Source organism: Diplotaxodon limnothrissa, linkage group LG7 (genome assembly GCF_057381915.1).
Source record: "Diplotaxodon limnothrissa isolate DT_005_m linkage group LG7, D_limnothrissa_male_GT1.1, whole genome shotgun sequence".
Classification (NCBI taxonomy): domain Eukaryota; kingdom Metazoa; phylum Chordata; class Actinopteri; order Cichliformes; family Cichlidae; genus Diplotaxodon; species Diplotaxodon limnothrissa.
In genome coordinates this window covers 25,867,121-25,938,514 of record NC_140602.1, presented here as the reverse complement: position 1 = coordinate 25,938,514, position 71,394 = coordinate 25,867,121, and the positions used below count along the sequence as shown (strand labels likewise).

The window sequence follows — 71,394 nt, the reverse complement described above, 5'->3', positions numbered from 1 at the left end:
GAAAAACTAACAAAACACAGAACTGAACAAGCGAGGCAGGGAAATGACGCAAGGAAAAATACAGATGAACCAGCACACAAGAAAACACAGGGCTTAAATACACACAGGGCAATCAGGGAATGGGAAACAGGAGGGAGACATGGCTGGGATTAATCGGACATAACGGGACTAGAAACACTAACGTAGAACTGGGACTATCAAAATAAAACAGAAAACAAGAGACAATTCACAAAAACGCAGACTTGACACTGAACTAAAAGGGACACATGGAAAACCTAAGAACTAGAAATCCCATAACAAAGAACTAGAGCACTAGAAATATAAAGAAAGAAGCTTAAATGACTAATAGTGATAACAATGATGAAAACCAAACATCAAATCAGAACGCAAGTCACATTTGACAGGGTTTAGGCAAGAGTTTTAACAGAATCTCCCCAGGCTGTCTTTTGTAGTTATTGCTATTAAGTCGGTGTTATATAAAATCTTAATTCATTTTTTTTTTCTGCTTTTGTGTTTCAGTGTTTTTTAAAAAGTTCAAGTAAACTTTGAACACGATAGAGTTTGAGTGAGATCAGTGGGTAGATGAAAATTTATTCTAAAATCTGATCCTATGATGGTCTGTAAGTGAGTCTGTTAACTGCAATGAGATCATTTCCCCAGCAGTGATGCACACACTCCCTGTTTGTCTAACCCGACAACACACACGGTGAGTTTCAGATCAGCGTGCTGTTCAATAGAAAAGCATCTGAAGCTACTCTCTTGGCTCTCTACAGTACACCACGCCTTACTGAGAAAATAAAAAAATCAACCAGTGATCTGAATTATAATCACTTCACTGATGACTGAGTTTACGCACAAACTATTTCTGATTCAGAGTTTATTAAAGTTTGAACTGTATAAACATCACTGTCAAATACAGCGCACACCTCCTGTCTTCTTAATTTGTTCATCTCAGCAATTGGTATTTGCAGGTTTTGTGTAAGTGTGCATGTTTGAAGTCTCTGAACACACGATGCATATCAACGATCACACAGGAGCACCATGACAAATGTCGGTTTAAATAATGAACTCTGACAGATGGTTAGAGATACTGCAGCCTGTAAAATGCAGCAACATCTCCAGGATCCTCATCTAACTGTTCAAACAAATGCCGGTTTATACAGTGGGGCTTTACGCGAGTGGACTATGACACAAATTCCCAGCATGTTTTCGATACCGGGCTTCAGTAGATCTAACCACTGGAGTCATGTTAAGTGGCTGAACAGCAAGGGATCACCTTGGGAAATCAACTCAGTCGTTCACAATCTGGCTTTGTGCACATTTGTTTAAAAAGGTTGGGGGTGGCACCAATTGATTCATTTCAAATCTGGGTATAGTTGGGAACTATCAAGCAGTCAAAAAGTATTTGCGGAAAAGTCCAGGCTAAAACCAATATAGTCGTCGCCGCCTTTCTAGGAACAAAATTAATTTGACTTTTTAGCACTGCAGGGCACAACCACATCTTACAATGATGAAATCCTGTCATGTCATGAGGAAATTGAAAGCAGCAACATGCTTTCTATGAGTTTACTCCCAACAACCCACTCCAGCTGTCACACTTCGAGTGTGAAGAAAAATTTTTAAATGGACAAAAAAGCCTCTCTGATCCAATAAACCCCTGTGTGGATGAACCTGAAGTGTTTCTTGAGACTGCTTTTTCAGTGAGCAACACTGCAGTGCAATCACAGCCGAGGCCTTGAAGAAATGTTTGGAGGATGTTTTATTGCAGGTGGAGGGTGCAGCCACCCCAAACATCACCTTGAGCAGATTTCTGATGGAAACGTCAACATTTGTCTTCTCTCTACCTTCAGTCGGTGTCCTGACACCATGCCGCTGTTCGCAACCTCGCCTCAGCTGTCCATCACGCTTGGCAGGGATATTATTGTTCTGACCCAAGTAAAGCCAAGTCGTTCTGATGACTGATGAGCCTTCCCGATCAGACAGGACCAGTGGAAACAGAAGAAAGCAGTGCTCTGGAGAAATGAAAGTGTGGACATCAGAGATAAAATGCTGTCTGCCTGCTGTCAGGCACTTTTCAACGCCCAAAAGTAATGTCTGATGAGAAACTACAGAAAATTTTAAAGGATTTTGAAAAAATTATAAGCTGTTTTATAACAGTATTATTTTATTAACGTCTTCACTGATGATACAGATTCTCTATCTTATTTAATGTCTGTAGTGAAAAGGGGGGAAAACAAAAATTATAAGATAAAAAGGTAAGATTATACAAATTCTGTACAGCATGTCTTAATTTGCTCTTTTTTTAAAAAAAAAAAAAAAAGCAAAATAAAGCATTAGACAGTGTCTTGAAAACCTGACTCCTATTATATTTCACAAAAGTTTGTGTGGCTCCAGATTAATACCCAGTGAGTCCTATTTGCTTTAATTAGGAAACTGGAGCAATGGTTAACTTGTCAATATAACAATGACCTGGTGTACACAGACTTCACAAAGAAAAATTAGAGATGTCTGCTGCCAAATGGGTTTCTACAAAGTTCTGCATTAAAGAGATTTAAGTGTTAGAGTAGTATCAAACTTTAGTACTGTATGAACATGTTTTCATTTAATTATATATATTTTAATTGAATCTAGACTGAAGATAAAAGCAATTTAAATATAACCGATACCACAGTAGCTTCCATTGTCCACAACCAGTGAAGATAAATTACCAATGGTCAGAATTTCTAACACACAGGTGTCCCCATCAGATTTTAAGCAGCAGTTTTGTAAATGAGGAGCCACAGCATACGTGGCCCCAAGCTCTTTAATAAAATGAAGCTGGCTAATAAATTAAGCCTAATAGCTCACTATTTATATCAGACTAATGTGGCATAATGAGCTAACCCCTCAATTACAGCATGTTTCATTATATAACTGAATGTTCATTTTCATTTCATTGGATTCAGAGACTCAGGGAGGAGAGTTCAGCCTGTGGGATAAATCACTGGAAGTTTAAGAATTACTAGCATAAGTCAAAGTTTCACGGCAATACAAACACAGAAATTCAAACTCTAGTTACTCTAGGTCATTCATATACAGTTCTGTATGTGAATAACTAACAATTTTATCTTTGGACCACTTCAGCAAAATGCCAGCTTAAAACAGAACTAAATGTTTGCAGTCAAGTAGCACACTCTGTACAGTAATAGAGGTTATAGCAGTCTGATTTAGGAAGAAGGAGCAAGATTTATTCAGATACAAACGTTTGTACAGACAGAGCTAACTATAAATGCAGGAAGAGATACAGGCTCCAGTGAACATATAGCTCTTCACTGACGAGCTGGCCTACTCCACCCACAGCAGCATTTCCACCTGGGCTAAACTTAGCAGAACAGGATCAGCTCTTCCACATTGTCATAGCTGATAGTGAAGACGCCAAGAAGATCAGAGATGCAGGTCTGAGTTCAGGTCCAGAAGATTCACAGAAAACAAAACTGAAATTTATTAAGAGCCTCAAATGAAGACTTTGGTTCAGAAAAAGCTTCTTTTTTTTTTTTTTTTTTTTTTTGCTTTTTGTCACTTTAGAGGAGCAGACACCAGCCATGTACACATAATTTCACATACTTTCAAGTTGCCATGGTGAACTTTTTAGAAAAAACATTGGGTATTTAGATGCAGGGGAAACAAAACTACCCATCTTGAGTGGTGTTTGTGAAAGAAAGACCTTGTTAGAGGTGGTGAGGCCGAGCAGAGGGTCAAGCTCTCTGTGTTAGGAATGTTTGTGCCTGTTGGAGGTATTTCCCCTCTTTGTTGTGATCAGTGTTGGGTCATTACTCAAAAAATAATGTATTGCACATATTACACAGAATACTTTTCTTAAAATAATGCAGTATGTTAATGAATTACTCCCAGGAGAAACTAATTCACTATAATACTTGTTGCATTACCTGTCTTATAATTATCAGTTAATAATATAAACCTATAGGCTACAGTCCCACACAAGTAACTGTTTTATTTTTCCACACTGACTTTAAGTTGTTAGAAGTTAGGGCTGCTTTCTCTGACACACTTCTCACACTCCATCACATCGGTTTTCTCATGTCAGCCTAATCGCAAAACAAATGTATTACTTGTAACAAAGTTATTCTACAAGGGAGAGCGTGAGTATAACCACAAACCCACAAATGTTGATTCATAAAATCATGTATGCTGCTCAGAGTAATGTCAAGCCTGACAGTGAATAACCATGGTTACAGAGGGATACTCCATGTTTCACTCAGAAGTTCTGATGACTCACAATAAAAGATCTAATGTTGATATGACCATGCAAAAATCATGAGTGTATCACTGAAACCTAGTAAAATATGTGGTGTATGTACAGTCAATTACTTTTTTTAAAAAAAATAGGAAAAACCGTGCGCACTGTGTCACTAATGATACAGTATATTAAAATTTTCAAAAGTGAACGAATGCTTCATTTGAGTGTATTTTGTGTAATTTCCCCTATTTACACTTTGCCGTGCTATTTAAAGATACGCATCATGATTAAAATGGTATAAATGGAGAGTGATTGTTAACCCCCCCCCCCCCCCCCCCCAAAAAAAAAAAAACAGCAAAATTAAATGAAAAACATGAATTAACTAAATATATAGCGATGTGCCTGCAGACCGACAGGTGGAACGGGCGCAGAACACATACTGCAGTGTTCTGCTGCATGTTAGTCAGCAGAACGCTGCCTAACATCTGTGGCTGCATTAAATATTGCAGCTGGGATTCAGTAGTGGCTCTAATGACTATTTTGCTCCAATAAAAAGCAGAGACAGAGGACGTGAGTTGCGCTCGACTGCAGGCTCTCCCTCGCCTGTTTACTACACAGAAGTTTACATCTTTGGTTTCTGTTCATTTACACATGCGTTCATCTTTTCTCCACACATTCCTCTTCTAACAAAAGGATCACATTCAGTAAGGTTCACATTTTAAATCCCCTTGGTTTCCTTGTGTTTTTTATGTATAAGTCGATGTCATCCAGGGAAGGACGGACGTTGTTTTGCTGTGCTGTATTTTAATGTGAAGTGTACATATTTATTTTTTATATTGCATGCATTGGTTATATTTTTGTGCAGTGTTTTATTTAGTTTGCATGTTTTAGTTGCCGGCAAATTGTCCTGGAGAGACTCCGCCTTTTCCCCCGTTTTTACTAATTGGACACACCTGAGAGAAAAGAAAAGGTAATTTACAGAGTGCTCAAGGACACATAAGAGGTTTGGAGCCGGTGTTCAACGAAAATGTAACACGGAGAATGCGAGACAGACAGAGGAAAGACACAGACGATCAGAGGGGCGAGCGAGAGACGATCAGAGAGTAGAGATGATCAGATGGAGCAGACGACCAGCGACTGGGAAGAGAGATTACCAGCGACTGGAAAGGGGAAACGATCAGAGGAAAAAAAGGCAGATGACCAGCGACTAGGGACGCGTAGCGGCAGTCTGGTGGCAATAACGACAAGAGCCAGCTCGTGCACTGCGGGAGAGCAGAAGCAGTGAGACCGCGGTGCCGATTGCAGTTTGAGGAAGCGGCGGGCGGAGTTGAGAGCTCTGCCCACCCGGGTAAGTCTTTGACTTATCCTTTTTATAAAGTAAACTGCCAAAGGAATAGTGACTGCCGCTCCCTCCCTTTCTTCAGTGCACCAGGACGTGGAATGCGGGGAGGAAGGCGAGGACTCCGCTGGGTTTCCCTCTTTTAATACTACGCTGGACCTCTTAGTTTTCTGTGACTTTTAGGCCGTGGTGGATTCCACTGGACTTTTAATGTTGTGTGTTATTGATTTTTATTGTGTGCTTTCCCTTGGCGGCTCCACTGCTCTGCCCGTTTTGAGGAAGGTTTCCTTCCTTTTAAAAAACACAAACCATCTTGGAAACATAATCAGCCTTTCCGCTCCGGTGTCACATAAATGGCGTTGTCGACAGGATCCGGAGCCAGAGCAGTTGGGGTAGCTGGGGGAATAGCAAAGATGATGTATGTGTATTCTGGTGCCCCGGTATGTTTGAAGTTTAAAGGGTTGGACAAAAGAAGAAGATGGAGGATGGATTGTTGGAGCCAAAGCTAAGGACCCCTGAGCAGATGAGTATGGACAGTGTGCACAAGTATGAGTGTTGGCCACACCAAGAGTGAATGGAGAACGTCCAACCGAGGTTGTCATGGGAGACCAGCTGCAGGCTTGCGGGGGGTGGGGTAATGATTTGCTGCTAGGCAGCAGTGCTTGGGATTAAGCACGAGACCCAGGTTAGGCCTGGAAGTATCCCCACGGGAGCAGCCGGGTGCAGTGTAGGACCTTATGGCTTCCGGGTAGCTATGCTACGAGGACGTGAGAGTGATTGCTCGTTTGTGGCCTTGGACTGAATGGTGCACTTTTTTTTTTATATTTTTGCTTGGGGGTAGAAGATGGAACTGGACTCCAAGAAAGCTTCATGACTGGAAGCTGGGTTTTTACCTCTTACTGACTGTGTGTCACCTCACCAGAGCGTTATAGAGAGAGCATTAGCAGGGACTGCTAATATTTTAGTGTGGGGGGATGTCATCCAGGGAAGGACGGACGTTGTTTTGCTGTGCTGTATTTTAATGTGAAGTGTACATATTTATTTTTTATATTGCATGCATTGGTTATATTTTTGTGCAGTGTTTTATTTAGTTTGCATGTTTTTAGTTGCCGGCAAATTGTCCTGGAGAGACTCCGCCTTTTCCCCCGTTTTTACTAATTGGACACACCTGAGAGAAAAGAAAAGGTAATTTACAGAGTGCTCAAGGACACATAAGAGGTTTGGAGCCGGTGTTCAACAAAAATGTAACACGGAGAATGCGAGACAGACAGAGGAAAGACACAGACGATCAGAGAGTAGAGATGATCAGATGGAGCAGACGACCAGCGACTGGGAAGAGAGATTACCAGCGACTGGAAAGGGGAAACGATCAGAGGGAAAAAAAGGCAGATGACCAGCGACTAGGGACGCGTAGCGGCAGTCTGGTGGCAATAACGACAAGAGCCAGCTCGTGCACTGCGGGAGAACAGAAGCAGTGAGACCGCGGTGCCGATTGCAGTTTGAGGAAGCGGCGGGCGGAGTTGAGAGCTCTGCCCACCCGGGTAAGTCTTTGACTTATCCTTTTTATAAAGTAAACTGCCAAAGGAATAGTGACTGCCGCTCCCTCCCTTTCTTCAGTGCATCAGGACGTGGAATGCGGGGAGGAAGGCGAGGACTCCGCTGGGTTTCCCTCTTTTAATACTACGCTGGACCTCTTAGTTTTCTGTGACTTTTAGGCCGTGGTGGATTCCACTGGACTTTTAATGTTGTGTGTTATTGATTTTTATTGTGTCTTCCCTTGGCCAAGGTTGTTTTAATTCATTTTATATTTTTAACTATTTAAACATAATAAATTATATTTTTAATTCTACAGTTTTGTTTTGAAAAGCACTGCTCTGCCCGCTTTGAGGAAGGTTTCCTTCCTTTTAAAAAACACAAACCATCTTGGAAACATAATCAGCCTTTCCGCTCCGGTGTCACATCTACAAAATAAAAATCCCTTATAGGTCCTCTTATTTATAACAAATCTGTAACTAAATTCTGCTGCTGTCTAGCTTCAAAAAATGTGTCTGTGCAGTAGCGTTAACACTGCGATTAACCTGCTAAGCATTACCGTTGTAACATTTCTTTATATCGTAACACGTGCAACAATACATCACAACAGGAAATAATAAAGAAATATATTCCACAATCTCCCAAAATTCCAAATATACGAGACTCTGTTTACATGTAGAAGCATACTGAGTGAGATCTAGGTTACGTAGAACTCATGTTACTCAGATAAATAGAACTATATTAATCCCTTGGGTTTGTTTCTCCGAGAAATTCAGTAAAATGAAATGTCCCAATGACGGTGCACCTCTCTGCCGTGACCCGGATTCGAACCGGGGTTGCTGCGGCCACAACGCAGAGTACTAACCACTATACGATCACGGCGAGCTAACCGGGACGCAGTCACGCACTTATAAAACTTTTAGTGACTTCAGGATTAAAGGTGTGTCCAGGAGCTACATTTGCCACAAAATAAAACATACGCAGTACTGCAAGTGGAAAACAACTCGCACTACAACTGGCAGGAAAGTTCTTGTTCAGTCCATCAGACTAACACACAAGAAAAGGTTTTAGGCCTTTTATGTGCATTGCAATTAGTTAGCGCACGCTACTAACCTGTTTTATACAGAAAAGGCAGAGACAGGGGAAGAGCTGCGTTCTGTCTGCAGGCTCTTCCTTGTCTCAAGCTGGTTTTATGATAGAGCAGAGCGAGCGTGTCTGCTGTCCGCTCCACTCCATACATTCTGTATTTAAGTAGAAGTACAGACACTTGTATTAAAAAACACTCAATTGAAAGTTGGAGTACTGATTCAACTTCTTTATTCAAGTAAAAGTGAAAAAGTACATGCTGCAATGTACTCAAACTAAAAAGTAGCTTCTTCAAGGACAATTCTACCATCTATTTTATGCACAGGTGACTGGAATTTCTGCCATATTAATATAATACAAAAATAATGTTAGTATCCTAACATTAGTATCCTAACATCCTAAAAGATCCTCAGGATTTTCTACACAGGCGCTGTGGAGAGCATCCTCACACAGAACATGACATCGTGGTTTGGGAACAGCTGTGTGAAGGACCAAAAAGCTCTCCAGAGAGTGATCCGTACAGCAGAACGCTGCTGCAGGATTGCTCTCCCCCCGCTTCAGGACACCTACACCAGGAGATGCCGGACTAGAGCAGCGCAGATACTGAAGGACCCGTCCCATCCTGGCAACAAACTGTTCCAACTTCTGCAATCTGGTAGAAGGTTCCGCATCTTCCGGGCAAGGACAGAGAGACTCAAGAGGAGCTTCTATCCCCAAGCCATCCGTGCCCTAAACACACACACCCGCCCTCTCACATCATCTATAATTGACTGAGACAGGACTCTTCCAGACACTAAACCAAGGCACAATGTACATTTCAATTCCTTTAATTTTAAATATGTTTATATTGTCTATCCTGTAAAATAGTCAGATGTCTATTCATATTAATGTACAGAATTCACCTGCTTGCTGCTACTACTGCACATTCACCCAATGTATATACTATATATATATATATATATATATATATATAAGGCAGGTTATTGGTCGGTAGTTGGAGGGGACCGGTCCCTTCTTGGGGTCCTTGGGGATCAGGACCGTCCGGCCTTCAGTTAGCCATTCCGGGTGTCTCTCGTTAACTAGCAGCTGGTTCATTTGTGCTGCCAGACGCTCGTGGAGTGCAGTCAGCTTCTTCAGCCAGTAGGCGTGAACCATGTCGGGCCCTGGTGCTGTCCAACTCTTCATACTGGAGACCCTTTCTTGGATATCTGCCACTGTGATGGTTACTGGACCCTGTTCAGGGAGGTCGCTGTGGTCAGCCCTCAGATCCTCTAGCCACTGAGCATTGCCGTTATGGGTTGCATCCTTCTCCCATATGCTCTTCCAGTATTGCTCCGTCTCCAGCCTTGGTGGTGCTGTTCTCTTATTGTTCCCTTGCCACTGAGAGTACACCTTTGCTGGTTCTGTGGAGAACAGCTGGTTTATTCTCCTGCCTTCTATCTCTCTGGTGTACCTCATCAAGTGCGGGATCTACCAAGGAGATGCTCTGTCCCCACTGCTGTTCTGCATAGGCCTGAACCCCCTCAGTGAGATCATTAACAAGACTGGCTACGGATACCGACTACGGAACGGAGCAGTTGTCAGCCACCTCCTGTACATGGATGACATCAAGCTGTATGCCAAGAGTGAACGAGACATCGATTCACTGATCCACACTACCAGGCTATACAGCAATGACATTGGAATGTCGTTCGGACTGGAGAAGTGTAGTCGGATGGTAACAAAGAGAGGGAAGGTAGTCAGAACTGAGGGGATTGAACTACCAGAAGGCAACATTGCAGACATAGAGGACAGTTACAAGTACCTGGGGATCCCGCAGGCAAATGGGAACCATGAAGAGGCCGCTAGAAAGGCTGCAACCACCAAGTACCTGCAGAGGGTCAGGCAAGTCCTGAGGAGTCAGCTGAATGGTAAGAACAAGATCCGGGCCATCAACACATACGCCCTGCCCGTGATCAGGTACCCTGCTGGGGTAATAAGCTGGCCAAAGGAGGAGATAGAAGCCACTGACATAAAGACAAGAAAGCTCCTGACCATGCATGGAGGGTTTCACCCCAAGTCCAGCACCCTGAGGCTGTACGCTAAGCGGAAGGAAGGGGGCCGGGGACTGGTGAGTGTCAGCACCACAGTCCAGGATGAGACAAGGAACATCCAAGAATACATTGGGAAGATGGCCCCAACTGACCGAGTGCTCAGTGAATACCTCAGGCAGCAGAAACCCAAGAAAGAGGAGGGAGACGAGGAACCATCATGGAAGGACAGGCCCCTGCACGGTATGTACCACCGGCAGATAGAGGAGGTGGCTGATATCCAGAAATCCTACCAGTGGCTGGACAAAGCTGGACTGAAAGACAGCACAGAGGCACTAATCATGGCAGCACAAGAACAAGCTCTGAGCACAAGATCCATAGAGGCTGGGGTCTATCACACCAGGCAAGACCCCAGGTGCAGGCTGTGTAAAGATGCCCCAGAAACAATCCAGCACATAACAGCAGGGTGCAAGATGCTAGCAGGCAAGGCATACATGGAACGCCATAACCAAGTGGCCGGCATAGTGTACAGGAACATCTGTGCCGAGTATAACCTAGAAGTCCCGAGGTCAAAATGGGAGATGCCCCCAAGGGTGGTGGAGAATGACCGAGCTAAGATCCTGTGGGACTTCCAGATACAGACGGACAAAATGGTGGTGGCTAACCAACCGGACATAGTGGTGGTAGACAAACAGAAGAAGACGGCCGTAGTGATCGATGTAGCGGTTCCGAATGACAGCAATATCAGGAAGAAGGAACACGAGAAGCTGGAGAAATACCAAGGGCTCAGAGAAGAGCTCGAGAGGATGTGGAGGGTGAAGGTAACGGTGGTCCCCGTGGTAATCGGAGCACTAGGTGCGGTGACTCCCAAGCTAGGCGAGTGGCTCCAGCAGATCCCGGGAACAACATCGGAGATCTCTGTCCAGAAGAGCGCAGTCCTGGGAACAGCTAAGATACTGCGCAGGACCCTCAAGCTCCCAGGCCTCTGGTAGAGGACCCGAGCTTGAAGGATAAACCGCCCGCAGGGGCGTGCTGGGTGTTTTTTTTTACCTCTTTATCCTGCACAAAACTACCCAGTATTTTCATGGAACATTTGAATAACACAAAGTTAGTATATAGTTAGTATAGATTCACAATATATAATATACAAGTCCATTATGTGATTAAAAAGGACATTATTTATTATTATATATCTTTAAGTCTGCAGTTTAGCTTAGTGTCACTAAGCAGTCCTTACCATTAAACCTAACCTCTCTTATTTTAGCCAATAACACTGCTCACAGACAGTCTATGTGTTTGCTGATGGTTTTTGAGCTAGAAATGTTGAAACCTTCTTCTTCTGTAGCACTAGCTAGATGCTGACTACAACATAAGGACACCTGCACTCACCCACTTTAACCCCTGAGGATAAATGCTATAAATGATACAGCTGAACATAAAGCAACAAGACTCTTTTGAAAATGTATAAAAGGAGTAGAAAGTATAGATATTTGTGTTAAAATGTAGGGAGGAAAAAGGGAAAAGTTGTCAGAAAAATAAATACTCAAGCACAGATAAGTACAGATACCTTTATTACATTTTTTCATACTGTTGTTTCTGCAATAATAAACAGGATTAATATCGTCTTGTTAATTAACACATTTAATATTATAACATAAATTACCTCTAAAATTATATTTTATTCAATTATTTATTTTATGGTTAAACATTTTCTGTCCTTTAAACATTGAATTGCTTTACTTTCTCCCCTCGACGTTATCATCTGTTCTAGAAAATAATAATGCTGAGCTGAGGGCTATGAGAAGATAAACATCACACTCTTATTCTTCTTGGGCACCTCCTGGACTTCCTATGTCCATCTGCTTGCCCTGAGCTGCTCTCCAGTTTGTGCCACTGATGTTAGACCTGTATGCGCTCTGCTCCACCCTCTGCAGTGCTGGTGGAGAAAGGATCTGACAGCGAGATTATGATGTTAGAAAGCTTTTAGTTACATGTACGTCTTTCTCTCTGACAGCAAAAGTTTTGGCAAAGGAACTCGTGGGGTTTCTGGTTTCACTTTGAAGGGAGTTATATACCGTAGATGCTCAGTGAACGACTCACCAGGCAACATGTAACAAGGCTTTCTTTTGAACATCACACTGATCTGAAGCTCACTGTGTGTGTTGTCGGGATAGACAAACAGTAGGTGCATGCATCACTGCTGGTAAAATGATCTCATTGCAGTTAACAGATTCACCTACAGACCAGCATAGGATCCGATTTTAGAATACATTTTTATCTACCCACTGATCTCACTCAAACTCTATCACGTTCAAAGTTTACTTGAAGTTTTCAAAGAACAGTGAAACACAAAAGCAAAAACAAAAGCAATTCCATGTGCAGGACCTGGAACAAAAAGCTACCTGCTAATTATTAAAATACTCAAATAGTAAAGTTCTTGTGTGCAGCTGGTTAAAGGTGTTCCTGAGGTGCTGTACAAGTTACCATCATACTAGTAAGGAAGCCCTCTTTCTTACACAACAAATTAAGTTTCATTTTAAAATTCAGTTATCTCAATAAGTAAGAAAAATATTGATTGCTTTAGTTTTATCATCTTCCCACAGTGCCTACAGTTAAAGGTGATACACTTGAAACCACTTCTTCAATCATTTGTTAAACATGTCAATAGATGTACTGTTTTATTACAGTATAACCCTGAACTCAGAAGTTCTGTACAGTTTGTTACTGCTCAATAGTATCTGACCTCAATTTGCTTAAATGTTTTGCCAGTCTTCAATGTAAAATTCCTTTAGTTGTATGATGTTCAAAAGTTTTCTTTGATCTAATTCCTGCACAACATTTCATTGGCATTAAATTCTAGACTTTCATTAAACTCATTTGTCTTAAGCAGTTCTTGGTTGGTAGTGTGATTATCTTGTCATTTTTAAAAAGTCCACTTTTGGTTCAACAACTTGCGGTCAGATTTTCCCAAATTACCTCAAAGCACACTTTGATACATTGCAAAATTTTAATTCCATAAATAAACCCAGCTGTTATCTCAGATGCTCTCTGCATCATCTTTAGGTTTCAATATGGATGCACAGACCAGCGCATTTTTAGCCAAGTTTCTTGTGAGACTGTCCTTAGTTTTGCAAACAAGAACCAATCAAAGTGTGGGACATTGTCTAAGCCATGTGGGATGAGGGTAGGACGGGAAATAAAACACACACTTCAGAGGCAAACTGAAACCAGGTTATAGTAAAAGGTGTAGGAAAGATGAGTTCCTGAGCAAAGATTTAGTTGTTGGCACCAAATCAACCTCAGTCAATATAATTCTAATTGTACTGAACTGAGGATGTGACAAATTCTTTGTGCCAAGTATTTCCATGAAATAAGCAGATCATTTTATTGATAGTTAAAATTTCAGAAAGAATCAAGTGTTTACTTTTCATCAGCTTCTCCATATATTGTGACCTTTCTAGATTTCATATACAAAAATGTGCTGCAGTTTATTTTGGATGATACAGATTAATAGTGGAAACATCTGTTGGTCTGTTTTAATTTTGTTTTTCTCCCCATAAAACAAGTGGCGACTGGTTTATTTCTGATTCTTTGTAACTGCAGGAGTCACACAACAGAGACAGAAGACAGAGTGCAGCAAGGTGACTGGAACGGACACCCAAGGTCAAAGGTCAAACAAGAAATGTGCTGCTCAGCAGATTCTACAACAGCACTCACTTGTCTTCTGATGACCTCAAACCCAATCTGTCCAAGCAAGTGTGTCCGCCACCTCCCTAAAACGTGGTGGACATACACTGACAAAGCACAAACACACAGCAGAAAGTGTGTACGCACACACACACACACACACACACACACACACACACACACACACACACCGTGTAAAAACAGTGTTGAACACGTCATCAACTTTCTAGGTAAATATATTTCTAAAGGTGCTACTGGCATGAAATCTATCTACAGCATTATTTAAATAACCCCGTCTCCAAATCTAACTAACCCCAGATATTGCTAACAGCCCATCCAATCCACAAATGCAAAGAAATCAAATCATTTCTTTGCAATCAAACCAGCAAAATCAAACCAACAAATTGTGTAATAATGAGAAATGACACAGGGATAGAGAGGTGCAAAAAGTCATGACAACAGCTGAAATCTATCAGTAATTAGAGAGCAAGCCTGCCACTTAGTGCAAATTAATATCAGCCGGTTCAGTCCAACTGAAGGCCTGTAAAAAGGTGTGTAATTCCCAACGTGTCACACAAGAACCAGCTCATGATTGGTAAAAACCAGTAGGCCCTTTCAAGATGGTCACAGCCTTATTGGTGCTAAACATATGCATATTACCCCAACAACACCACACCAACAGTGAAGTTTGGAGGTGGGAACATCATGGTGTGGGGCTGTTTTTCAACCAATGGCGCTGACACGCTTCATATGACTGAGGGAAGGATAAATGTGAACATGTACCGAGACATCCTGCCATCTTCCAGGATGATGAAGATGAAACGGAGGTGGATGTTTTCACCAAGACAATGATCGCAAACACACAAGGAAACTCTCAATTGGCTTTCGAAAAAGAAAAAAAAAAGATGGCTCAGCCAATCACCTGACCTGAATCCAATTGAAAATATATGGAAAGAACTAAAGCTGAGAGTTTGCGGGATGGACGGAACCGTCAGGCTTTCATGGCCAAAATCACATTGTGTGTCCAAAACTGCTTACCGTCACCTTTGTTCATTTACAAAATCTGTACAGTATTCATCGCTACTTTACTCAAATAATGTAAACTAACCAGCCAAACAACAACTCACCCTTAAGCCTTTATGAGCTGCTGGGCCATTCCGGCCTCAAAGATCCCAGCAAGCTTCACTATCAGAGCCTCTGTTCAGTGTCCAGCCACGTCGCTACCTGATTCAGGTTCCCCTCACTCTTCTATCAAGCTCTCTCATTATCCAGAATTTCTTCTGATTTCTTCTCCTGGCATTCCTTTTTGCTGGCACCTTCCCTTAACTCCCAGTCCCAAGCTTGCCTACCAGTTACATATTTGCAACAATCTTTGACCTTTGTAACATACAGTCATCACTGGTTCCAGTGCATGACTTCTTTGGGGATCTGCCTGAAGCCGTTCCCAAACTGCAGCCTTGATTCATGCTCAAGCCATTATCTACTAGAAGTGGTGTCAAAACTAAAATGAGGATGTGGTCCCTGTTTGTCCCTTTGGCTGTGAGTGACTGTGCCCCATTAAAGCTTTTTTATTTTCTAAAAGAAAAAAAAAAGAAAAAAAAAACCATTCTCCTCCATTAAGGTCATTCCTAACACTCACTGACATCATCATTAACAAACTGCTCCTTTTTGAAAAACATTAAAAAAAACAGCCACATGTGCAAAAAAATAACATTTAACATTAAACTCAAACAACACTACACACACAAACACACACACACAGAGACAGAGACACACACACCTACCTTTCCTCTGGCTATCAGCAGTTAATAAATAAGGGAAATGAGCAGAAAGAGCTCATTAATATCAGTGAAGGTAACAGCCCCAGGAGACTGCTACTGTTTATACATGAGAGGGAGAGAGGGGTGGTGGTGGGTGGTGAGGGTGTTCTCCAGAGCTAAAAAATAAAACAACAATGCCACTCCTTGAATGGTCATTCGAGGCCGGCACCACAAAGCCTGTCAGTTTCTCTTCTTTTACACACACATGCATTATTAGCACATAGGCACCGCATTGACATTGCTCCACCGTGTATGAAGAGAGTTCCAAATATTTCCTTTTTTCCATTCCTGAGATATTTCCATTACATCACTATGTGCAGCACTTTCACGTCATAGCCTGGAGGTCCTGGGTTTGACTTTGGATAATTCTGAATGTGAGTGTGATCAGCTGTGATACCCCTGACGAGCTGCCACAGGTTTATACTCGATAGCTGAGATCTGGTTCTGGTTTCTGGTCCTCTCACTGTAGTCTCCCCTCTGTCTCTCAAGGTTCTCAGTTACAAAAAGAACAGAGCTCATTGTGTTTTTGTCCTTGTGCATGAATGTGTTTCAGCATTTGTTTTGGCCTGGGTGTTACTGTGACCTTGGCTGGACTAATTATTTCTATGCAGAACACAGAGGTACAGCAGCGACTCATAAACAGTTTTACAAGGATGGACTCTAGCAATTAATTCGTCTTTGACACACAAACAGAGTCATATCGAACATTTTCTGTCTAATTTTTAATATATTAAATAAATTATATATATATATATATATATATATAAATGTGTATTATTCATTTTGATATGGCAAAAATAGAACAGATGTTGTTTCTTACGTTAAATATATTTATACTACGTGCGCACAGAGCTGGGTCTGAACTCATTTGTAATATATCTATATCATGGCTAAAGCACTTCTGGATGGATGCAAACTGCATTTCGTTGCCTTGTACCTGTGACATGTGCAATAACAATAAAGTTGAATTCTATTCTATTCTATTCTATTCTATTTCTCAATGATGAAATAACAACTGTAACGAGAAGCAACTGATGACAGCTTATTGCTGAAACATGTCTTTTTTGCCCTTTACTAAAAGTAGAGCAAGAGAGTGTGCTTTCTCTCTGTGATTTCTCTCTTTTCTCAAAGTAACAACTGAACCTCTGTGATGCAGCAGTTTTATTTAGCATATAAAAAAGCTGAGTGATTGTATAATACACTATGAAGACAATGCAAAAATGTTTCTTTACCTGTAAAGATTTTTTTTTGCTCCCTAAACTGGAAACTCTTTAATAATTCAAATAGTTGGACAACTTAGTGTTTAATCAGACTGTTCTGTTCCTCTTTTTTCTTTTTTGATGCCCTGTCAACAAGACCAGGTGGCCAGCATGTCCTGTAGATGTAGTAGAATGGAGTCCTATAGCAAATTATTCAAATTAAGACCAAACTGTCTGTCTTGTTAGACTTTATTTTAAGATGAGCCAGCCTAAACATTAGCATGGATGATCAGTATAATTAAATACACATAATATTTAATTATGTGTATGTCAATATCTGTGACATACACATTTTTGTAAGCAGTATTCATTCATAAGCATTGATTCATATAGATTCAAATAGGATTTTTATAATGTTCTGTATATCTGTGGGCTTCCAAAAAGCCTTATTGTTTATAAAATATTGCATTAAATGATTTTAAATTACTGCTAAATATTTTAAATGTGTTAGTTTTGTGTTGGTAGATAGATATGCATGAACATTCAGAATGATGGACTCAATTGCAGGACACTGAAAGGGGTTAGCACAGGTTTATTGACAGGATGTGGCAAAAAGGCAAGAAAAAAAAAACACTGTCTGTAATGCTGCTGGTTCCCAGAGTGGGCAGACACTCGCTATCACACATACTTGAGGGTATCCAAAATGCTTAGAGGTCTGCACAGAAACAGAGGTTATTTCCAAAAGTGCAATGGCTGCTTCAGTCTTAAGAAACCATCTTGATGACCAGAAATGGTAGGTGAAACTTTGACAGGAAGGCGGAGAAACCCGCGCAACCAGGGTTACCTTTGAGAGAGGTAAACAGAATTTGCGGTATATGATACTGACTTCATTGTTGTAAAGCTGGTTCAACCACAGGTGAACAAAACGTTGTAAAAGACAACCTTAATTTCACTCAAATACCAACCAGCAGCAATAATACATGACTGAGTAAACATACACACAGAACCCAAAGGAAAAGGGGAACAACATCAGATTTGGACTTGGATTTGGACTGGCAATAAGTACAGGTCTCAGAAATAATACTTTCTGGGTTTGGGGGTGTTGATCTGCACTGAGCCAAGCTAATCCAAGTCTGGAGGTGGTGCCGGTGCCATGGCTTTGATCTGCCTCCTTCCTGCCTGGGAGCATTTCGTTACAGTTGTGAGCAGTGCCGATGAAAAGCTGATGTGTTTAAAAAGAAAATTGATGACAAAACAAATAAAGAAGGTCAGGAGGATCAACAGTGTGGACTCTATGGGGCTGCATTTCAGTCAGTGTAGTTGGGGATCTTATTTATCTGGTCTCCAAACAGGTAAACATGACTCAGCTGCAGAATCATCAGGTCAATCACATAGTGGGCAGGGCCAAGAGTCAGCTCTACAAAGCCACCTTTTGCACAGGTGAACCTGTTTCAAACAGATGAAACACAGCAAACACATGCCTGACAAAATGATCCGAATCTTTTTTTGTCTCGTTTGTGGTGCTTTAGCAGCAGCTCGGGAGTCCAACCAGATCCTCCATCCTGCAGCCAACAGGTTTGGAAACCACAGAGCAAACCAGCAAGTCCAGAGACCAGCAGGTACACAACACACGAAGTGATGATTTTTCATTTCTCTAGAAGTTAAATATGTATTTTTGTATATTACAAATAAATATAATCTTAATTTTATCTAAAATGATGTCAAATCAATCATCAGAGCAATAACATTTATGCTTACTGCATCATTTCTAATTCTGATGAATCTTATGAATTTCATTGTGTTGTATGCATAGTACAGTATAGGTGTTATGGTGTATGGTGTCGTACACAATTTCTCAGTTTAGTAGTGAGAAGCTGTAATTTTCTCACTACTGCTCACTGTGGCTTAATACCAAATGACTTTCATTGGTGCTACACTGGTAAGGAAACAATCCTTGGACAGTCTCTACTAAAATATTTGCAAGTTTTGTTTATTAAAGATATCTTTGGGTTTTGCAGACAAAAAACCTTTTTGAGACTGGGCTGGCTGTTGTTGAACTGCACAACTGTTCAGCATTAAAAGAACAAAACAAACTGAGAGAAGCCATATTTCTTTGTAAGCTGTCCAACAGAAGGAACCACCTTTCCTTGAACCATTGTCTTGGAGATTTCCAGCGGAACCAACTAAAGATGAACCTCGTTTCCCTCCAAACTTTGAGTTGAGAACTCCAATGGCACCTGAAAGCATCAAAGTCATCTGTGGGGAAAACTCGATCAGAGTGGAAGCCAAGAGAGACCTGTTGGGGTCTGGTGTTCTGGTTCAGACTACAGATGTCACACTGGGAGGATGTGCTGCTACAGAGGAAGATCCTAAGGCTCAGATTCTAATCTTTGAGTCAGAGCTTCATGGCTGTGGCAGTCAGTTACTGGTGAGGCTTAAATGTTCAAATTAATATGCACTTTCACCAAGGTCTGACATTTCCTTTTCCTGTTTCTTTGTTAGATTCTTCACCATCTCTGGTATTCAGTCGATAAAATAATTATGTTGGCATAAATCAATAGTGGTGTTTGGGTTTTAATTGTGTTTGACTTAGGAACTAGTCAAGACGAACTGCAGACCAATCAGTAGGAATATGTGTTCATACTAGTGTTTGTGTGAAAGTTCACATTAATGGAACTTGAAATGTTCTTACAACTATACTTCAGATGTCTGAGGAGTCATTCATTTATGTGTTCACACTGCTCTACACGCCCAGCCCTCTGGGGGGCAGTCCCATCGTCCGAACTATAGATGTCTCCGTCAGCATCGAGTGTCACTACCGGAGGTCAGGCTTTTTTATTTTTCTAACTCAACCAAAAGGATGTCTTTTTGATAAAGCTGGACCCTGAAGTCAGACTCTGTCAAAGTTTTTCTTTTTCAGGTGTTTGCAGTTGGGTTTTGTTTTGTGTTTTAGGAAGAATGATGTGAGCAGTGATGTGCTGAAGCCAAATTGGGCTCCTTTCAGTGAGACCAAAGCATCAGAGGAAAGTCTCTACTTCTCCCTCAGATTAATGACTGGTGGGTCTCTTTGTTGTTCACATATTACAGTAACTTTTCAGGTCCTCTGATTGCGTACGTTCTCTTCTTTTTGTGCTGTATCTTTCAGATAACTGGCAGTTCCCTCGTTCAAGTACTCAGTTTTTTCTGGGAGACATGATGAAGTTTGAAGCTTCAGTTGAACAGTTTCACCACATCCCTCTCAGAGTAACTGTAGACAGCTGTGTGGCAACTGTGGTCCCAAACGTGGACACTGTCCCTCGATACGCATTCTTGGGAAATAATGGGTCAGTTTACTGTACTCTGTAACCCAAAAATATGTTTATGTTGTTACTTGTATGTTTTAGCCTTGCTCTTCTAAATGTGAGTTTAATATGAGAGTTCTGTGTTGTGTACAGGTGTATGTTTGACAGTCAGCTGACAGGATCCAGCTCTCACTTCCTGCCTCAGTCTCACAAAGACAAACTACAATTTGAGTTGGAGGCCTTCAGGTTCCAGCACGGAAACAGCGGTGTGGTAAGATATGCAACAGCTTTCCTGCCAGGCAGATGCTGGTTTCACATCATTGCTCAGAAATGTAGATTTTGCTTCTTTGTATGTGTCTCGTTAGATATACATTACCTGCAGCCTGAGGGCCACGGAAGCTGCTGCAAATGTCAATGCCACCAACAAAGCCTGTTCATTCTCCAGTGGGTAAGACACTAGCAGTGTTACTACAAAACTCCCATCCTCAAATTTCATCTTCAGTTGCTTAAAAGGATTTTAATTTTAACTCTGTAGTATTTTAGGACTAGTACCAATTTCTTGATTAGAAAGATATAAATAATAATAGTATACTCATTGTATTTGGTGCACTCAGCTAACTAACAAGTACGAGGAGTAAGTAAGAGAAACCTTTTTGAATGACAGGTGGAGGGAGGCCAGTGGTATCCATCATGCCTGCTCCTGCTGTGACACAGACTGCAGGGCAGGCACAAAGAGCAGCCTGACTGTAAAGGGTAAGCAGCAACACACTCACTCACATAAAATTTACACGAGTATGAAAATCTATACAAATATTAAGGTTGATGTCACACTGTTTATCTGTTGAAGGTACAAAGTGGGAACAGGAAATGGCTGTTGGACCAATCACAGTAAAGGAGAAACCTCTAAGATGAAAAATGACTTTATTCAATAATAAAGGTCTTTTACACTAATTAGGCCCAAGTTTGTGTCCTTGGTTTGTTTGAAGATCGGAGTTAAATCAAAAAAATGGAAAACTTGTAGGAAACTTGTTTTTCTTTTTGAAATGTAATTTCTACTACGGAGCTGATTTTGAGGTTTAGCTTTTTGTTTGTTTAATTTAGGTGTGAATTCTTAGTTTTGTTCTAAGAGGAAATGCTGTTTCAGGATTAATCTGTTTATGAATATGAAATCTGGCAGTTTTAGTGTGAAAGAATTAGTTGGCCTGTACAGTCCTAAACCCTGTGGGAAGACTTCCTACCGTAGAAGAGTTAAAGCTATTGTAACAGCAAAGAGTGGGCCTACATCATGGTAAATACTAGATTAATAATCTAATGTCACCCTAGTTCATGTGCATGTGAGATGGATGAGCAAATATTTTTGGCAATGCGGTGTATTTCAAATCATTCAGCAGTTACTGGTGCTGCATAGGGCCAGCTACTCTGCTCTTCCACCATTATCCATTTTGAATGACATCACCTGAGTAGACACAGCTGGGAAAGCCTTGTCGCCATGTATCAGAGAGGGTTGTTCTCCTGACCTACACCATCAACTTCACCCTCAAGCCACCTTTCCTCATCACTGCTTGAGCTGTGGGGACATCAGCATCCATCATGGGCCAGGGGGGAGCTACCTGTCTGAGTCATCAGTCTCTGCTTTCAGTTTCTCAGGGGAGGAGAGGATGGCTGCTGACTGACCTTAAACAAAGGTCAGGCTCAAAAGTCTTGAAATTTAAATTTCACTGAATTGACCAAATAACTTGATCTAAAGAAATATTGGTGAACTTTGTAGAAAATTTAGTTTACTTTAAAAAATGTTTAACTGATACAGCCCGATGAATTCTCATATCTTTGCTATTTGAATTTGTGGCAACTTCACCTAATAAGCTAGTTAGTATTTACAATAATAGTAAGCTACAGTCGAGCTACTAAATTTGCTCATCTTAAATTTATCGATAAATATCCTCCCTAACTAGGCTCAGTGATGTGTAAATCCTTACATGAATAAATGCTGAAAGCTACACTCTGCCATTTTCAGATCTTGCAAAGCTGTCCAATGGACCAAAGGGGGACCTTAATTTTGGACTTTTCCCTGTGTTTTGTCCTTAAAAATGAATTATATTATGAATCATCTGAGCCAAAAGACACGCTGTGGAAGAGGGCCAGAGATTAATAACTAATGATTAAATGCAGAGTGGCATATAAACACAGTGAGTTTAAAAAGAAAAAAGTGAAGAAGAAACACCCAGTGATTATGGGAAGCCCCCAGCAGCATAGACCTTTTACAGTGTAACTAAGGGATGATTTAGGGTCACTGATCCAGCCCTAACTATATACTTTTTCAAATAGTTTTAATCCTAGTTTGTAGATAGGGTGTCTGTTTCCCAAATCCAAACTGGGAGCTGGTTCCACAAAGACAAACCTAGATGCTGAAGGCTCTGCCTCCCATTCTACTTTTGAATACCCTCAGAATTAAACCAGTAAACCAGCAGTCTGTGAGCGAAGTGCTCTGATGGGGTGATATGGTACTAGAAGATCATTAAGATGAGATGGGGCCTGATTATTCAAGACTTTGTGAGGAGAAGAATATTTAATTAGATTCCGGATTTAACAGGGAGCCAAAGAAGAGAAGCCAACATTGGAAAAGCATGCTTTCACTGTGCAGTCCCCGTCAGTACTCTTGGTGCAGCATTGTAGATCAGCTAAAGACTTTTCAGGGACTTTTTTTTTTTTTTCTATTATAGGACATCCTAATAATCATAAATTGCAGTAGTCCAGCCTAGAAGTAATAAATGCATGAATCACTCTAAGACAGGATAATTCTCATTTTAGAGATATTGCACAAATGGAATCAGAATACTTTATTGATCCCTAGGGGAAATTATTTTTATCATTATAAGCAGTCCTACATGCTTGTGTAATAGTTGCATTGCAGAACAAATCCTGGTCAAAAAATAATTTTGAAAATAATTACTGAAGTTCACTCAGAAAGATCAATTGAATAAAATGAGTGTAAAATAATATTAATGATACTGGAAGTAGCTGTACATGTTATATCTGTGAGATGATTATGAGTATTTTTTTTCTGTAATGTTTAAATTTTTATTTGTGAAAAATTCATGAAGTTTTTACTGGTTAACGCTAAAGAAATGGTTGTCTCAACAGTGCTCTGACTTTTTGTCAAACTGGCTACAGTGCTGAAGAGAAACCTAGGGTTCAATCAGTGATGAACAGTAAGGGGTGTGTGTGTGTGTGTGTGTGTGTTTGTCTTTAAATAAAGAAGCAAACTATTTTTTTTTTTTTTCCAGGCTAAATGATAATATTCTAAATGAGTGAGACACCACTTTCTTCTCCAGCTTATGAGTTGTCTGTTTTAAGGTTCACATTATACCAGGAGTCGAGTTACTCTGATCGGAGTCTTGCTTTTTCAGGAGCTACACTACAGTCATATGGAGTGAAGATGTGAAATTAAGACAATCGGCCTCTGTGGGAGTAGCTTTCAGGTAGCTGCTCTGTACTGTGTTGGCACATGGCATTGAAGGAGATGGACAGTGGATGAATTATATGCTTAAATTTGCACCACTTTCACCTTTTAATGAATAGTATTCCTATTCCCCTTTTCTTTAACTTTGTGTTTTGTGGATTTTTTTTTTTTTTTTTAAACATTTGGTCCAAGCACCTCAAATAAATAAATTAATGTTATTCTTATTTGTCCATTTTCTGATTTTATTATATATCTTTATTTATTTTCATTTATGGGACAAGGTCTATATGGGCTGCTAGGTTGTTGTTGTTGTTTTTTTGTTGTTTTTTTTTTGGGGGGGGGGGTTACATTTACGATTTCTTATAGGGTGAGCTGAAGGGCCCATGTTAATGATTTTCTTTCACATACTACATCATACTTAACCTTTTTTTTCTTTTAAAGAAAAAGGGAACTTTTTTTTTGCCTTTTTTGTAACAAGATCAAATCAGGTTGCATATGACAGACAACCTCCGTTTGAGTTGAAACCCTTGTTTAAAGCTCATACCAAAACGGGTTTTGAAAAAGGATCAAATATGCAATTAAGAATGATTGTTACTTCCTCTTGTATTTTGTTTTCCTCGTAGCTTTAGCTGTGCTGGCATTACTTATTTTGTGGTGTTTTGTTTGTTTGTTTGAACCAAAAAAAAAAAAAAAAGAAATGTATTGTTTGTGAAGATGGAGATGGTAAGTATCCTTAGACCGTGACAGCAGCTCCCCCTGCTGTTGCTGAGTGAGGTTGTCTGGTTTGCTTTAAAAATGGAAGAACTGACTCTAATTTTGGCAACGTTATGTTTTGGAAAAAACAAAGTCCGAATATACTAAGGGGTGGCGCATTGTTTTGTTCACGTTTGATTTTTGATTCTCGTTTTGTTTTGTTATACACAGGTTTAAAGTGGGATAAATTATGCCATCTAAAGAGGTGGAGTTAAAGCAGGGGCAGGGGAACTCCAGTCCTCATGGGGCGGTGTCCTGCAGGTTTTAGATGTGTCCTTGATCCAACACAGCTGATTTTAAATGGCTAAACTACCTCCTCTATGTAACGGAGCGGAAAGGCTGATTTTATTTCCACAGTGTCGTTTTTTAAAGGAAGGAAACCTTCCTCCAAACGGACAGAGCAGTGGAGCCGCCAAGGGAAAGCACACGATTAAAAAACTGTAGAATTAAAATATAATTTATTATATTAAATAGTTAAAAATGTAAGATAAATTAAAACAACCTTGGCCAAGGGATAACACAATAAAAATCAATAAAACACAACATTAAAAGTCCAGTGGGATCCACCACAGCATAAAAGTCCCAGGGAGTTAAGAAATCCAGCGAAGTAAAAGGGAAACCCAGCGGAGTCCTCTCCTTCCTTTCCGCATTAGCGTCTTGATATGCTAGAGAAAGGGAGGAGCGGCAGTCACTATTCTTCCGGCAGTTTTTATTCAATAAAAGGGGATAAGTCGAAGACTTACCCCGGGTGGGCAGAGCTCTCAACTCCGCCCGCCGCTTCTTTAAAACTGCAAAGCCACACAGCCATCCCGTGCCTTCCGCTGGTGCTGTCTCCGCTCTCCCCGCTGGTACTGTCACTCTCTGCGCTGGTGCCCTGTGCGCTGGTCCTCTGTGCGCTGGTGCTGTCCGTCCTGTCTCGAACGCCAAGCTCCAACCCTCTTATGTGTCACTCAGCACTCTGTAAATTACACTGCCTTTCCTCTCAGGTGTGTCCAATTAGTAAAAATGGGGAAAGGCGGAGTCTCTCCAGGACAATTTGACGGTATAACCAAAACATGCAATCTAAATAAAACACTGCACAAAATATAACCAGTACATGCAATATAAAAATATAAATAAGTACACTTCACATTAAAATACAGCACAGCAAAACAACATCCGTCCTTCCCTGGATGACATCCCCCCCACACTGAAATATTAGCAGTCCCTGCTAATGCTCCATCTCCCTATAACGCTCTGGTGGAATCCCACGCGTGGCCCTAATGGACCGTCTAAGGGACATACCTGAATCACTCTGGTGAGGTGACACACAGTCAGTAAGGGGTAAAAATCCATAAAACACTGGCGCTGGGAAATCCGAAGGGCCTGTGGTCGGCTCCTCCGTAGGAGGGGTAAAGTCTGTTTGAGGAGCAATGCACACTTTTAAGGCATTCCTATGTAAAGTTTGTATATTACCCCCCTTTTCTGGTTTGACCTTATACACTAAGCCCGTATCTCCCACCTGTTCCAACACCACATATGGCTCAGGAGACCACCAGGAGCACAGTTTCCCTTTGCCCTGTCTGTTTCGGTCACGTACCCAGACTCTCTCTCCGGGCAACAATGGGAGGGTACAGCCTCTTTTCTCATACTGGCTTTTGTGTTGGGAGGCCGCACTATACATCCTCTGCCCAGCCAAACGGTAAGCTAGGGAGAGTTTCTGTTGATGAGAATACACCCACTCACTTACATCCTGCCTCGCCTGCTGGGGGGCCACGCCTAACACCACGTCCACAGGAAGTCGCAAGTGTCGACCAAACATCAAATAGGCAGGCGCATAACCTGTGGAACTATGGATAGTATTATTATAAGCATGAACGAGTTCCGGCAGATTTCCTACCCACTGGCTCTGCCTAACTGATTCTAGGGAGCGGAGCATGTTCAATAGGGTCTGATTGAAACGTTCTACACTACCATTCCCTGCAGGGTGGTAAGGTGTCGTACGGCTTTTGGCTATACCATAGGTATCACAAAGCTGTTTCATTAATGCAGATTCGAAATTAGACCCACGGTCGGAGTGGAGTCGGCCTGGGCAACCAAACGGCTGTATCACATACTTCCACAAAGCCTTTACTGTAGTCTCTGCTGTTTGGTTTATTGTAGGGATAGCCCAAGCGAACCGCATAAACAGATCAGTCACCACAAGTATGTTTTGATAAGTGTCAGTTGGTCGGCCTAAGGACAGAAAATCCATGCCTACAACCTCCAAAGGGTATGAGACTGAAATAGGGTGCAGTGGAGCCCTAGGTTCTACCCTCTCCTTTTGTAGACTACAGGGGACACAACCCAGATGAAACTGACGTACCTGCGCTTCCATATTAACCCAGTAGAACCGCTGCCGTATCCGAGAGAGGGTTCGATCTACCCCCGCATGGGCAGCAGCCTCATGGATCTTCCGCCACACCTCATGGCACCTGGAACTAGGACACACAACTTGATGACGAGTCTCCTGGGTATATTCGTCCGACACTTTACGGCACAATACTCTGTCTTTAATAGAAAGTCTTTTTTGCTGCTGTAGGAGTCGCCGCACACCATGCGACAATGCCTGACGTTCTGACTTTGTAGGTGCGACCTGAGCTTCCAGAAATTGTTTTACCACTTGAATATCCGGATCGTGAACTTGTGCTTCTGCCCAGTCACTCCCCTCTACCTCACAGGTCAATTCAATGGCTGCTGAAGTGACTCCACGCTCTGATCCAGCCCCCTCCAGGTGCTCTGCTGGGACAGTGGGGAATCGAGAAAGGGCATCAGCATTAATATTGCTCTTACCCGAACGATACTTGATCTCGTAGTCGAAAGAGGCCAGCTGGGCAACCCAACGTTGTTCTACTGCGCCCAAGCGAGCAGTCTGTAAATGGGCCACAGGGTTATTATCAGTATACACAACGAATCGTGCACCAGTCAGATAGTCTTTAAACTTTTCGGTAACCGCCCACTTAAGGGCTAACAGCTCCAACTTGAAAGAACTATAGTTTGCGTCATTCCGTTCCGTGTGGTGTAAACTTCTGCTGGCGTACGCTATTACCCTTTCTTGGCCCTCTTGAACCTGCGCCAGAACGGCTCCCAGCCCGCGGCCACTGGCATCTGTATACACAATAAAGGGAAGAGTGTAATCTGCGTATGCCAAAACAGGTGCCTGCGTTAAAGCTGCTTTGAGGGCCTCAAATGCCGTTTGACATTCTGGGGACCACTGTACTTTACGACAGTCTGTTCTCTTGTTCACAGAGACCCCTGTCAATAATGCATTTAAAGGGCGTGCGATTTGAGCAAAACCGGACACAAAACGTCTGTAGTAACCAGCCAGGCCCAAAAAGGATCTGACCTGTCTGATGGTATCAGGGACCGGCCAATCCATCACCGCAGAAATCTTATCCGGGTCTGGTCTTACACCATACTTATCCACTACATGCCCCAGAAATTTCACCTCTTGTTGCAGGAACTCGCACTTGTTCGGCTGTAACTTCAACCCATGACGCCACAGCCTCTGAAACACTTCATCTAGATGCTGTAAATGAGACGAAAAGTCAGGTGAATAAATGATAATGTCGTCTAAGTACACCAATAAAGACTCGGCAATCTGTCCACTCAAACAGTGCTGCATCAGGCGCTGAAATGTAGCGGGTGCATTGCACAGACCAAACGGCATCCGCTCGAACTCAAACAACCCAACTGGGGTCGTAAAAGCAGTCTTTTCTCTGTCCGTCGGGTCCATTTGGACCTGCCAGTATCCACTGGCTAAGTCCAGGGTGGAAAACCACTTCGCTCGAGTAAGACTTGTCAATGTCTCTTCTATTCGTGGCAAGGGGAAAGCATCTTTATGCGTCACCGCATTCAATTTTCTGTAGTCCACACAGAACCTCCAGGCGCCATCCTTTTTTCTCACCAAAACAATGGGTGCAGCCCATGGGCTACAGCTTTCCCGGATAACTCCCTTTGCCATCATATCTACCAAGAGACTCCTCATTTCCTTATACATTGCGGGGGGCAAAGGACGATACCTCTCTCTAATGGGAGCTGCATCACCTGTGGGGATACAATGATGCACCAGGTCAGTCCTCCCGAAATCTTCGTCATCTTTAGAGAACACCTTCTCCCATTTAAGCAATAAAGCACGTAGCTCGCCCTGTTGCAGTTCAGACAGGTCAGGTCTTTCAATCAGTTTATTCATCTCCCCAGGTAATCTCTCCTCCTCCGTGGGGGCGCCACTATCGACCAGGGCCACCTCCACCACACCGTCCGTCCCAAGGGACAGGCTCAGGTCCTGTGAGCCATGTACGTCAGCTTCATCCACGCAGGATAGCTTTCCCAGTTTCTGGTAGCGACCTATAAAAAGAGGATAGGGGTGTGGGTTACAAATCCTCACTGGCACTCTCCCGGCCCTTACCATGACAAGGGTTCTCGCCACCCCCACATCAGGGGTTTCAGGCAGTGCCTCCACCAAGGCACAATAATCTGTTCCTTGCGGACCCGTCTGAGTCCGGCCCCACACCATTATTTCACTCCTCGGGGGAACTTTAATTTTGCGTCGGCCAGCTAGCCGTACATACCCCACCATTCCATCCTCCACTGTACTTGCTTCTATCCGTCTGCATGTTGCGAAGGCAGTCCTCCAGGCCTGCTGATTCGTTAACTGCTGTGGGGCAGGAGTAGTCTTTTCCGGCCACTTAAATACATTCCAACAGGCAGTCACAACATTCATACCAATAATCAGTGGGTGAGTGCAATGGTCATCTTTTACCACCACAACCCCGCGTCCAGGAACCTTAACACCTTCTATTTCCATGTCCAGGACAGCATAGGTGGTATAGGGAATTTCCAGACCATTGGCGGCTCTCAGCCTAAAGGCGGTTGGAGTTTTCTCAAGCCTAGCCTGGGAAAAATACTCATTAAACAGACTCTCCTGTATCAAAGTCACTTGTGACCCGGTATCCAACAAGCCTTGAAGCTCCACCCCTTCGATCACTATCTTCACTGTTGGACACTGCCCAATAAATGTTTCTGTGGCCCTTAATTCCTTAGGTGAACCAAAAAACCCCGCCCCTCGGACCTCAGCAGCAGGGTCATCTAGTTTAAACTTGGCTGGGAAGACATGGAAGTCTGGCAAAACCTAGCTATATGTCCTGCTTGTTTACACCTCCGACAGATAGGCCGACCTTGTGCATCCCAGCTAGCATTTGATTGTCGCGGTCTTCTCCTAAACTGAGGTGCAGGCGGAAGAGTAGCTACAGCTGGCTGAGTGGAGCCTCTAATTTCCCTTACTAGCTCTTGTGCCAATCCTTTAATTTGTGCCTTAACATCCTCCAGTATCTCCTGTTTTAACACCTGCCTCCAATCTTCTTTCTGTTCAACCTTAAAAGGAGCATGAGACTTATTTACAGACAGGCAGGTTACCTCAGACTGGGGCTGTACATGTTCTGAGTCTAGGAGCAGTGCCTCCTGGCGTATGGCAGCAAAATCTTGGTCTGGATTACGCCGCACATAGACCTTCAGTGCCTGACTTACAGGGCCCTCCCGCAATCCTAGCAACAATTGATCTCGCAGGGCTGCATCAGAGGGGACATTATCTGGATCATGCTTTCGCAACCTACAGTATAATTCTCTTAACCGCAAGATAAATGAAGATACGGTTTCACTTGAGTTCTGAGTGCAACTAAAAAACTGTGACCTAAGAACTGGGGTGGGGACACGATCACCATATAAAGAGTCTAAAAAAGAAAAGATTTTTTGTACTTGGTCTCTTTCACTGGTTTCAAGAACACTGACCTGACGTTTAGCCTCACCTGCTAGCGCTCCCAACACAATAGCAACTTTCCTCACTTCAGGCAAGTCCTGAGATCCCAGCAGCCCCCGCATCTGCTCCTTCCACTCCTGATATTGCACATCCTGATCAGGCCCTTTAAACTTCGGCAGCCACGGGGCTCCGGGATATACAGGCATCATCATATTTGCTATTCCCCTGGCTAACCCAACTGCTCTTGGCTCCGTATCCTGTCGACAACGCCAATTATGTAACGGAGCGGAAAGGCTGATTTTATTTCCACAGTGTCGTTTTTTAAAGGAAGGAAACCTTCCTCCAAACGGACAGAGCAGTGGAGCCGCCAAGGGAAAGCACACGATTAAAAAACTGTAGAATTAAAATATAATTTATTATATTAAATAGTTAAAAATGTAAGATAAATTAAAACAACCTTGGCCAAGGGATAACACAATAAAAATCAATAAAACACAACATTAAAAGTCCAGTGGGATCCACCACAGCATAAAAGTCCCAGGGAGTTAAGAAATCCAGCGAAGTAAAAGGGAAACCCAGCGGAGTCCTCTCCTTCCTTTCCGCATTAGCGTCTTGATATGCTAGAGAAAGGGAGGAGCGGCAGTCACTATTCTTCCGGCAGTTTTTATTCAATAAAAGGGGATAAGTCGAAGACTTACCCCGGGTGGGCAGAGCTCTCAACTCCGCCCGCCGCTTCTTTAAAACTGCAAAGCCACACAGCCATCCCGTGCCTTCCGCTGGTGCTGTCTCCGCTCTCCCCGCTGGTACTGTCACTCTCTGCGCTGGTGCCCTGTGCGCTGGTCCTCTGTGCGCTGGTGCTGTCCGTCCTGTCTCGAACGCCAAGCTCCAACCCTCTTATGTGTCACTCAGCACTCTGTAAATTACACTGCCTTTCCTCTCAGGTGTGTCCAATTAGTAAAAATGGGGAAAGGCGGAGTCTCTCCAGGACAATTTGACGGTATAACCAAAACATGCAATCTAAATAAAACACTGCACAAAATATAACCAGTACATGCAATATAAAAATATAAATAAGTACACTTCACATTAAAATACAGCACAGCAAAACAACATCCGTCCTTCCCTGGATGACATCAACATGTCTTGAAGTTCTCCAGAGGCCTGGAGTTCGTTCTCTCATGTTTGCATGGGTTCTTTGTGGGTACTCTGCCTTCCGCCCACAATCCAAAGATATGCAGTTAATGGGGTTAAGTTAAAATGGTAATTCCAAATTGGCCATAGGTGTGAATGTGAGTGCCAATGGTTGTCTGTCTCTATGCCCCACCACAGACTGGCCACCTGTCGCTGGGTAGGCTCCAGCCCCCTTGCGACCCTAACAATGATAAGCAGAAGAGAATTAATGGATTTCCACCTTTTTTGTTGTTGTTGTTGTTGTTTTAAACTTTTCAGTATTTCACTCCACTGTATTTCAGGGACATTTACAGTACTGCTACAGTACTTTGATCCTTTAGGTTACATTTGTGACTGTACTTTTACACTTTTACTCATTTGGGAGTAATTTAGCAGTAATTTTTAGTCAGCATTTTTTCCTGACATTTGGGGTTGTTATGAAGATCTGAGTAAGTTGCAATGTGTCTGTCAAAAATATCGGTAAGGTACAGCTGGTCAGAGTTTTGAAATGGCTCTGGTCAAAGCCATGTCAGAGCTTATTGGCTCTGGTTGCCCTAGAATAACAGTCAGCTGATTTCAGTTCTTGGACCTGAGGAGGAAAGTACAACCTGGATTACTTTTAAACAATTCAGATAATCTACAAAGCTATAAATGACACATTATCATTGAACTTTCAAAGGGAATTCAGTTATAGGGAGGGATCGCAGTCTGAAGGGTATGTGGGATTTTAAAGTTCAAGTGTGAGGACCACAGGGAGGAATTTTTGTATTTCTGGTTTGAGGGGCCAAAACATCAAGTGCTCTAAATGGGGACTTTGTACTGAAGAGGATTAGGGACACTTGGGTGGGCGTCTTTTCCAAAATTCTGGGGGAAAAGTTGTTTATATCAGCTTCATTAATTGTTTCGCACTTCGTCCTGAAAAACAATCAAAACAGAGACAAGGTTTCCAGGACGGTTTAACTTTGAGCATCTAAACTGTATATTCAATTTGGACAGTTCAATGCGGTTCATTGCCAAAATATTTGAATTACGAAACACGTAGATCGGGTTTTCTGAAGGCACCTGAATGCACCACAAAGCCCCTCCTATATCCGGTGAGAAACCGCTATCAGCCAGAAAATTGTACCGACTTGGAGTCCGTTACATGGGTATACAGTAACAGAAATCCCCGTCGTTTAAAAAAAAGTACTTATTTTCGAGGTTCGGGGCCTCTAAGGGAAACTCACAGACAACATGCCCGGGGAAAGGTAACCGTACTCGGAGTGCTGCTGCCTCCTCATCCGGCTAAAGGACGGAGCAAGACGGCTAAACGCCAATGGAGAGGCCGGGTAGGCTGCTGCTGCAGTCGGAGCTCCGCGTCAGAAATGCCGCGTACGATGTAAGCCTGAGCCGGTCACTGCTCATCTGGAAGAGACGGACCTCTAGTCCCGTGTACCACCCGTTCAGACCCAGTAAGATCCGTGATTAATGTGTCTGCCTTTGTCTATGTGTCTTAATATATCTCTCTGTTGGCCTTTAAGCGCACCGCGACATCCTGTGTGATAAACAAAGAACTCAGAGAAAACGTGAAAGGGGACACACAGCAGTGTTTGGACCTGTGGATATCATGCCGTTAACTTTCCGCTCTGAGCACAATGTATCCGGACTGTAGGACCATATGAGATATGATACATCCGGTTATATAACACTCATCATCCAGTCTGACAGTGGAGGTCACTGAGGCTGCAAGCTGCAGGGACGAACAAACACACCAAACCTCATACATAATTTTAGAATATTTTAACCACAAACAACATAATGAAAAATCACAGTTTTTCAAGTAGCAGAGGGTTGAGTGATTTATTTATTCAGTAGACGTGCTTTTGTTTGTGAGCCATTGTGTCCAGCTGACGAAGGCAATTGCACCATTCACTTTATTTTAAATCCGTTTTGGACACGTCCACTTCCTTAAAAACATATGCTATGTTTGAATGGAACTGGCTACTTGATGTTTTGCTGTAAAATCTGTAACATTTTTATAAGTTTTCATCTGAAAGTTATGGGATTGTTACATAGGAAGTTTATCGAATACAGAGACTTGTTAACAGTTTCCACTACGAGATTTTAAAGAAGGATACTGCACTTAAATGCCACAGCAGTATCAAAAAGAGTACTCAAAGTAAGTACAAAATCTCCAGATGTGAAAGCGAGCCCCCTACTCACATTTCTCTCACACCATCAGTCCCAAATTAACTGGTTTACATATGAACCAGTGTGTGTTGAATAACATGGTCACACTGAGTTTGTGTTAAAGGTTACTGGCTAACCTCATGTACTTAATTACTTCTCTGTTGTTGATTTGTGACTGTAACATATTACGAATCGATCACCCGATCATTGTGTTGTCATTTGAAATGTAGATGTACCCTTCAGTGTGAGCACAACAAATAAATAAAAAACAAAACAAAATAACGTTTCATAAACAAAGGTTTTATAGTTTTATATTTCTTAATACTTTAATTCTAATTTAACATTATCAGTGACATATTCAGATCAGTATAACTGTAAAGCTGGGTGGCTCTTGCTAATCGTCTGATATGCATCACTGCCCCGGTCAGGGATGTAATCATTGCTTTATGTAAATACCATGGAGTCAGGACAGACTGTTTTACAGTATTTGTCTGCTAACACAAACCTTTTGTAGTGTAAACCTGTATCATTGAACATAACAAAGATTGATAATATGTACTATTCGTGGACAGTCACATTGTCTAATACATGAACACATTAATGATGAATCATTTGAGATGATCATGGTGAACAGAAGTGTTTTAGTCTCTGTTAGAATCCAGTTAAAACCTCAGTAGAGACTACCACAGTCATTCACCTCAATATATCTTAATATAATCCTGAGTTTTATTTTGTTTTGGGAGTTAAAATATCAAAATAAGCCAAATTTGTGGTTTGCATTTGTTGTTAACCTCCCTGTGTACTCTGTGTTAAGGTTTCAGTTTGATAGTCTACATGTTTTTGCCATTTACTGCCACTTGGGGGCAGTAAACTACTGTAATGTTCATAACTATTGTTTGTTTATACACTTTTTTTGTTTTTTTTACTCATCTCCAGAGTGTAGATGTCTATAGCTTCAACATCTCAAAAGTGAGCGTAATACTTTCTAATAGCCAGCAGGGGGAGACTCTTGTTGTGTTGTATTGTATTGTATCTTTATTTCAGACATATACAGAAAAAAACAATATATACACCAGTACACATACTTGCATTTACAAATACGAATATATATGTAAATACACACACGTATGTGCTCAGATAGAACAAAAAATAAAATAAAATAAAACAAAGTCTAAATGACATGAAATGACAATTATTAGGTCTGAAATGGAGTAGGAAGAAGTATAACATACTTGTACAGAAGTCTGTGGATGAATATCTCTCAGCTCCTTCACTTTATGAAGCTCATTCACTATTTTTATATCATGGTTAACAGAACATTAAGTCAGTTACAGTGGCTATTTTCATGTTTTATAGACAGTCTATGCTTACGGCTTTATAGAGGAGTAAAATCAAGCGTTAAAACGATGAACTTTCTCCACGGGAGCCATTGTTTGCGCTTCTCATGTGCGGTTTATTTATCCTTTTTTCTTCTTCTTCTACCTCTTTGTGATGAAAGGTTTCTTTTTCCTGTTTTAATGCAACTTTTCAACAGGTTGAAATGCACATTGAGGCATGGAGGCAAGCTTTGCTTTTTACACCAAAGAACTTGAATCTTTAAAATTTTAACTAAAGAGTTGGACATCTCTGGTGGCTCATCAATGACTCACCTCACACTGCCTGTTAAAATGATCCCAACTGTTACTGCAGGAGGTGCGTGACAGTGTTTGTTTGTCAGCAGGTTACTTCTCTTCTGTTTCATCCGAGTTGGTCAGGGTTCAGTTGTTTCCAGTGTCATGGTGACAACAGCTGTGTGTGTAAAACTGAAACACACACCAGCATGTGTTTTGTATTTCAGTTGTGAATTTTTTATGTGTCCTAGTTTCTGTCTGTCTGCTGCTGGGGGTGTTGAAACGCTAAACTTTGTTGTCTGGGTCAACTTTGCTAGCGAGAGACAGAGAGAGGTGTTGAAAGGCTGCTCCAACGGAACTTATTGTTTCAGAGGAAAACACGAACACGGTGTACAGTCGAGTCTTAATAGCTTACTTACAACTGGGCTCGTCAGGCACTCTTTTTGGCTGCAGTGGTTATTATTATATTTACATGCTTCCAGCTCCCGTTTCTGGTTGGTGACAACTCGTACTTTTCCACTCTCCTTTTTCTCCCTCCCTCGCGCTCACAGACGCATAACGGCAGTCCATTCTCCCTGCAGCACGGACTGCACTGCCCATGAGGCTACATTCTTTAGGGCTATGCCTGTAACACTCTGCCTATTGCCTTCTTATTAAATAATTTTTGTCAATAATTTTTAAAAAATATTTCTTCGCATCATTCTGCGGGCCACAAATAGAGGTGACATGGGCCGTGAGATTGACACACAGGCATTAGAGCCGCGTTTTGTTTGTTTTTCCTCTGGTGTGGAATTACCAAAATTAGAGAGAGCATAGCCTAATATATGAAACAGGAAAAGACCGTGCCGTGTAATCCATTTATTTCAACAAAGTAACTGTATTCTGAATACCACCTTTTTAAACGGTAACTGTAACGGAATACAGTTACTCATATTTTGTATTTTAAATATGTAACGGCGGTACATGTATTCCGTTACTCCCCAACACTGAATACAGTGCAGCATTATTTACAAAGTGTGCACAATGAGATATTTGAATTTAAGAACTGAATGGGTGAACAGTATAGTGAATATTAAGAATATAACTGTAGCTTGTAATATCCCCCTAACGCCTGTATTATAAAGCAAGTTCACCATGCCCAGGATATCTTTTTCCTTATCTGGCTTCGCTCATCTTAGAATCAGCAGTCCTGCTAAGCAGTCACATGTAGCTTCTTATCAACTCAGTAAGTCAACCCAGGGTTTTTTCCAGTGTAGCTAAAAGCACGTGGCCATAAAAGAGGTAGTTTGCAGCATATGACTAATCATAGACATGAAGACATACCAGCAGAACAGCATTTTAAAAGAAAAAGAAATCTATGAGTAACTATGAGTAGGCATGAAATATGGTGTAAATGCATCTTTATACCTGACGATGTGTGACCTATAGATTAAGTGCTCTGAGTAAATTAGGCTGAAGGAACTCTATGTAGAGATCTGACTCACCAGAGAGCCCATAATACAATGCCATCCATCCATCCATCCATCCAACTTCAGCTTATACCCATAGGAGGGGTCCACCCTGGACAGTTTGCCATTCACACCTATAGCCATTTTAGAATCGCCATTAACACGCATGTCTTCGCACTGCGGGAGGAAGTTGTAAACTCCACACTGAGTTTGCATTCTTTCCCAGTGCTTGTGTGGGTTCTTCACATACTGAAAAATTGATTATGATTTGTGAGATTATTGTGTGTTTGCAATATGCTGAGTATTGCATTGTGAAGCATACAGACTGATCGACAGTGTCATTAAAACCTGTCATGTTGCATGCACCTGACAGACTAAACTGTTTGTATTACAGTCTATTCCAATTCATTTTTAATGCAAATGTGTAGACTAGCGTGCACATAGTGTACAGGTATTGTATATGTAAGACAGCAGTCAGCAGTTGTCCTCTGAGATGATGAGCTGCTATCCTTTCAGCTGTACTCAAACGTTCCTCAGCTTTATGCATCACTTCTCTGATCCAGACTGTGTCTGTGGAAAGAACTGGGAGGTAACTTTCAAATTGTCTTCAGTGTCTGATGTGTTTTCCTTTAAGTGCATGTGATGTTAGCTTTGTCGTCTTTGGCTATCAGTCTTCCATCATGGTAAGGTGCGAAAGGAGCTGTCAATTCTCAATTCAAGTCCATTTTTGATTTAGACACAGATGGCATTTTCTGATTTCTTTCAATACCAGCTTTGCCCCACATTTCAGTTTACCTCACAAGAAAAAGCCGACAGCACAATCTGGTGGACTGAAGAAGCAGCTGAGTTTTTTATTGTAACTAAAAAGTTCAGTTTTTATTTGCAGTCCATGCAAACTTTATCTCTGTATTGTCCCTATATTGATGCGATGTTGCCGTGGAAAATACTGAAATACTTAATTAAAAAAATTTTTTCTTCACCCCCACCTGTAGTAGCCAGAAAGGAAGGCTGATTTAAAAACATGTAGACTATAAAGTTAAAAGGTGACTTTGTATCCTCATTCATTTAGGCACTTGTTGATCTGAAACAAAAGTTAAATTTTTTCTGATTGTCTTAGGTTAACTTACTCTCTATCTGCTAATTACAGTGTTACCTGTATGGTTTTCCTGCAGGATTTTGTGTTCCTTTGTTTCCTCGTCGACCTGATCCAGGTAGGAGATTTAGTTCCCACAATGCAGTGGGCCACCTCCACCCCATTGTGTGGAGGTTTAGTGGTTCTGCTGTTAGTACATGTTTCTGGGTTTGATGGCTGAAGTGTGAGGTCTGTTTGTGTTGTTCCAATTTAAATAAGTGGTTTTATTCCAAAATGATGAAAAATAAAAACAAAGCAACCTCCTAACCTAACATTAGAGTAATTAAATAATCTCAGTTTCATGAAATAACCTTTACCGTCAGAAGTCATGTTTTGGAATAAACCACATGTTTAGGAGTAAAACGTGTCAGTTTAATGCTGTGTTCAGTCTGTTCATCAATAACAGATCCAACAGAAACATGTTGCCCTCCCTGTAGCTCTTGTGTCAGTGTTCGATGTGTAGTTTGGCTTTGTAGTTCCACTAATTTAGCTGACCTACTGTAGTTTGCTTAAGTTTCTTTATATGGGAGATAAACATGCTCCTGGCTTCAAGAAAACACTCTTTGGTCAAGTGTTATGTAGAGGAATAGTCTGATATTCCTCTTTTTCTTTCTTAGAGTAAGATGAAGACATACACTATATTTCCAAAAGTATTCATCACCCATCCAACTCATCAAATTCAAGTGTTCCAATCACTTCCATAACCACAGGTGTATAAAATCAAGTTCCTAGGCATGCAGAGTGCTTCTAGAAACATCTGAAAGAATGGGTCGCTCACAGGAGCTCAGTGAATTCCAACATAGTACTGTGATAGGATACCAACTATGCAATAAGTCCAGTCGTGAAATTTCATCTCTACTAAATATTCAACAATCAATTTTTAGTGGTGTTATAACAAATTGGAAGTGATTGGGAATGACAGCACCTCAGCTACAAAGTACTGGCAACACGAACTCACAGAGCGGGGTTAGCTGATGCTGGGGTGCATAGTGTGCAGAGATCTTTTTGCAGTGTCTTTTGGGAGGAATTAGAATGGAGACTGAGCCAGGCCTTCTCGTCCGATATCAGTGTCTGACATAACAAAGTTGTTTCTGGAAGAATGGTCAAAAATTCACACGAACCCACTCATAAAATTTGCAGAAAGCTTTTATGAGAAGAGTTGAAGCTGTGATAGCTGCAAAGGGTGGCTCAACAATATATTAAACCTTATGGATTAAGTGTGGGTAGTCACTCAAATCCTATTGTGTGTGAAGGCAGAAGATCGAATACTTTTGGCAGTATAGTATAGATCAAAAGTACATGGTGAAAACAAAAAGTATTGTGATTCTGCTCATAACAAGGAAAACCTTAACTGAACTAAATTTAGCCACTGTCTCATTAAACATCATCTCCTTGTCCTTTTCTGGATTGCTTCCAGTGCTTCATGGAAGTCCTGTTCTGAATTGCTGGAGTGTGTGTACGTATTTCTCATTTATTACCAAGCTAACATCAACTTCTGTGTCAAACTGACCGTGTTTTTCTCATCATGGATCATCACCGATGAGCAAAGTTTTGGAGGGTGACTGCAGCCCACCCTCCAAAAGTTAGTTTTCAGTGGAATAATACACACACTCTCAAAGTCAGCAGATCGTGGATCAGGTGAGAAATGAGACCAGAAGGAGAACCACCATTCACCATGGCTGCTCCCCTCTCGATGCGGGGTTCAGTTTTAAAGTCCCGAGGCATTTGAGGGAAAACATTTAGTGATCACAGTAGCAGCAGTGTAACAGTTCTTCCAAACACCAATCATCCCTTGATATTTAAAACACACTTTTGGTTAACACCTGGGTATTTCTTTAAATGGCATGAATGGCAAAAAAGGAGAATTTTTTTTCTTTTTAAATATTCAGCTTTCTCTAAATTATCATGCCTTAACCAGACATTCTATGGCAAGGACCCTAATCCTAAATGTGATGTAGGTCGATTTTTGTTAATAATAAAGCAACAAACTAGATTAGAGGAAAGCCTCATTAAGAATTATCAATGGCTCCTCATTGCTTTGGCAGAGGTTGACCAACAGAAGGAGAAATATGACCAGAGAAGTGCATGGAGTGTGGTTCTTCTCCTGATAAAGTATTTCCAATTAACAGCTCCAGCTCTGGTTTCAGAATTGTTATTCACCAACACAGTCTTCACTCAACATGAAGATGTGGCTCCCTATAACTTCATCAAACATAGAAAATTGTCACAATAGGACTTCCACGGAGTGAATATAAAAAAAGTCAGTAACAATGGAATCAGTCCTGAGATGCACAAGGAGCTGACCCTGAGGGGGGAATTTAAATCAGGTCAAATTTTTTTTTTTTTGTTATTGGCAAAGTCACAGATCTTGATGACACCCCTGATATTTAAAGTTTATGAATGTATTTTTAAAAATATGCTACTTCTGGCTATAATGCTGTTTTGAAATGGTGAAAAGCTGATTTTGGGGTTGTTTTTTTTGTGTTTTGTAAATAAAATATAAATATAGTAAACAGGGATTTTTACAAAGCTTTGTGTTGGAGTTCATGATGATTATTATTGAAAATGAATTGAACGTTTGTGGAAATGATCACAGCCCAGTGATACAGTAGTGTTTGAAATGGAGCCAAGGTCTCACTCAGTCTTATTTGTTATTCATGAAGTCAGAATTAAGATTAAAACCATTTGAAGATGAAAATGTGCCGTAGGTTCCTTCATGTGGAGACAGAATAGCAGAAGAGTGATTGTGATGTGAGCTGCAGATACAGATAAGTGAGTCAGAAGTGAATCCGAAAGATGACAATGCCAATATGTGGGTCATGTCACACTGGAGTATTGCTAAACTTGCTGCATCACTCTAAATATGTGGACTTGTTTCACATCATCATGACCTCATTCTAGAAAATAAGGCCAAAAGCAACAATACCCCTGGTGGTGCCTTCACATGCTGCCAGAAGGCTCTGAAATTTGAGAGCTGGCTGCTGGTTGGCGACACTAACTGCTTTGTGTGCATCTGTGTGTTGTTCAGGTGTCTGTCACAGTGTCCCAGTGTCAGAGATCATCTCTGTCAGAGAGGAAGAGGAGGAGAATGGCAGCAGACAAAGAGACGATGGCAGCTGGAAAAAGATCAGAGAAAGAGAGGGAAAGGACTGCAGGCAGGCCTTCACAGGTAATCCAAACACTGCATGATCTGCACTCTAGCACCTTGGCAATCAAAGATGGCTGATTATTAAATAAGTATTTTTTTTTAACTTGTATCTGTTTTAGTGTTGTACGTGGAGAGGTGTCGGCAGCACCGCTGGCGGTGTGCTGAAGTCACCTTCACTTGTTCGGATGAGGCGGTGTGTCAGCACTGGGTCAGCAGCATCAGAGAGCAGCTCGCCAGTAACAGTATGATTTTACAAAAACCCACTCTGTCTGAATAACTCATGCCGCTTCCACAAACTATTTGTGACATAGTTTCTGTTGTTGTTGTTGTTGTTATTTGTGTCAACAGCCAGCAGACCAAAACATCTGCTGGTTTACATAAATCCATATGGTGGGAAGCGTCAGGGAAAACGGATCTACGAGCAGAAAGTTGCCCCCCTGTTCACACAGGCTGGAATCTCCACCAGTGTTATTGGTACGTCCAAGTCACTCACCACCCAGTCTCCAACTTCCTGTGTCAGAATTATACATGTAACACACTGAGAATCTGTGTGTTTGTTGTCATAGTGACAGAGTACGCCAATCACGCCAGAGATCACTTGAAGATGGAGGCAGAGTTGAAGAAATTTGATGGGTGAGTTTTGTTTGTCCATAATAGAAGTTCACCCATAAGCTACAGAGTGTGTCAAAAACAATCATCAGATTTCAAAAGACTGGACAAAGAAGCTTGAAGTAAGGGTTTTTAATAGTTTACATACAAAACAAGATTGTAGTCCTCCAGATACTTGGCATATGTCCAAGCAATTGTCAAACTCGTCCCACAGTTTTGTGAGCATACCTGGAGTCACTGCAGCCATTGCTGTTGTTATTCTGCCTACCAGCAACCACCTGAAACTCACAAACCCGCACCTTGTAACATTACGCGTTAGAATGCAACCACTTTGAAAAAGGAAGATTCTTTGTGATTCACCCTGTACAGTGAAGATTAATTACTTAAATGCTATAAAAAAGAAGCCGAGCACAACATAATTCAGATTCATAAACTTTTTGGACAATTACACATGATGATGATTTTCAACCAGACTTTCAGCTTTAATTCAGCAGGTTTACTAAAAGTACTGCATCAACTGTTGGTGGTGTTATGCAAATGCTCATAGATCTGATTGTACATGTAGGACAGTAAAAAATCCCTGAGCTTCCCGAAATAAATCACCACAGAAAATATCTGTGTGTTTTTCACACAACATTTATACATGTGATCTTTTAGAAAAGGTCACGGAGAGATTGTCGATGCTAATATTCCACTGTGACCCTTGCTTAGTGTGGTGTGCGTTGGAGGGGACGGCATGTTTAGTGAGATCATCCACGGACTGATCTGGAGAACACAGATCGACTGCGGCGTAGATCCAAACAGTCCAGAGGAGGCACTGTCTCCCTGCTCCCTACGCATCGGAATCATTCCTGCAGGTCTGAAACTCAGAGAAATATCACTGCTTTTCTTTTTGTGTTGGATTACAGCAAAAATGTAGGTAACTCTGACTTCATCCTAAAGGTGTAGCACTGTGTCACAGGTGTACTTCAGCAGGTTGGAACCATTACATGGTTTCTTTGGCGCCAAAGACTTATGTAAAGGTTTTCCAAGCCTCAAGGGATTATTTATTGAACTAACAGACTCTAGCGCCTGCTGTATTGTTCCAGAAACCTCCAGCTCTCTGGAGTCTGCTGTTTTGCCAGCTAACAAATCACTTTGGTCTCTCCTTGTCTAGTTTTTAAACTGTCCTTAACCTATATGAAGAGCATCTTCTTATCAGCACAAACTCTGGTACTTCATCACAAACAACTGCTATAAATAAAAAGTACATACAATACTTGTAGAATAGACACCTACAAAGACAGAGCGTGAAAAGAAAGACCAAATTGTTTGGAAGGTTTTCTATCTTTGTCTGTAAATAATATTTCCTTCTATTATTTGTATGAAAGCCTCACATCAATGCTTCAACTGATTTTCTCAGCTCTTCCCTCTTTAAGACATAAATAGCATTGTTGCTATATATAAAACATCCCGAGTGAAAAATAGCCAGACTTCTTCCTGATTTAGAAAGACAGTTTTAGCTGCTGACCTGGACAGTGATAGAGGTAATCTAGCTTTTAATGACAGGTGAGAGCCAATAAGTATGTAAGTATAAATACAGGCAGTCACTGTGACCTCATTTCTCAGTTGTGCTGGTTTGTGTCCTTGGTGTTTTCTGCTGCTGTGCTTATAAATACACACAGAGTCACCTGGGGGACATTATTCCTCTGTGCAGATACAAAAGTGAAACCGCACACCTGGGCAATTAATGGTTGCAGGTGTTTGTGTGTGCACAACAGGAGCAGCAGTGCTTTTACAATGTAAAATCACATTGTAAAGGTTTAAGAAAATAATCAGAATCGGTGATGACCGTCCTCTTTTCACTGGAATGTTCTACACTAGTAAACTGTTAGCAGATGGTGTTTGTGTTCTTTCAGCTCATTGTTTCTTCTGTCTGTTTCAGGTTCCACAGACTGCATCTGCTTTGCTTCTGTGGGCACAAATGACCCCGTGACCTCTGCACTACACATCATTGTGGGTCAGTCACATCATCTCCATGACATCAGCGGTCATAATATCCATTCCAGCAATATAACCTTTCTGAAGTCTAAAGTTAATGTTAACATGGAAACTATTAAAAAAAAAAAAAAGGACAAACACTCCTGGGGTAATATCTAACTATTTTGCTGAGAAAGCAAGTGTTAATGTAGACTTCAATGTCAAACATTGGTATTAGAAGTGAGAATTTGATACAGTTTAATAGAATATTTGATACATTTAACTGAACTTATTTTAAAATGTAAAACAAACCACAGCTTGGTTTGTTTTAAATTCTCAGTGTACGTGTCTGCTTGTCTTTCTTCAAAAATGGCAAACATACCATTTTTTTTAATATCTGTGTGCAGGAGACTCTCAGCCGCTGGATGTGTGCTCAGTTCATCACAACAACATGTTCCTGCGATACTCTGTGTCGCTGCTTGGATATGGTTTTTATGGCGATGTGCTATCAGACAGCGAGAGGAAGAGATGGATGGGGCCTGCAAGATATGACTTCTCAGGTGGGAAAATATATAATATCCTTTAATTTTATCTATAATGTTTTACAGATAAAGCAGAGAAATTTATTGATGTCTGATTTGTCAGAGAGGCCCGGTACTCTAAATATTAGCAAAGAGAGGTTGTTTTTATGTCACCGCTCAGTCACATCAGCCTACCACAGTCCTTCCAGTCATTTTCATTTGCTTGCACGTGTGCATTATTCATCAGAATTTCTTTTTTTGGTAATGGTCTGCAGGTCTGAAGATGTTCCTGACTCATCATTACTACGAAGGAACAGTGTCCTACCTGCCAGCCAAAGGTATCATAGGAACGCCACGAGACGCGACCAGGTGTCGATCTGGGTGAGAGATCCAAACATGTATCAACTTGTTTCCCTTTTTTCTTTAAATATATAAATACTCTTTTGAATTTATTGGAATTTTAGAGCTGATCATAAACCTGTGACCTCAGTTACAACCAAAACATTTTATAAATCCTATTCTAGTTTATTAACTCTTTGGCTATCTGACTTTCAGTTTTGCAGCTGAAGCGTTTGGTTTATGTTGCAACCAAACGCAGTCATATAAATTAAAGTGATAACCTTCTGAGGTTAAATGTAAAATGGCTTCTCATTAAAGTCCTTGTTCATTGCATCATTTAAGTAACGCTGGTTTCTCTGTAAATCTCCAGGTGTGTAATTTGTCAGCACAATGGACAGCTAAATTCAGAGAGAAGCGAGAAGTATGAGATGGATGAAGCATCAGACTCTGGTCAGTCCAAAAACAGTTTCTAATGGTCTTACTCACTGAACATTACTCCATTCCTAAATCTCCTCGTCTGGCTTTGTCATGTTTCTTTCTTGTTAAATCTCAGAAAATATTTATATTTGTGAATTAAAGACAAATATGTAACACTTCCTGAAAAATGATAAAACCGTGTCCATCCACCCATGGCTGTTCTGTAGTCTTGGTAGACATCAGCTGGCTTTGTTTTTCTAGTTTTTATTGAATTCCATACCAAACCTAATACCAACATATTATTTCTGAACACTTTGAGAAGTTATTGTCCAAGTTGACTTCAAGGTTCTCCAAGTTTATTTTGGCTCTTGTTCACAGCAAATTCACTGAGCCTAAACTTTAAACCTGAACCTCTCGATCTTCACCGAGTGCCCATTGTTCTGAGAGCTGTGACAGAAACTACCAGTTGTAGTCAATCATAATCACTAATAAGAAGTTAATAGATTTAGATAATAGATGCAAAGATTTAAGTAAGTGTATATATATATTTGAGCCTGTGTAGACAAAAGAAAATTCCAAATAAATTTAACCTTGTGCATTTAATCCTTCTTTTTTTTTTTTTTTTTTTTTTTTTAGTTATTTAAGGTTGGAAAAAGAACAGTTCAAAGAAACCATTAATCCCAAAGTGTGTGTAAACTCCTGAGCACAACTGTAGTGATGCAACCTGCAGTAAATTCATTATGTGAGAAACATTGGACTGAATGTAGTGAATGGAACTTTTTGTTTTGTTTTGTATGTTTATAATGAATAATGTGCAAACTTTTGGCACAGAGTGAAAACTGTTTTGGCAGCAGTAACAAGTAAAGTCAAATCTGTCTGTTTTCTTTTGTTTTTCATCCAGAGAGTAGTGGCGAGTGGAGGACGATTCGAGGAAAGTTCCTCGCTATAAACGCTGCCAGCATGAGCTGTGCTTGTCCTCGCAGCCCTAAAGGCCTCTCGCCTGCTGCCCACCTGGCTGACGGCACCACAGACCTCATCCTCGTCCGAAAATGTTCCCGTTTCAACTTCCTTAGACACCTCCTACGACACACCAGCAAAGATGACCAGGTATATTTCCAGTCTAAATTAAAACAAAAACAAAAAAACATGTTTTTATTGATATTCTTTGGACATTTTGGTCCACAACTAAATACTTATTTCTCTCAATCAGTTTGACCTTACCTTCATTGAGGTCCATCGAGTGAGGCGTTTTCGTTTCATGCCACGTCACTGCCAAAGCGACTCGGACCTGGAGTTGGACTTGCATGAGAATAGCAAGCGGCAGATCTTCAGCCAGATCTGCAAAGACCACCCAGCTTGTGGCTGTGCACCCGCCTACAGCAGCTGGAACTGCGATGGCGAGATCCTGACCCACACAGGCATTGACGTCAGGTATGACGACCCTGTGGGATCTTCTTCCTTACAAATATCAAAACTTGGTTTAAGTTTTCTCTTTAAAAACAACTTCTGCTGTTTTCTCAGAGTGCACGGCCAGTTGATCAAGCTGTTTGCTCGAGGGATTGAAGAACTGCCAGTGTTTGAGGATCTCTCCAACCCCTGTGCAATATAGATCTCCACCAGTCTGTCCCCAGGCATTGGAGCCATCTGATTATGGCCGCCGCCTAAAGCACTGCTACCACCTCCATCATGTGATGCTCATCACATCTTTCACTTGAAAACTCAACTGGCTAAGTTACATTGTTACTCAACAAATGTCATCAGCGTAGTCAGAAATGAAATTTTACTTTCCAGGTCTGAGGATTTAAGGTGATTTCCTCACAGGTGGGAAGTGATGCTAAAACTGATGAAACTCTAGATGCAGAAAGTAAAACATCAACCTCAGATTTTGGATTTTTTGCTAGATGACTGTTGGTGTTTGGTTGGAATGGTTGTTGGGTGTTTGGTACCAAATTTATTTAATATTGAACTCAGGCTTGAAGCTGAGACTTGCACAGTTTTAGAGTGAACTCAAAACCAAAGAAACCAAGACTCAAACAATGAACGTGTCCATGTCTGCACAGCCTAAATTGTCCTGTAGTTCTTGAGTCCTGTGATAGTGAGGTCCTGACCCACTATGCCAGTCTTATTTTCTCTTAACTCAGACTTGTTTTGATTTGATTTCATTCTTTCTTTGTTGTTTGTCTCATTGTTTTACTTATCAACTCAGATTTGACTCTCTCACTGACTTGTTTTTTTTAATCTGGACTTGTTATGATTGATATGTGTTCAGCTTCACCTTTGATGCTGAAACATGTGTTAATCACAAGTAATGCTAACTTGTTTTATCATTATTGGTGTTTGTTTTGTGACAAATCGTTGTCCAGTCTCGTTTCCATCTTCTATCTGTTTTGACCAGTCATGGGTACTGTTCCTAATCGTTTTCAGTCAAAGCTCCAACTCTTAAGCTAGTTAAACTGTTCAAACATGTGGGCTTTGATTTTGATCTGTCACAAGTGTTTCAATATCTTGCTCTTGTTATGGTCTTCTTTCTCAGTTTCAGATGTTCGGAATTAACTGTTACATGCCAGACACCCTACAATCATTCCCAGAGTCATCTGATCAATAGGGGTTTTAGCTCATTCATTAAAGGTTGAAGGAGATTGGGTGAGTATTTACAGAAAATAATTCTGATGAGACTTGTTTCCACAGCTCCAACTTTTCATCTATCAATCACAGCGTTCACTGCAATGGGACGCATTCAGCTTCTCAAACAAGTCCATCAGAGTTGTCTCTTTGGTTCCTTACTTTTTTCTGTGAGACTCGAGCTCAGTCGTAGCTTTGCAATCATTTTTTCACTCTTTTTAATTATCAGAAAATAAGAAAAAAAATTCTCAAAGATACTTTTCAGTCTCATTTCAGTCAAGCTGGTCATGGCTGGGTAAACTGAGCAGCGCACAAATAAATCCTTTTTATCTTCCATTTCTGCTGAATATGCAACTCAGTCTGAGTACAGACACAAAGAAAGAAAAAAACATGATGCTTTAACAGCAGTTTTACACACTAACTGTACAATAATCTGTAATGTCTGTGATATGTGAGCTCAAGCTGTAGCTGTAAAATCAGTTTTTCTGTAGTAAAGCATCATTTTGAATTCTTTTGTCAAGTTAATATTGCTTCATCAAAATCTCAAGATGGTCATCTGAACCTTCCAAAAGTCAAAAAAACATTTTATAGCCATTGCAGTTTTTTGTTTGTTTTATGTTGGGTTTTTTTGTTTTGTTTTTTTCAAAGCTGTTCCTCACAGTGAGACATTAAATGGCCAAAAGAATGCAGACAGCTAAAAAACAATGTCATGTGGATGAAACACATAGTCCAAAGCTACAGGGATTAATCTCCTGCAATACTCTCTGTAGTATGTTCCCATTGAAAGTCACAACAGCATTACTGGAGTCCCGTATTGATATTGTATGAAGGTCGGACTCATCTTAGGTGCTGCGTTTAACCTGTGAGAGGCTCTATGAAGGCCAAACTCCCATTTCTATACTACCTAAGCACCCTGTGCTCAACTCTATGGGTTCAGTTAGTTTAAAGTGTGTATGAGCCGTTGCAACCCTGCTTTAGATGATATGCTAAAGCTCTGATGTCAGCATTACTAGTCAATGTCACAGATGAAATCTGCTCTGTAAAAACTTCTGTTCCTGAAGTGCAGGAACATGAAATAATTCCAGACAGAATTTATGCCTAAGAAAAATCTGAATTGCTGTTAGACACTGCCTAATAGAAACGCACAATCTTTGGAATACTGGCAAAGGGGTATTTCGTTAAGAGTGTCTTCTTTCACAGCATCACAGGTGAAAAGGTTAGGGAAACACTGCAACAAAAACTTTCCCTAAAGAAAGGGAAGGCTGTAAGTGTTTAATCCACACATACTTGAGTTTTCTTGGTAAATAAAATTGTGGTTAAATGCTCTACTTACTGTGAGAAATGGTTTTGTTTTTCTAAACTGTGGCTGTGTTGAAGAAAACTTCTTTGTAAAGTTCAATTTGGCCACAAAGAGAGAACATTCACACACCAGTCTCTTTCATTTCTAGAAACCTTCAGCAAACATCGCTGAGCATGTCGTAGCCCAAAGGCCTCTGTAGCCACTGCTCACTGTGTGCACAAGATTTATCGATGTAGAAAATGAAGAAATGTAGCAGCCTTAACTGTTATGTTAGCCATCTTCATGGTGAAATTCTTTGTGAGGTTTCAAGAGAGGTCTGCCTAATTCTTATATAGACATATTTCTGTTATTATTGTATTGAATCATCATGATCGTCCCAGAGAATAACTGTTTGAATCAGTAACGTGGAAATTTAACAGAGAAAGGAAGATGAGCATCAGCACTGGAATCTCAGACTGTAGATGGTGTTTGTATGTTTACCAGTGCACCTGTTTCCTTTCCACCCATGTTGAGCTGGACTCAAACTGATGGAGAAGGGACCCAGTAGCAGCTGATGATAAACTGCAACACCTACCAATCAGCTTTCAGATTTATTCTTGTTAATCGGACCGAATACCAGCAGGGGTTCACTGATGTAGCAGTTTGTCTGTGTCTGTGATAGATGTAACTCAGGCCACAGGTCTTCAGAGCTCCACAACCTTTGAAACCAACCAAAATACATGGGATAACATCCATGATTTAGGAAAGCTGGTAAACTGGGTTCTAAGGACAGGCCTGTGTTAACTGGAATTAAATAGACCTCTGAAGACCTTCAGCTGAGCTGCCTTTCACATCCTGATTTAGCTTTTAAAGTTGTATAAATCAATAGTCACTCTGCTGTAACACCCCCTTAAAAAAGCCACCAACCAAATACATTAAAACTTATCCACAGAGGTCGACTGATGACCGAAACAAATATATATTTGCATTTAGCCAACTATTAAAATGTGTTCCATAATTATAGCTTTATTTATTAGTCAAAGTAGAAATTGGTAAATTAATTTGCTTGTTTTCATTAATTGAAAGTACTGGATTGATACTATAGCCGCTGAGCTTACTGCTAACACATAGTTAGCCAGCCATAGTAGCTAGTCTTGCAAGCATAGTTTTTAACGAGCAATGTAGCAAAACTGTCCAACCTAGCACAATGCTGGATTACACTGCAAACACAGTGAGAGAAATCACCCCGGAAAGGCTTTGTTAGGTAGTGAGCACTGAATCTGTAATCATAGGACTTTATCTGTCGACTTAGTAGTACTCACACTTGCTAATTTGGGCTTAGTGGGGTATGCACAAAGACAGTTGTGAATACAATCAGTGCATTTAAAAAAAAAAAATACCTGAATGGGGTCAAGAAGCTGTGTGTGAAACCTCTGACTCATCAACAAACCAGTAGTGGAGGATGCATTGTTGGTGCAGATAGATTTCACAAGTATCTATCTGGAATACATGTGTTGCATTTCTTTCTTTTTTGTTGATGCCTTTGATGAAGACATCAGGTCATCAGTGCATGTTTTGCTTTGTGTCTGTCATTGAATACTATTAAAAGCTTAAAATTCATTTACATGTCATGTAATAGTTGCATGATGATCAACATGTTGCAAAGAAAAATAAAATGGTGATGTAACTGGGAGTTCCAGAGAAAGTGATTATATTTGAATCTATAGAGGCAGATGTAACCATGTCATAGTGTTGTTAAACATGTAGAATGAACTGCAAGCAGTATTTTTAGCACTTATTAATCTTATTTACTTTTCTGATTAATAGTGTATAAAAGCTAAGTGTCCATTCTTTTCATATCACTGAGTCTATTTTGAGCATTCTTTTAACCAGCCCTGTTCCAGTTATGTGAAGCACTGTTTCATTTAAAGGCTCTCCTGCTTACTAATTATTATTAATATAATCTCCAACACTGTAGTTCAATCTGACACTGAACACTAGTTTGATCTGGTGAATCAGTCGACCTCTAGCTGTAATCTGAGCTGTAACTTATACCTTCTGCTGTAGCTGTTGCATTATCAACAAATAAAATATTTTCAACACTTCATGTTCAGAGTTATGCAGTTTGTCTCGGCCTCTAGGAAACAAATCAGAATTAACATGGCTGATCATATAGACGTGTAGAGGAGAGTGTGCTGTCAGGGTCAGCACAACCTGTGTGTGTAGAGCCAGTCACCCATAGTTAACCTGAAAAAAAGCATCCCTGTGTTTTTGAGCAACGCATTACTCTAATATTGCAACCAAATAATAATAAAAAAAAAAAGTATGGCTATTCTATGTGAAATATTATGAAACTGTTTTGTTCATAATGGTACGTAAAATTTATTTGTGTGGCACTTTTTAAGCCAGGAATCTGTTGCAAAGTGATTTACAGGGAATTAATATATAGACAAAAACATCATATTACAAAAGAACATTACTCAAATGCCTGTCTAAATATGAGTTTTCAGGTGTATTTTAAAAGAAGCCACAGGTACATTGGTGGTTGAAGGTGATTTAATCTCCTCAATTTCTCCTTGCTATTTGGGCTCCGATGAATATAAAAACAAAGAATTACCTGATTTTCTTTTTTTTGCCTGATTTTTGTTTCTGAGATAAATGAGAGCCGCATAAGAGGACGTTCGTTTTACATTTCAATAGAACTGTGGCAGTATAATGTCCTCGTAAGTGGATATCAGGCCCCTGTAGAGTAAAATTAGTATTTTGGTCTAGACAGCCCAAAATGTGATGTCCACATGTATGTGGACGTCAGGTCCTAGGAGGATAAAGGAGCCTTTGACAGACAAGTAAAGAGCATTACAAGAATCTAATCTAGAGGAGATGAAGGATGAACAAGCATTTCCAATTTAACTTTGGAGACAACAGTCCTGAGTTTAGTGATCTTTCTTAAATGAAAAAAAGCAGGAGCGGGTCAAAGACTTGGTATGAGCATCAAAAAACACAGACTCATCAAAAATTAACCCAAGATTCCAAACAGTAGCTGGAGAAGGGACCTAGATGTTGTATAATTTGGGGCTTAATACTCTCTCAAGCAAGAATTAAATACTCAGTCTTGTATGTGTTCAGCTGCAGACAATTGTTTGGCATCCAACCATTGATTGCCCAGTCCATTAGAACAGATCGTTTTTCCAATTCACAAATTTTAAAAGAAATGTACAGTTAGATATAATCTGCATGCAGATGATAGGAAATAATTTTAAAATGACTAATGATAAGGCCTAATGGCAGAATATATACTGAGAATAACAAGGGGCTTAAAACCGATCCGACCACATGAAAATCCAATTACATCTCACCAAAATTTTCTCACTGAAATCAAAAGTGTTCTGAGGTGAACCATTTTAGGACAGATCCAGATATCCCTACCATATGATTGAAATGGTGAAACTTTAAGGACAGAGTGTAACTTTCTAAAAGCCGACTGAAAGTTGGCAAGAATATTGTGCTTCTCCAGTGCCTTCTTTGCTTGTGTCCAAACAGCCTTTTCTATTATTTCAGCAATGAAAGGAAGTTTTAAGATGTGCCTGTATCTTGTCTGTAGTGTCAGATCCAGACCAAATGTACAGACTGACATGAAGACAGCATGCTATTAATTCATGTGAACAGTAGCTAAGCATCACAGGACTTTAACAATGGAGTGTAAAGTACCTATATGCATTTTGCCCCATAAATAAAACAATAAGACAAATCATGGCGAAAAGCATTCTGCCATGATTTGTCTCATAGTGTCACTTAATATTATATTCCTTGAGCACTGAAATGTTCTGTGACCACACCAAGCACAGAGGCCTCCCATTTACCTCTGTGAACAAATAGGATATTATCCATTTTCATGGAATAAAATCCACACTCGGTCCACTTTTCTCCTTATTGATTTTTAAGAGGTTTCCATGAACAGCAACATACTTGACTTTCTAGCTTTTCGATGTTTCTGCTATTCTTATTATGTATTTGTAACACCCAATGGACAGATAAGGAAAAGAGTCATTGCAATTTATTTTCAAATAAATCTGTAATTGTCACAGTTACGAGGAGTGGGTCTGATTGTTTGCCGGCCACTTCCAGCTGGTGACCTAAGATTGACACTAGTAAATGATTTCCAGTAGCTAAGGCTCAGCATAATGATGATAGGAGTACATTAGTATGCAGAACATGATTCACTCCTGAATAAAAGCTTTATCAAAAAGAAATGTTTTAAGCCTAAACGTAAAGGGTTCCAGAAGAGAGAGGCCTCTACTTCCCATCTCAAATTTATTGCATTTAACTATGAATAAAAAAAACTCCAAAAGCTCAGATTTACAGAAGCATTAATCGACCAGAGGCCCGGGCATGATGTCACTGCTCTTCAAGATGGGCAACAACAAGAATGTTTGTACATTGTTATTGGAGTAAGTCTTAATTACTAGTTGTCTCTGAAGCAAACAGAAGCACAAATCCCAATAATAAAAAAGATTGAAATGTGTGTGTTTGCCGATCAATACTCAGCAGTGACGTGTTGCTAATTTCATGTGAGCAAACAGGATGCAGCTCTCACAGGTGATTAAAGCTCATTAAGGATGGTCGATCCCATATCATTAACATTTCAGGATGTCAACAAGCCAACCCGCAGCTGGAAAATCCGACTGCAAACTTAATCTGTTGACAGAATAAATAATCAGAACTGTAAAATCAGAGTGAAGTCTGGCAGAGGTCGATACCTGAGGAGGTACAAAAGGATGTGGTGCAGAGCTCGACATCAGTCTGCGGGGTTGATTTCAGCAGGATCAGTGCAGGTGAGTCTCAAAGGGCATTGACTGTACTGAGTGTGTTCATTTAAGCTTTCCTTTTGGAAGTGCAAAGAAAGAGATCTATTAATGCTGAGCCAGACCTAAATATAGATCTAATGCAGTTGGATTTTCTTTACAGAAGTAACAGTCACTGCATTTGATTTGTTTCCTTTGTAATTTCATTGTCTTGCCTTGTTTTGATCATGCGGACCATCTTAGCCACAAATGATTTCTTAGCTTTCCTGTTTTGTTTGAAACAGCGATGCCTGTTTAGCTTCTCGCTCACCACAAAGCTCAAAGAGACATCATTGTTTTTGATAAAGCAGCATTTTAAAGCAGTTTTGTTTTTTCTCAATTTGAACATTTTGACATATGATATTCTTGCACGCAAAGATGTGTTGGTTAATTGAAGGTGTTACTGGAGAGGATTGTCAGTTTTTCCTAAATTTCAGTTTTGTCCATAGTACCTATCCTGTAAGTACCCACTTTTCAATAAGACTTGCATTTATATTCCTGTTTTATCCATCCAGTTATTTCCACTGCGCATGTAAATAAAAGCAGTAATCAACAGGCATGTTTTAAACATTGTTGCTGTCTGAGACATACACTGAAAGAATATTTTAAAAGAAGTTAGATTTCAGAAAGAAAGAACGAGAGGATGGTATGAAGAAAGAAATAAACAGTTAATTTGCTCTGAATCAGGATTATTTTGGTCCAGTGATATTGTAGTTTGTTCCAGATGTGTTGGATGAGACGCAGGTCACAAGGAGAACTTTGTTAAACAAACCTAAGTTTACTGAAGAAAGTCTGAATCATTTGCTTGCCTTCTAAGGAGATTATCATCTTTACCATCTTCATGATGCCATCCATCAGCGTCACTCAGGTTTTCCTGCTGTTTTCCTTCCTCCACCTCATCACATCACTTCCTGTCAGGTAACGTTCCATCCCCAAACAAATTTTTCAGATTTTGCTAAAATTCAATAATCTGAAATTATAAGATAATAATTATAATTATTATACAAAGATTTATGATTCCTCAACAGAGTTCAGAAATGTTCTTGAAATGTTCATCTTCCTTTCATGTAACCTCAGGGACCAGGATGAAGTGGAAGAATTCCTGACTCAAATCAGACCCCTGAACGCACCATGGTCTCTGTCAGCAAATTCTGCAGATGCTCTGGTTGAGGCCAGACTCAGGTGAGTTTACATTAAAAGTGATTCTTCACTTAAATGTGGGATTGGATCTCATATACACAGAGTGAGATTTTGCAATAAGACCTAACCGTTGCTGCTGTTACTCTACTTTTTGGAGCCATTTTTGCAATGAGTTTCAGCTTATTGTATAGCTCACTGACATGACTCTCACAACTGTCTTCCATTAGCATTGGGCTACTTTAAGTGGACGAGGAGCATCAGTGTCAGCTCTAACATCTTTTTTTCCACTGTACAAAAAGCGTCAACAGTATTTGTGTAATAAGTGATGCATTTCCTTTTTATTGTAGATAAAATTGTGCACATTCAAAATCATATACAGGTAAACATAAAACTGAGATGAATGATAATGTGATTGTGTTTCAGGCAGCTGATGTCTTCAGGTCTAGACCGCAGGAGGCAGCTGGGAGACATCGAGTTCTCAAACAGATACTCAGAGTTTCTGCGCTCTAAAGCCAAACACACCTCAATCTGTGCTTTTCTGCGCCGCATGCAAGGCATAAAGAAGAGGTGCGACATGTGACAGGCACATTATAAGAACAGTGAAACATATTCTAACACTAACGATGGAAAAACTTGTGACTCCATACACAGCAGTCCCTCTAAGCTGACTTTTCGCTTTTTATGCATCAAAATCAGACAAGAGTTATCTCCAACTTTTTAAAGATAGGTCTCAAATAAAAGTAGTAAGCATATAAGAGACGAACAAATAAAGGCAGAAACAGGAACAGTTTGAAGTAATATGAGCACTGAATAATTCTCCACAGCACAAATTCCAACAACAGGTTTGTGTTGCACTCAGTGCTCTGCTGTCGTTCTTCTGTAACACTGTTTTCATTCAGGTATTAGTGTCACCTCACTTCCAATTTAATTAACTTTCGGATCTTTTACTGACACAGTCTTTCCCTGACTGGCTTTTATTGTGAAGTGCTGAGTTTCATTGACTACAGTTAATCAGCAATGGAAGAAAACAGCTGAGTAGAATTCGCAAAAAACTATGAAATAAAGTGTTTGGGTTTTTGTTTTTCACAATCTACCTGGTTGGATTTTCAACTTAGTGGCAAGTTGAACGTTTTGAGTGAAATTTCACACTTCCTGTAGTATTTTCATATTAAAAGCACTATGGCGTAGCAGAGTAAAGTGTATGACATGGTTTGAATGAATTGGAAGCGTTGTTCTTAATAAAACATTGAGATGTAAAATTAGATACATACTAATATATAAAACTGGAGATAGTTACGGTGTGCCGCTACTATAAAGTAATAAAGGTTTTAGTTCAGCAGACATCATTAGAGAGTTTATATTTTCTTCATTAATGGCTCTTTGTGTTTTTATCCGCACGTGTCAGCATGTTTTTTATGCCGTGTTTGTTCACAGTGCGGTGGGAGCAGACACGGAGAAAGTGAATCTGCTGCTGAAACAGTACATGTGTCCATCTGTCTACAACAACTGGCCCACCGACCTGTAGAAGACTCAGTGAGATGAGGAGATCCAATGTGATGTTAGTTGGAAAATGTTGGAAACTGATGATCTGAATAAATGTGTGTAAATGCAGCTGTTATCTTATTTAGTGTGGGAACACATCACTTTGTTATTAAATATGTTTTATGAAGTACTTTTCAGTGACTAGTGTGTTTCATAATTATGTGCAGGATTTGATATTTGTGCATACAAGAATGCATTGTGCTGCAATAACTTGTCCTGAAGGTGGCGCTAAATGAAAACTTAAAGGCTCATGTCAGGGTTTTGAAGTCTGTTTGATATCGTGCTGAGACCCAGCCTGTTCATGTATGTCCTCTGTGGTGGACGCACATATCACAAAAAATTAAAGAAAGATATTTTTATTGAAAGATATTTTTCTACCTCCGTTCTCAGGAGGATCAGTTCCTGAACGCAAAGCCATAGAAAAAAATTCCTCCAACCATCCAAGTCATGGTGTGCATGTTGTATTTACACATAGCTCAACTCAAGCAACTTGAATTTAAATTTCACTTCTAATTTAAAAATGCAGCTTGTTTTCAACCTCCAACTTCAATTTTCTTCAGTAAGAACAGCTGTCATCTTTAAAGCGTAAATAATATTCATATTAAAAAAGGTATGGATATGAAAAAATGCTTGGAACACATCGATAAATAATGCATCTGAAATGTAACAGGACCAGTTCTAATGGCAGGAGTCTTTTTCGAGAAGCGCTATGAAAAACATAAAGCACAATTATATATTCCTTTCTTAAATTTATAGCTCCTTCTACAAAACAACAGACACACACAGGTGTCAGGAACGATGCAATGGGAGACCAACGGGTGGATGATGGGTGTAACTGGGAGAGGATATTACATACACATAGTATATGTATTATTAATAGGGTCAGGTTAACCCTAACCAGTGGGTCTGCATGTGGCTCTTTACCCACTAAAGAGCCGCATGTCATTGCTGACCTCTGCTCTAGGAGGAGTAGAAGTTCTTGTGAATTGCAGAGGCATGAACAGATGGATGAACTGATAGATAGATGCGTCATCAATGCAGAAACTGATCTGTTTGTTATCTGGATGAGCCAAAAAGCAAATTACTCCAAGGCACTCTCTTTTTAATAGCATTTAAAATAATATATTAATGATCATATTAACACACAAAAAACCCAGTCAGTTGAAAATATTTTTTGTTTTTAATTTAAAATAGTGTATCTTGGAGTTTATTATCTTTTTTCTCCTTCCTCTCCTTTTTATTATTGTTATTACTATTATTATTTATTTTAGATGACTATATTAAATATTCCAAATTGCATATAGCAAACACAGGCAAGAGGTCCAGCTGTGTGACTGAAATGAACCAAGGCAAAGCCCTTATAAGAAATAGTAGCCTAAATGACATCCCTTCAAACGCCACCCTTCAGGACACCCTAACTTCAAGCTTAAATGCAATTGAAACTGTTGGGTTATTAAAAAATAAACACTGTCCAGCTGCCATAAAGGGGATAGTCAGCCATAAAGACCAGGGTATAAATGTGGTTATTGCTGCTGTAAAGTTGGACATTTCATCATGTGAGTCTATGAGGGCTGACGTATTTTTGCAGCATCAAGTGAACATTCAAGGAACTGTTTTTATTTTTATTCTGCTTCATTCGTTCTTGTACTTACAGTCTTTTAGGCATCTAACACATAAAAGTGGACAAAGTCATCTGTTCGCAAAGGGGGGCTCCTATAAAGTACAAACATGTCTAACATGTTGTGTATGGATTAATAGGGACAATAATAATAATGGATTTATATAGCGCTTTTCAAGGCACCAAAGCGCTTTACAATACCACTATTCATTCACACACTGGTGGAGGCAAGCTACGGTTGTAGCCACAGCTGCCCTGGGGCAGACTGACAGAAGCGAGGCTGCCATATCGCGCCATCGGCCCCTCTGGCCAACACCAGTAGGCAAGTAGGGTAAAGTGTCTTGCCCAAGGACACAATGACCAGGACAGAGAGCCCAGGGATCGAACCGGCGACCTTCCGGTTACAGATGCGATTCCCAACCCCCTGAGCCATGGTCGCCCTAAAAAGGCTTTTATTTATATAATATTAGTCAAATTCAGTATAAAGTGTTTAACAACTGAAAAGTCTTAATACCACTGTACTGGCCTCTGTACTAGGCGTGTTGTATGTGTTATGTTTATCCCACTGTTGTCAACCATAAATGCAAATCAAGACACATGACCTTGCGATAGGACACATTGAGTGTCCTAAAGTTAAGGAATAGCAGATGAGGGAATACATAATTTAATGATCTCAAATACTATCATCACTTCTGCAGATGTGCAAACAATATTAACATGCATCGTCATGTCAATCTTGTCAAATAAAAGACAATTAGTCACAGAAAAAGACCTTATATGACTTCACAGCAAACAGGAATACATGTAATGGGTTTTATGATGGGTAAAAGTCCAGTGCAGCCATAAACGCAAGCAGATCGACACAGACGAGAGGCAGATCAGTCGGGACTGACGAAGACACAGTCGGACAACGACATGGAGAATATTTATCCACACTTCACTGCGACAACACTCCTCTGCTTCATCCTTCTGATTCCGTTTCAGACATTGGCTCAGACCAGTGAGTATCCATCTCTGTTGTTTCACTTGTTGTTTACCTGACTGTTGATCTCTGTTCCTATAAAAAAAATAATGGGCTGCATAACAGTGTGTTCAGTGGTATTTGCAGGCCATTTACCATTTGTTGTTGTTGTTGTTGTTGTTATCAGTGTGTATTGGACAGCTAGTGAAAGCCTGTGAGCTAAGAAATGAGTGAAAGAAAAGAAAGGGGAGGGGGTCAAAAGTCTAGAAGCCAACAGACACGCTGTTTGATGCATTTTTTTACATTTTTACATTTCTTTTTTGTTTTTTATAGCTTGCAACTCTTTAAGTATTTTAACAGCTCTTTAAGTATTTATTAAACTAACTTGACTTATTCAATATTTTAAACTGTACTAGTTTTATTGTGATTGTTTATTCCTTGTGCTCCTCCACATCTGTCAACATTTCAGGAAACTACACAGTTTTTTCCAAATTCTACTGCTTTGTAAACTGTCTGTTGAGACAAAGATGAAGGCGAGGTGATAAAATCACTTTCACTCAGAGCAGTTTCCACTGTGCTCCCAGAAATGAATGTTTCTTGGTACACATAGGCCTCAATTATTGTGGAATAAGGGGAATAATCTAACAGACATATTCAAAAATCACTCTAAAAGAGTTTCTAACATCCTAGCTGAAGCACCAGTATATAAAGCCTTTAGGCAACCAAATGGAAACCAAATGGAAGACACTCTGAGCAATTGCAACAATTTCTAAACTATTTTTCAATAGTTCTATAGCCAGTGAAAAATAGTGGAATTCTAAGTCTGCCTTTGAGATATGCACATAACTGTCAAGTTGCTTACAGATTACTTTAGTACTTTCTCTGTATACATAAAAACAAGTAAAACTGGTAGACATCTATTAACTTGTGTTAATAACTTAATAAAATGTTACCGTAATTAATAAATGTGTTAATGGTCTGTCTCTTTAATTAGAACATCTTTTTTCTTCTCCCACAAGTCTGTTCGGCTCCTTCAAGTGTGCAGTTTCCAGAAAACAACGGAATAGGTGACGTTGTTGAGACAATAACTGTCGAGCCAGATGTGACCCTTGAATTTACTCCTCCAGCTGCAGACTCAAACCCATTTTCAATTAATGGAAACAAGCTGACAGCTGCAAAGGTGTTTGACTATGAGGTACTGTCAGTCATGACTAATAATACCAATAAGATTGAAACTCGTCTCTGTGTAATTTCTGCACTGCTTAAGAGTAAAATCGTATAAAATTTGTTTTCTTTGCAGACTGAAAAAAGTTTTCCGGTCCGCATCACGTGTAAAAAAACCACAGGACTGACGGTAAAACTGCCTTTAAACACGCTGAGCAGGGTTAACAATAAACGTCTTCAGTTTTTCACTCAGCTGTGTGTTTTTCACAGACTCAGACTTTGCTTGTACTTAATGGTCATGTGTTATCTGATACACTAATGTCAGTTTAATCTGTTTCCAGATAAACATCGTCATCATTGTAGTCATTGGCAATTTGAATGATAACCCTCCCAGCTTTGATAAAAATCCGTACGATGTTCAAGTCAGTGAGGTAAGGGTTGAAATACTAGAGAAGTTATTATTTGTCTTTGTAATTCTTTAATCTATTTATTAATTTTTGTGTTGTGGCACGAGTAGATAGCCCTCATATCTTCTTTTTAAATGTACCTTATTTAGTGGTACTTTTTTTTTTATATAGATAGCACCTATAGGGACCACTGTGGGTCAGTTCGCTGCCAAAGACTTGGACAATCCCACACTCTACTATACACTCACACCTGAATCTGTAAGACTTTTTTCTTTTGTCTCACATGAGACAGCAGATATTAGTTCCAGCATCTTTGACCAGAGTAAGGTCAAAGATGCACAGTGATCTAAACATTTTTATTTCCTTTTTCATATCTGCAGGATTACTTTAGACTGCAGTCACCGACTAGTGCAGTTATTCTTGTTAATGCGCGCCTTGATTATGAAAAAGTCAAAAATGTGCAGCTGGTATTGGAAGTTCTGGTGAGTAGTCAACATTTCTGATTATACACAATAATAGTTTCCTCCTAACTCTGGAGGATACCTATGGTTTTTCATTCTGGCATTTGGATGTTTCTTCTTCCGACATTTTTTAGGACACACAAGAACCAGAAAGATATAGTGCCACCACAACTATTGCAGTCACTATCTTAGATGGGGACAACAGACCGCCATGGTTCCAGCCATGCACCCCACATAACATGAGCGAGAATGTAATTTGCCAGAGTACCGGCTATACTGGATTTGTTGTCCTTAGTGAACAGGAGGTGAGTTACTCCCATTGTAGTAATTATATGTATTATATACATATATAAAGTATTATATAGAGGGGTATTTTATCATTTTAGCTTTTAATATTGTTAATGAATGAGAAGGTTTTAAATGCCGTTGGACGACCTGATAAACACTTTGAGGCCATAACTGTGATTTTGCTTTCGCAGCCTGGAGTGTTACCGCTGAAACCAGGACCTCTGTACGCCATTGATGGAGACTCTGGAATAAATGAGGAGATAACATATTCATTCCTAAGTGGTATATAACTTGAATTATAACAAACAATTGCGGAGTTGTTGGTTATTAGCAGAAAGAAGAAGCCTAGTTTGTCTGTGTTTGCAGGAAATGATGCTGGTCTGTTCGAGATCAACTCAAACACGGGGAACATTACCATGCTGAAGCCAGCTGATGTGTTGGGGACGATCACTTTGACAGTGCTAGTAAACACAACATATTCTCTTGCTGTTATCAAATGATGGTGTAATTTGTGCTAAAAACTGTAATCAAACTGGATTTTTTCAATAGATGTAAGTAAACAGATGCAGGATGTAACCAAAACAGTAAAAAAGAACAAAAACAAAAAAGAAAACCCAACTTAAACTATCCCAGAGAGGCCTATTGTTGATGTTCACAAGATCACTCAGATTCTGGCCAATTCAGTCTGGTAAATCAGTCAGTCCAACATCTGCATTACTTCCAATGCTGCCACATTCTGCTATATGTCCTCCACCTGAGGCCGATTCTCATTCCCAAACTGAAGCGAGAATCGGCCTACAAAGAGCAGACAGGCAGTCTGTTGGTCCCTAAACATGACATAAAATTGGCAGAAAATCTTATTAAATTATTACATCAATAATTTAAATGTATGAATTTCTTTGTCAGGTTAATCTCAGGAAATTTTCAGTATTATACAATCCTGATGTTTTCAGCTGTGTTTTTCTTTCACAGGCCAGTCAGAAGGTGAACACTCATCAGTTTGCCACCACTACCATCACAATCAGTGTCCAAGTCGAAAGCTTACACCCCCCAAAATTTCAGAAAGATCATTATGAAGGAGTCATCTCTTCAGTAGGTGCCGTGGCGATGGATCTGACAAACAAGGACACGCCACTGCAGATTATTGCCACAGATGAAGATTATGCTGCCACAGCGGTAAAATGCAGTTACTCAAACCCTTAAACACCAATGTGACTAGGTGAAACAAGTGTTTCAAGAGGTGAAAGGATGGATGGATGGATGGATGGATGGATGGATGATACCTGCTCATAGGCTGTGTTCCCAAACTTATTCTTCTTCTAGGTTTGACTTGTGTTTCTTTATTCTCTGTAGTTTTTTATGGAAATGGAAGTGGGAAATTAGAGCTAACAGTTCCATGTCTCAATGATCCATTTCCTAATGTTTCCTTAGCATCTTTTGTAAATTTCCTGAAATGCCATTTAAATGTAGTTTACAAATGCTTGTATTGATTATTTGTTCAAAAACAAAAGAATGTTCCAGCAAGACTGTTTGACTTTTGTTATGTACAAGTTTGTTAAGTGAAAGCTCATTTTGGTAACAGCCAGCAGTGGTGCATGTCCAGCCATTCTGTCAACTGTTTCCAGACATGATGTAGTTATTTTCACTGATGGAGAGACTTATACATTATTTCATGACATTATGCAGTTTAGTGGCAAACTACTCCATTGGGAGTTTGTTTGATTACTAACAAAGTCTTTTGGGAGTTTTCAATCTACTTCATGCTCAGCACCAACTTTTTTTCCTACATATGTTGAAACAGGGTCTGAATCCCCACATCACTTATTCCATTAAGGGGAGGAGTGAATTCTCCATCATTAACGGCTTCTTATTCATGACTAAGGAACTCCCAGAGGAAACCCTGTCCCTGGAAGTGAGTCTACAAGTCTAGTTAAAGTTAAAATGACTGATGAAGTGAGCAAGTTTCTTATCAAGCATTTAACTTTGTCTTTGAACTTTCAGGTATTGGCACTAGATTCAACCAATGATGAAACAGCCACAGCTCAGCTGTCAGTGGAGGTGAAATTAGGTAAATGAAACCTTCCACAATATGCTGCTGACTCCACTTGTTCTGTCAATGCAACAAATGGGCTGATACCTGTATAGCACCTTTCTACTCAGTCAGAGCTCAAAGCTCTACCACAAGTCCCATTCACCCAATCCCACACACATATTTATACAGTACTATCTATTCATATCCACACACACTCCCTCTCCAGAGGATGTACTAGTGTATCTTGCCTGAGGATACTTCAGCATGTGGACTAGAAGAGTCTGACCTTTCAGTTGGTAAACGAAGTACTCTAACTCCTGAGCAACAGGAGTCCCTATAAGTTTATCCCTCTTTCACTTTATTTCTTTGTTTCTTTGTTCTTTTTTAAGGTTGGTTTTTAAGGAGGGTTTCTTTGTCTTTGTGTGTGTGTGTGTGTGTGTGTGTGTGGGGGGGGGGGGGGGGGGGGGGGGGGGGGTCCCACTTTTATTTATTGGATTGATTTCTACTGTACATTGTTGTACCCCTTTAAACTTAAAATGCAAGTTTCTTTTTTTTTGCCCCCTGTCAATCTGATTTTCTCTGTTTGTGACAGTAACTTAAAAACTTTGCCTTAAACGTGATTCAAGGTCTTGCAAAAGAAAAATATGATGAAAATTTACTTGCACCCAATCTGAATAACTTATAATACTAATATTTAGAGTGTCGTTTTGAATGTCCCAGATGAGAGAGGGACAATGTGAAAGAATTGGGACTCTAAAACAGTGACCCACATCATGGACTATCACACCATACTTATGCTCAAAGTTGGTTTACAACCAAAGACCGTCCTGGATGAACTTTTGATGGTGTCAAAAGTTTAGGATGACCATCTTGCAGTGCGACTGCAATTATGATATATGTCTACTTGCCCACCAAATAGGAATCTTTCTTGAAATGGCGCTGATCTTAACGGCAATTGCACTCGACAAACCAACCCAAATGGAATATATGGAAGTAATATGTGCACAGTAAAATGTTTGGAACTCCAACAAAGAAGAAAGTCTTGTTGATTTGAGGCCACAGAACCTGGCTATATGATGTGTCCTTGAGTTGTCATGGCCAATCCAGCGGAGTGTGGCATTAAGACAGAAAGCAGAAGAATAACAGCTATATCCTGGCCCAGACTGAACAAGGATTAGCTACATGCATCAAGATTCATGTCCATGTGGCTTGCAAAGACCTTTCAAGAACGCTAAAACGGCCGTGTATAGACATCTAAAGCAGAACATGAAGACACAGGTAAAACCACTAAGCTTCAAAGTGTGCTCTCCTCCCAGGTATCACCACCACCAGTTTACCTCAGACTACTACAGACTTTATGACCACAACAACCACAGGTGAATCCACAACCAGCACCAGCGTCTCAACGACCAGCCCCAGTGAGAGCACCACTAACTCTGCTGCATCCACTGAAGACAGTTCTTCAGCCATTAATCCCACTTTGACCCCTGAAGAAAGTTTCTCCACTCCCAGCAAGGCACCACCAGGTGCTTACCCATTACTCTTCATCAGATCAAATGTGGTCCTTTGGGGGGGAAAAACACACACACACAAACAAGCAGTAAATCTAAGAAGAATCATTGCCAGGCAAACAAAGGATTTACCAACACATATTTTAACACACACACATATTTTTGTTTTGTTATTTTTGTTTTTTGTTTTTTTAGAAATGACCTTGGGGAAAGGGGTAGTACATGGAAAATAAATGAAATTCACAGGAAACAAAAAAAATAATTGGATAACCTTTGAGACTAAAAATGTTTTTTAAAAAATCACACACCAAAAGCTAGAATATTCTATTTAATTAAAAAAAATCATAAACTTCCTAAAATAATAATACTAAATTGTTTTTGTCATCCAGCCTTATTTTAGACAGGAATATACTTCTAACTTCCTATAAAGGCTTTTTTCACATTGTTCCAAAGCTATAAAAATGTCTTTAAAGTCTCATTGTTGGTATTAAGCATTGGCCCATATACTTCTCATTCATCACAGCAGTTATTCCTAAATAAATAAATAATAAAGAAAGAAAAAAAAGTGCAGTAAAGACTAGTTCAAATAAATCTTCACTATGTTCTGAAAGCTTAAAATGTGTATATGTCAAGTTCATACTCAGCGTAATAGATGGATGTTGATCTGTCCATGCATTTTGAAACTAGTATTAGCATGTCAGCTACTGCCATGCTGTTTAACTTTGTTCTTATTTGGTGTTAGAATTTGGATACATGAGAAAGCCATATTATTAGTTATTATTAGTTAGATAATCCATTTAAATTCCTTCAAAAGGCATCAACAGCACAAACACAACGGTGTGGTCTGGTTTACTGACTTACAGTAGACAAGATTACATCTAGGAGAAGCTAGTCTGGTGCAGTGGACACTTATCGAGTGGCCAAGCACCCAGATCCACTATCCAGGTGGATGAGATATTAAAAAAAAATCTCTTTCTCCTGAGTTGTTATAAAGGAGAAAACTCTGCATTAGGCGTTTTAACAGGGGAGTTCATGGGGTTCGACTAGCAAGTCTCAAGTGGCCACTTGAGGAACTGCAGTTCTTGGCTTTGTCTTGATTTTTGAGCTCGCCACTTGTTCAGTATGGACTTTTAGCATGGCATTTTTAGTAAGTGGCAGATCTATAATCCACATATTGTATCTGTCATTTCATTTTTCTTAAGCTATGTGCAGTCAACCCTTATCAAACCAGTCTTAATCTATCAGTTTTTGTGTTAAAGTTACTTAACCACAGCTTTAGTGTGCTAAACTTCTACGTTTCGCCTAAAATGTCCATTCCAAGTAACAAAGATTAATCTGACATTTACAGTTAGAATTATCACTCCAATAAAAAGCATTTGATGAAAAACACTTCAGTTTACAGAAAGGGTTTAGACTCTTTAATGAGGGTTTTTTTTTTTTATTGTTTCTGCAGTCATCAACCCATCTGGTGAATATGGAACAGTGGAGATGGCAGCACTGGGTGCAACCTTGGGTGCTCTCCTGTTAATTTGTCTGGTGGTCATTGGTGTGCTTGCCCATCGCATGCAGAATGGGAAGGCAGACTGGAAGAAGATCTATGAAGCCAACATATTTCGAAGCTCCGTAAGTTTAAGGTTTAGGTGTGGGTGAACTTTCACATTCATCCAGACTCATCCCTTTCCAACACGTTGGTCTTTACTATTCACACATTTTCATTTTTGACCACCTTGGTTTCAGTTAAACAGATTTAAGGACAAGATAAAAGATTCCTTATGAAATATTTTATTTGTACTATTTTCACTTGTTTAATGTTTATACACCTTGTGACCTTTGAGATTCAGGCTAAATTGCAGCATAATTTCACACTAGGAACCCTTTTTTTCAAGCACAGTGGTAAGATGTTTCTTGTAGCTGGTCACCAGGTTTGGTCACACCTGTGGAGGGATTATGACCCACTGCTCTTTACAGAAACTCAAAATCCTGTAGGTATCTTGGCTGCTTGGTAACTAGAACACCAAATCCCCACACCGGGTGTGTTTTTTTTCTGGATTTTTGGTTGACGTTCTGTCTCCATTAATGTTAAACTATCATAACAATTAAAGACTGTTCATTTCTTGTAAGTAAACAAACTTTCAAAAACAGCAGAGGATCAATTAATTATTCTATTCTGTATTCAATATTCATCCCACAGAATATCAGTCAACAGCCAGATGAATTAACATAAATATGAAAAATATTTTGAGGTCATTTTAAGCAATGGGAAGACTACGATAAACTGGGGAAACAAATATCTAATGGAAGCTACAGGAAGGGCCCAGGTATGCTCCATGCAAAGTCAGAGTGTCTGTTTCAGTGGATGAAAGAAACTTCCCATCAGATATGGTGTCAACAGTCCTTCAGGAAAATTTTTCTGAAGCTAGTTCAACAATAACCCACAATTTAAAAAAAAACTTTTGTAAATATGTCCTCCTCCTTCTGATTATTTCTCTTTGCTCACTTCTGTTTTAGCTCATTTTTCTGCACTCTATAAAGAAGTCCACATTGATTTAGCAGTGTGCAATGTTTTACCTGTAGCTTTTAATAATAATAATAATGGATTGCATTTAAATAGCACTTTTCCAGACACTCAAAGCGCTTTACAATTCCACTATTCATTCACTCTCACATTCACACACTGGTGGAGGCAGCTACTGTTGTAGCCACAGCTGCCCTGGGGCAGACTGGCAGAAGCGAGGCTGCCATATCGCGCCATCGGCCCCTCTGTCCAACAGCAGTAGGCAGTAGGGTGAAGTGCCTTGCCCAAGGACACAACAACCAGGCCAGACAAATCTGGGGATCAAACCGGCAACCTTCTGGTTACAAGATGAGCTTCCCAACCCCCTGAATCATGGTGGCCCTTTTGGGTTATTTGCTTTGATTCTGGCTGGTAACTTCCCTTTCCCTTCCCCTTTCTCTTTTATATGAATTCTTGTTGACTGCATAGTTCACAGTAAGATTTAGGGCAAATATTGAATCGGTGTTACAATACAGTCCAACATCTACAATTGGACAAGAGCATTTATAATATGAATAGACAGGGTTTTGTGTCAGTCAGTCTCAGTAAGAATAAAATGAAGACTGTTAGCTGAATAAATATATTCCCTGACTAAAGCATTTGAGGTCATTTTTTCTCATCATTAGGGTTTACTTTATGAAACAGCATTAAAGGAGATTCAAAACAGCAAGCTAAGTGTAGAAAATGTCTACTGGAAGTCATAGTAAGGACACAGTTTTACCATTGTGAATCCTTGATTCAAAGACAAGTCTGAAGGGAAGGGTTTCTGATGCTTTTCCATGAAAATATATATTCATTGTATACACTGATGTAGCAGCTTGTTGTGAATAACACTTTCAAGTCCTCTTGTTTATAAATGTTCTCCCCTTTCTGTTGTTCTATCCACAGCTGGGTCAAGGCCCAAGCCAAAAAGAGGGCATCCAGTACACCAATGAAGCCTTTCAGCGTGATGATGATGATGGAGGAAGCACGGGCTCAAGTGGTCCAGAGACAAAAAGTGAACAGACACCAAAATCAGTATGGGATATTCCAACCAAAGAGGCCATCGAAAGGTCTTCTGCACCACTGCATGACCTTTTGCCTGATGACACCAGTGATGTAGGCTCAGATAAGGCTGACAGCGAGAAGGAAGTAAAACCCATCCTGACAAAGGAGAGACGGGTGGAGGAGGGGTACAAGTCTGTCTGGTTTAAGGCAGACATTGACCCCAGTGCCAAGGAGGAGGTGGTCATTCTTCCAGACAACAGGGAGGACAGCGAGGAGGAAGATGAGGAACCACCCTCAAGCAGCAAAAAACATGATGGAAAACCACAAAAAAACTCCAAGGTCTTGTTTGCTGATACTGATTTGGACAGCGGCCTAGGCGTAAAAATAGAGGAACCGGGCGACGACTCAGATGGTGACGAAGAACTGGACATTGATCTGTCCTATAATAAAATCGAATGATTTTTTTATCAGTCAAGCACATAATATTCAGCCTTATCAGCCTATTACAAAGGAGCCGTCACACAGAACCAGCACAGCGTACACCTTATGGAAAAAGAAATTTCAAGGATAAATCAAAAGCTAAAAAGTTTGAACCTTTAGATTTTATCAAAATGCAACATATTGTAGCATCTATTCTTAATGTAAATGTGTCATAGTTAATCAACGTGTCATAAATTCATTAAAAACATTACTATATACATTAGTGAGGCATTTGTGACTCATGAAATCAATGTGGTAGAAATTATGGAGTGAAAATCATGGGAGCTCTGGTCGCCCTGCTGTTCATTTAATTAGATTTTTTGATTCACTATGTGCCTTCATCTTGTGCCCCTGTCAGTTTTATAGCCCCCTTTTTGCAGTAGTGGTGTCAGTGAACAATGAACACTTCTTTAACGGTTAATTATTAACTTGTAATTTAGCCCAGGCTAGCAGAAAAAAATGTTGTCAGAGGGAAACAGGGAAACAGCAAGAGAAAAACACACACATTATCTACTGTTACCGCTAGTGATTAAAAAAAATACTGCCAACTGATACTGGAGACTGTAAAACATTATGACAGACACGAAAGGGACTCTGAACTTCAATTAAATAATTAAACAGATATCAGTAAAATCCATCAGTGGAATATGTTGCTTCAAACCAAACTGGAGACCTTTACCCAGCCTTTACCTAACCTACTTACCTTTACCCAGCTCATTTTAACTTGCAGGCCACAAAGAGCCTAATTTGATATCAAGGGAGCCAGACAACCAAAAACTATAAGGGCTTTTTTTTTTTTAAACAATGCGTTCGAATAGTTCACCTTTTTTTAATGTAAAGAAGTGCAAGTACATTTTTTTTAACTTGCATTTAGTGAGCTATGTTTTTGCAAGCCAGTGTCTAACAGCATGTCTTTGGAATTTGATATGTTTTTGTTTTCGTATGGACTAAACACTTGTCAAAATATAGAAATACATAAATTTCCTGTGTTAAATGTATGCAGCTCAAGTAAAATTTAAGGAAACGTTAGAGAACTGTTTTCCAGTAAGGGAAGAAAACCCTCTGAGGCAGATTTCTGCATGAAGACAGTACTTACTGTTTAACTTGCCCCTGAAACTTGGCACTTCTTTGCCTTTACACACGCATCAATGTTATGAATGAATGAACTGTGGAGCTGCCAGAATGTCACTGAGGTGCTTTTGTTTGAGCCTGGAAGGCAGTTTTGTGGTTCATTACAGAAAAAAATGTTCACAAAGGTAAGTAGTTCCAAATGCGTCCAAATTTATCCTTCATTTTCTAAATCACATTCACATTGCATGTCCGTTACCTCAAGCTGGATGTCGGTGGGCAGATAAAAGCACTGACTGTGAATAGTGAGAACAGCGAGCGATCCGTCACAGAGCTTCTTGTCAAGTTGATCTTGGCAAGTGCCTGTTGCGTGTCGGAGTATGCTTTTGGAGCCGATGTTATCTTGCTGACAGTAATATGGCCAGCTTTCACAGCTGTATCGCTGATCCTTTTGTTGCTTCCTCAAACCTATCAACAACTCATCTTTTCTGTTCTCGGTTGGCCTTGTAAGTTGTTGTATTTTTCGTGTGATTTGTGTCATAGTGTCACTTGATATTATATTCCTTGAGCTCTGTGAATACGGCAAACATGTAGGCTTTGTGTTTACTTCTGTGAATAAATAGGAACCAATCAATTTTCATGAAAGAATTGACATTCCCTGTCTCCTCTTCTCCTTATTGATAACACATTTTCAAAAGGCTTCCATGAGTTTCTGCCTTCCACATGTTTTTGTAGCATGAATGGGCTTGCATTATTAGAAAAGATTAGGAATAAGATTGTGTTTTATTTTTTTAAAAAGTAATATGGACTATTGTTGATAGCTGGCTTTGCTTAAAGACACAATTTGTATTTATTTTTTAATTGGTCAGATTTTTCCAAAGAAACAACGTCAACATATGTTGTTATTGCCTTCTTCTTTATCCTCATTATTAGTAGCAGTGTGAATGGCAGTTAAATGCCATAGTGAATGGGAATGAAATTCCATGATTTTCTATTTTCTATCTGTCTCTTTTGTCACTGATACCAATGCCCCATGAGTGACACCATATCCTGATCTTAATTTGGACAGTTCCACCTACAGCTGTATTTAGCCAGGTGACCCCTTTCAAAATCACGTGCCTTTTTTAATATCTATCTATCTATCTATCTATCTATCTATCTATCTATCTATCTATCTATCTATCTATATAAAAAATAAAAAAAAACACCCAGCACGCCCCTGCGGGCGGTTTATCCTTCAAGCTCGGGTCCTCTACCAGAGGCCTGGGAGCTTGAGGGTCCTGCGCAGTATCTTAGCTGTTCCCAGGACTGCGCTCTTCTGGACAGAGATCTCCGATGTTGTTCCCGGGATCTGCTGGAGCCACTCGCCTAGCTTGGGAGTCACCGCACCTAGTGCTCCGATTACCACGGGGACCACCGTTACCTTCACCCTCCACATCCTCTCGAGCTCTTCTCTGAGCCCTTGGTATTTCTCCAGCTTCTCGTGTTCCTTCTTCCTGATATTGCTGTCATTCGGAACCGCTACATCGATCACTACGGCCGTCTTCTTCTGTTTGTCTACCACCACTATGTCCGGTTGGTTAGCCACCACCATTTTGTCCGTCTGTATCTGGAAGTCCCACAGGATCTTAGCTCGGTCATTCTCCACCACCCTTGGGGGCATCTCCCATTTTGACCTCGGGACTTCCAGGTTATACTCGGCACAGATGTTCCTGTACA

The 71,394-nt window shown here is 40.3% G+C and overlaps 4 protein-coding genes and 1 non-coding gene across 6 annotated transcripts; 3 read left to right on the top strand and 2 right to left on the bottom strand.

The window, feature by feature from the left end:
- Positions 1–7,919: 7,919 nt before the first annotated feature.
- Positions 7,920–7,991, bottom strand: trnah-gug (transfer RNA histidin (anticodon GUG)). The gene has a single exon. It is a non-coding gene; the product is annotated as a tRNA-His (tRNA).
- Positions 7,992–18,390: 10,399 nt separating this feature from the next.
- On the top strand, positions 18,391–21,124 carry LOC146628368 (zona pellucida sperm-binding protein 3-like). Its single transcript, XM_085357785.1, has 9 exons — positions 18,391–18,550; positions 19,052–19,359; positions 19,637–19,755; positions 19,885–19,988; positions 20,077–20,254; positions 20,366–20,483; positions 20,578–20,660; positions 20,877–20,965; positions 21,060–21,124. The coding sequence occupies exons 1-9, from the start codon at positions 18,391–18,393 to the stop codon at positions 21,122–21,124; spliced, it is 1,224 nt and encodes a 407-aa protein (XP_085213911.1).
- A 4,511-nt stretch (positions 21,125–25,635) lies between these two features.
- LOC146628367 (uncharacterized) lies at positions 25,636–30,410 on the bottom strand. The gene is made up of 5 exons (XM_085357041.1): positions 30,248–30,410; positions 28,879–29,546; positions 26,770–27,315; positions 25,927–26,124; positions 25,636–25,719 (listed from the first exon to the last, which is right to left on the bottom strand). Exons 1-5 carry the CDS (start codon positions 30,408–30,410, stop codon positions 25,636–25,638), a joined length of 1,659 nt encoding a protein of 552 aa, XP_085213167.1.
- Positions 30,411–32,471: 2,061 nt separating this feature from the next.
- Positions 32,472–46,958, top strand: LOC146628366 (ceramide kinase-like). Of its 2 annotated transcripts, XM_085357783.1 has the most exons (14): positions 32,472–32,819; positions 37,768–37,806; positions 40,756–40,896; positions 40,995–41,117; positions 41,224–41,349; positions 41,442–41,508; positions 42,196–42,341; positions 43,409–43,483; positions 43,851–44,003; positions 44,240–44,345; positions 44,674–44,753; positions 45,622–45,827; positions 45,931–46,151; positions 46,242–46,958. In XM_085357783.1, exons 1-14 carry the CDS (start codon positions 32,684–32,686, stop codon positions 46,327–46,329), a joined length of 1,707 nt encoding a protein of 568 aa, XP_085213909.1. In that variant the 5' UTR covers positions 32,472–32,683; the 3' UTR covers positions 46,330–46,958. The 2 variants fall into 2 exon arrangements, with proteins under 2 accessions (XP_085213909.1, XP_085213910.1); XM_085357784.1 differs by lacking the exon at positions 37,768–37,806.
- An 11,719-nt stretch (positions 46,959–58,677) lies between these two features.
- cdhr5b (cadherin-related family member 5b) lies at positions 58,678–68,586 on the top strand. The gene is made up of 15 exons (XM_085357040.1): positions 58,678–58,762; positions 59,743–59,918; positions 60,024–60,077; positions 60,229–60,318; positions 60,466–60,552; positions 60,675–60,776; positions 60,890–61,060; positions 61,235–61,325; positions 61,410–61,507; positions 62,016–62,219; positions 62,845–62,955; positions 63,045–63,111; positions 64,392–64,601; positions 66,040–66,209; positions 68,029–68,586. The coding sequence occupies exons 1-15, from the start codon at positions 58,678–58,680 to the stop codon at positions 68,584–68,586; spliced, it is 2,274 nt and encodes a 757-aa protein (XP_085213166.1).
- The last annotated feature ends 2,808 nt before the right edge of the window (positions 68,587–71,394 follow it).

Coding starts and splice junctions, on each gene's coding strand:
- LOC146628368 (XM_085357785.1), top strand. CDS start 18,391: ATGAAACACAGCAAACACATGCCTGACAAAATGATCCGAATCTTTTTT. Junction 19,756..19,884: donor ATCGAGTGTCACTACCGGAG/GTCAGGCTTTTT, acceptor TTTGTGTTTTAG/GAAGAATGATGTGAGCAGTG. Junction 20,661..20,876: donor GCCTGTTCATTCTCCAGTGG/GTAAGACACTAG, acceptor TTTGAATGACAG/GTGGAGGGAGGCCAGTGGTA.
- LOC146628367 (XM_085357041.1), bottom strand. CDS start 30,410: ATGATGATGCCTGTATATCCCGGAGCCCCGTGGCTGCCGAAGTTTAAA. Junction 29,547..30,247: donor TGTGTTGGGAGCGCTAGCAG/GTGAGGCTAAAC, acceptor ATGTCTTCCCAG/CCAAGTTTAAACTAGATGAC. Junction 26,125..26,769: donor GGGTTAATATGGAAGCGCAG/GTACGTCAGTTT, acceptor TCTCATCAACAG/AAACTCTCCCTAGCTTACCG.
- LOC146628366 (XM_085357783.1), top strand. CDS start 32,684: ATGGAGAGGCCGGGTAGGCTGCTGCTGCAGTCGGAGCTCCGCGTCAGA. Junction 41,350..41,441: donor AATCTCCACCAGTGTTATTG/GTACGTCCAAGT, acceptor TTGTTGTCATAG/TGACAGAGTACGCCAATCAC. Junction 44,346..44,673: donor GCGACCAGGTGTCGATCTGG/GTGAGAGATCCA, acceptor GTAAATCTCCAG/GTGTGTAATTTGTCAGCACA.
- cdhr5b (XM_085357040.1), top strand. CDS start 58,678: ATGGAGAATATTTATCCACACTTCACTGCGACAACACTCCTCTGCTTC. Junction 60,078..60,228: donor AAAAAACCACAGGACTGACG/GTAAAACTGCCT, acceptor ATCTGTTTCCAG/ATAAACATCGTCATCATTGT. Junction 60,777..60,889: donor AGCTGGTATTGGAAGTTCTG/GTGAGTAGTCAA, acceptor GACATTTTTTAG/GACACACAAGAACCAGAAAG.